The following is a 72,089-nucleotide window of genomic DNA, read 5'->3' as shown; positions in this document are numbered from 1 at the left end:
TCTCCCATGGAGCAACTGGTGGATTCAAACCATCTGTCTTGAGGTTGGCAGTGCAACTCCTTACCGCCTAGGCTACCAGAGCTCCTTTCTATGTATAGAAGGGTTCATCAATATAAGCTGCTCTGCCATTACCCAAATTGGACTTCTCTGAACATACTGTTAACTTGCATTGTTCATGTCCCAATTTTGCATGAATATTTTGATATATAGTTAGGATTTTGCTCTAAAACAAAAAAAATTCAAACTCAGGTGTAAGTTTTCAAATAAATGTCACCACTTTTGTATCTACATCATGGACATTTAAAAAATACCAAACTTGGCTTTGCCCGCAAGATTATTGTTACAGTACCAAAGACATAAATGGGGGAGAGGGTGAAAATACTACATGTTAGGGAAAATTTAAAACTTCACCAACAATTTCACTGAGAGTTCAGATAACTTGTGTGATTCCTGTAACTTGGCTCTCTTTATCAAGGCTATTAAAGAAATTACAACTGATTCCAAAAATACCCCCTCCCTTTTAAAACATTAATGATCATCTAAGAGAACGCTGGTGGCTTAGTGTTAAGGAGTTGCACTACCAATGCAAAGGTGATTCAAATTCACCAGCGGCTCCATGGAAGAAAGATGGACAAGCTCCTCCTGAGCAATTTGTTGTTGCTGTTGTTATGTGCCATTGAGTTGTCTGCAACTCATAGCAACCCTATGTACAACAGCTCTGAAACCAGCCCTGTCCTGAGCCAGTCTCACTGACACCAACACCCCTACCCCCATTGTCCCAGTCACTGTATCAATCCATCTCACCCCTTGCAAGCATGATGTCCTTCTCCAAGGACCTGTCTCTCCTAGCCACGTGCCCAAAGTATGTGAGACGGAGCTTCAAAGTCCTAGCCTCCAAGGAGAGATTTGGTTTCCCCCTCTCTAAAACAGACCTATTTGTCTTCCTGGCAGTCCATGATATGTTCAAGACTCTTCTCCAGAACCACAACTCAAAGGCATCAATTCTTCTTCTGTCATCCTTAGTCATTGTCCAGGTCTCTGATGCATAGCAAGTAACTGCGAAGATCATGGCCTGGATCAGGTGCACCTTAGCCTTTAGCCTGATATTGTTGCTTCTCAGTACTCTGGAGAGGTCCCTAACAGCAGATTTTTCCAGTGTTATTTGTCTTTTGATTTCTTGACTGCTGCTGCCAAGAGTGCTGATTGTGGAGCTGAGCAAGCTGTAAATGTTAACAACCTCAATCTCTTCTCCATCTATCATGGTGCTGCCAACCGGCCCAGTAGTGAGACTCTTTGTCTTCTTGGACAGTTCTTGACCTTCTGCAACAAATGTTTCAGACCCTCCTCAGTTTCAGCAAGCAAGGTTGTGTCATATGCATAACATAGTTTGTTGATGAGTCTTCCTCCAATCCAGATGTCACATTCATTCTCATAAAGCCCAGCCTCCCGAATTTTTTGTTCTGCACAGAGACTGAAAAGGTACGGAAACTAGACGCATCACTGACGCACTCCTTTTCCTGATTTTGAACCATGCAGTGTTTTTTTGCTCTGTTTTGAGGATTGCTTCCTGGGCTGAGTATACGTTTCACATCAGCACAATCAAGTGTTCTGGAAGTCCCATTCTCCTCAGAGTTAGTCACAATTTGTTGTGATCCACACAGTCAAATGCCTTCGAATGGTCAGTGAATCAAAGACATTCCTCTGGTAACCTGCTGTAGGGTCAGTTAGGCATCAATTCTGACTAGATGGCACAACAGTGATGGTGGTGTCGTGATTAAAACACTTGACTGGTAACTGAAAGTCTCAAGGTTCAAACCTGCTCACCACTCCGCAGGACAGAAATTCTGTGAAGAGTACCACCTTGGAGCCTCGATGGGGCAATTCTACTCTGCCCTACAGTACCACTAAAGTCAGAATCAATGGTGATTATATAGGAATACCTTGAAAGGGTAGTGCAAATGGTTAAGCAGAGAGCTACCAACTGAAAGGTTAGCAGTTCAAATCTAGAGAGATGTCCTTGAAAGTATGATCTGGTCACCTGCTTCCCAAAGGTCATGGCCTTAAAAACGCTCCAGAGCAGTTCTACTTTGCAAACATACAGAGGCAAAACAGACCAGGCAACCACTAACAACAACTATCACCACCTGCACTTTCCTGACATGTTTGTTTCCCAGGTATATGTTCTCAATATGTGTTTAATCTCCTCCTGGGAAGTGTAGGAAAAGGAGTAGGAAGAAAAAATCGACACTAATGTCAGCCCTTTACCATTATCAGAGGTCACCATTGCTTTATATTTCAGACACGATCCATGATTTACAAATACCGTAAGCCAAAAGTGCTTGGCAGAATGTGCTAAGTCTATGGCGACCCCCTCATTTGTAATGCTGACTGATACACATCCTATCTATTCAGTGCAAAACTGGGGTGCTTTTCCTAATACACTTCTTGGCAGCTTTCACACTTTAGAGTAGATAAGATTTCAAGCATTAGTTACCAGGTCTGACAAGATTTATATTCCAGTTTCTTATCCCCCTCTCCCCCCACCCCCTGCCCCGTTCCAGAGTTTGCTAGGCAATTCCATCTCCTGGAAAAGAAAATATCTCTTTACACTTTATGCCTGTGTTTATTATTCACTGTGGAGAGTAAACAGCTGAAATGAAATGACTACAGAATGAGATCTCTCTTGAGTCATCAGAATGTGGGACACAGCTTTTCCTGGATTATTATTCTGCTGTTGGGTTTTCAGAAATGGAGCTGCAATCGTCTTCACTCAGGACACCTGAGCCCCCGAATTAAAAAGCTAAGCATACTGGAAAAAACAAGATTCCCTGGGCCTTAAATCATTACATACTCAGCGCCAGCTTCTGCAAAGATCCCACTGCAGTTCCCCATGGCTTGGGTAGAAATGCTAGCAGAGAAAACAAGTAATAAATCTGATAAATTATGTCATGGTGCTTCCTTCCACCAAATTGTTTTAATAAAATCCCACAAATTTTGAAGGGCAAAAGGCATGTTTATCTTTATTTCCATTTCTTTTTTTCCACATCTCTTTGTTTCACTTATGGTGCTGATCAGTAGCATTGACCAAGCACCAGTACCACCTAGAGGTAATGTCGTTGAATTGCAGGTGAGGTGGTAATACTTGTTTGTGTGACTGGAGATTTAGGTTTTCAGGGAGGAATTTTTAAAACACTTTCAGTTGGAATCTTCAACCTTTAAATTATCATATCATCCATGAAGAAAATGAGAATTATGTCTGACTAGCAATTGAGTAGCCTATACTCAGAATTTTTTTATTTCTTGCAATTATTTTTTTTTTCATATTTTACAATGGAGGGGAGCTCTGGTGGCCTAGTGGCAAGAAGCTGCAACTACAACCCCAGAGGTGCACGGTTCGAATCCACCAGATGCTCTGCCCGGGAAGGAGGGGCAATCTCCTCCTGTACCAGTCAGATCTGATTTGATGGTACACGCACACAAAAATAATAAAATAAAAATAAAAAATATTTAAAAAATATTTTACAATGGTTTACCTACAAAGTTCTTATACATTGCCCCTCACACCGGATCTCCCTCCTCCACCTTCCCAACCCCTAGTCCACCTATCAAACTGTGCGATCCCATGATTATTCCCCACTTAGAACCTTATACACATTTTATTAATTATCTATTTCCACGACACTCGGAATTTTTCTGGATATAGAGTCAAAACCCTATCCTCCTTTGTCGAATTATTTCCAACTCACAGCTGACCCTCTAGTGGGTTTCCACGACTGAAAAGAAAATGGGAAGAGACACCCACCATTTCCCCCAAAGTTTTCTCAACACTCACTAAGTATTTCCCCACTTCTCCTGGGGGGGGGGGGCTCTGGTGGCTTAGTTGGAAGAGGTTGTGCTACCAACACATAGGTGATGCAAACCCACCAGCTGCTCTGAGAAAGAAAGATGGACAATCAACTCTGAAAACCCGCTGGAGGGTCAGCTCTGGGTCGGTTCCAACTTGTGAGCAAACAAGAGGAAGTGTGCTGCTAACCAAAATGCTTGAGTTCCTGGCACTTTGACTCCTCAGGAGAAAGATGGACAGTCTTCCTTCCATTAACATTTGTCATTTCAAAAACCCTGTGGTGAGACGCTCTGAGTTGGAATCAACTTGATAGCAGTGAGTTTGAATTTTTTAACTTACTGGGAAAGGTTTACGTCTCGTTTATATACAAACATGATCTATAGATCTAGTCACTCAGAGAAAAAAAAAAAGGCAGCAAACTGAAACAAGATAAAAAAAAAGATGCAAAATGACAAATTCTAGCCAAAGGCAGGATGTGCTAAATAACTGATTGATAGTATTCAGAGAGCAGGAATAATAAACAAAACAGTAAATTGGGCATGAAGGCTACCGAAGTGGAAAATCCCACATGAAATTGCTCACTATGGGTTAGTAAGCACAAGTAAGCACATGCTTACCTTATTGGGCTATGCAGGCTCACTGGGTAATACACCCTTGTCTGTGAGAATAAATGAAAGTTGGGCTTGTCGGTGTAAGGATATGATCCGAACTGAGTTGGAAGAGTGACGGAAAATATGAGAGGCGACTGTAAAAAGCATGAAAGACCAGGCTAGATGTTAGACTACCGGCTAATCTTAAATTATGTGCTGCCATAACAGTGTGCACTCCCCTACCCTGAAAATGAAACCCAAATGGAATTAAGGGACAGGAAGACATGCTTCATATGTTGCCAAGAAATTCCCGTGTAAAATGACATCAGATAAGAATCTAGAATATTCCCTTCCTAAGAAGGAAAGAGTATGGAATTGAATTTAGGGAATGCTTACTGGGATCTGAGTGCTTGACATGCTACTTCACTTAATCCTCTTTTTATTTTTAAAAAGGTGTGTATTATATTCACTTTTTAAAATAAACCTAATGTTTTATTTCAACTCTTACTATGCAATTTGTGGTATCCCAGAGTGGTACAAAAACAGCACACTCTGCTAACTAAAGGGTTGGCTGTTTGAGCCTGTCAGAAAAAAAAGGCCTGATGGTCTATTCTAGAAAGCTAGCACTGAAGACCTTGGGAAGACGGGTTCTAATCTGGCACACCTGGGGCTGTCACAAGTCAGGTGACTTAACAGGTGTCATGTGCTATGTGCACTGCCATAAGCACTTTGCAGGCATTATCTGATTGTTATCTTCCTGACAACTCTTCAAGCAGGTATTATTCTCATTTTTACATATCATACAAGTATCAGTTGGCAAGATCTTGCCTTTTAAGTTCTTTATAAACTTGGTATGAGCCTGCATTTTAAGACTTAGAGAGGAGCAGCAGTGGAAAACCAAAGCTGGAAAGGAAGGTTTCCGAAAGTCCCCTGGACATACTTGCTCTTGATTTCTTGCTTCTGAGTCCCTAGGTCACTGAATTCACTCAGTGCATTACACATCTATACAGTGTGTATTTGATTTCCCTGTTTCGCTCAGTTCTCCTCTAAAGATGAAACCCATCTCCTTTGCTTCCTTCAGACACAAACACATATTTGTATTTATAGGAAACTTTAGCTGAGGTTTGGAAAGACGGAACAAACAACACAGTAATACAAGTAACTGAAAACTAATGCTCACCTTCCTGTTCCCTAAGAGTCAAACTCAAACTCACTGCCACCAAGTCTTTTCCAAACTCACAGTGACCCTCCAGTGGATTTCTGAGGCTATAAATCTTAAGGGAGACTGCCCATCTTTCTGCCTTGGAGCAGTTAGTGGATTCAAACTTGATCTTTTGGTTAGTAGAGCAAAACGCTTTAACTACACTAGAGCTCCTTAAATATGGAATTCCTACATATGAATTCATAAAGGGAGCTCTGGTGGAATAGTGGTTAGGAGTAGTACAGCCAACCCAAAGGTACGCGGTTCCAATCCACCAGCCACTCCTCAGGAGAAAGATGAGCCATCTCCCATGTGATTCACAGCCTCAGAAAACCCACTGGAGGGTCAGCCATGTGTCAGTTCTGACTCAATGACACAAAACAACATATATAGTATATACTTATATTCATATCTTGACATTTAAAAACTTTTAAGGTTTTTTCATTATTTTTATTGTTTTAAAAAAAGTTCCTTTGGTAACAATCAAATTAGTCTGGTGGCATATATTTGCACACAAAGCAAGTAAAGTAAAACTCTGGGAAATTATGTAAATGAGTAGAAGATGGACCCAGCAAACTGTCTAATTAGTGCCATGGGAATTCACATCATTCCCATTTTACATCAATTTCCTGAAGTGAGTCAGCCTTCCTGCCACATACTTGAATGACCTGTGCTCTTCAATACATTTAGACTAACAAGAAAATGGATGGAAAGAAAGAAACATTCTTTTTCCTCCACAGAGTTTAAGGAGAGAAATTCTAGTGGAGTCAAACCGCCAGAGAGGCACCACCTTTCAGTTAAAAAGTGTAATTCCCTACAGATTAGGTCACCAGAGCTCCCTCTCAGAGTCTGAGAGACATTTACTAGAATGGCCACAGATGGCTCTCCTGGAACTCACCTACCACCACCACCCGACTGGGCTCCACTCATAATATAGTGCTTCATGGGATTTTTCAGTGACTTGGTACTTGGAAGCAGATTACCCAGGCTTTCTCCATGCTGCCTCTGTCTAGACTCAAACCTCTGACCTTTCAGTTAGCTTAGCACCCAAGTGCACTGACCATAGGCACTACCTAGAGAGAGACTCCCCTGCTTAACAAGTTAGTTAATCGGTTCACACTGATAATGACCCAAGGATGCTGCTCCACAATCCATTAGAAAGTGGCAATGACTATTACTAATTAGAGAGACTTTTCTTTCCTTTATTTTTATGTGTATCTAAGGACTGCAGTATCATGATAGAGCTGGACTACAACATCCTTACTGGTTTAGGTAACAACAAATGTATGCCAATTCCACTGTAAATACTGTGGCACATCCATGAGCAATTTATGGTTGTTGAGTTGTTATGTGCCAGTGAGTCACTTACAACTCAAAGGGACCCTACATACAACAGCTCTGAACCCTGCCCTATCTTGAGCCAATTTCATTGTTTCTGTCTCACTTACTCCCATTACCCTAGTCACTCAGTTAATCCATCTCATGGAGGGTCATCCTCTCTTGCACTGTTCCTCCACCCTTCCAAGCATGATACCTCTTTCCACGAACCAGTTCCTCCTTGCAGTATGCCCAAAGTATGTCAGACAAAATTTCAGAATCCCTGCTTCCAAGGAGCAGCCTGATTTCACCCTCTCCAGGACGAACCTGTTTGTTCTTCTAGCAGTCCATGGTATATTCAATATTCTTCTCCAGCAACACAGCTCAAAGGCATCAATGCTTCTTTATATATGTATATTATATGTTATATATTATCAACGATGTATTCATTGCAAATACCATGACTTTGTTGTTGTTGTTGTGTGTGTCACTGAGTTGGTCCTGACTCACTCATAACTGATCTTCCTGTGGATTTTCAGAGGCAATGAATCACATGGGAAATGATTGTCCATCCTTTCTGATACTCCTTTCTTACTATGCCCACCTGCTTTTGCAAGAGAGCTTGCTCCATTACCTCAGTTACTGCTGTCAATCCATCTCATGTGGAGTCTCCCTCTCCTGTGCTGTCCCTCCACCCTTCCAAGTTTAAGGTCCTTTTCCAGGAGCTCATCCCTCCTGGCCACACGCCCAAAGTATGTGAGATGGTGATTTGAGTATGTGGATCAACTCTTCTATCATCCTAAGTTACTGTCCAGCTTTCTGATGCAAGTAATTGTGAAGATCATGGCCTAGACCAGGTGCACCTTAATCTCTAGACTGACATTATTGCTCTTAAGCACTCTGGATAGTTCCCTGACAGCCAAATTTCCCAGTGCAATTCATCTTTTGATTTCCTGGCTGCTGGTACCAAGAGGGTTGATTGTACACTAAGCAACTGAAGCTGTTGACAATTTCTCTCTCTCTTCACCATCTATCATTATGCTGCCAACTGGTACAGTGGTGAGAATCTTTGTTTTCTTGATGCTGAGTTTCAATCCACATTGAAGGGTGCATGCAGTCCTTGCCTCAGTTCCTCCTCAGTTTCAGCAAGCAATCTGCATAATGCAGGTTGATGAGTCTTCCTCCAGTCCTGATGCCACATTCATTCTCATAGAGACCACTCTCCCAGATTATCTCTTCCCCATATAAATTGAAAAGGCATGGAGATAGGATGCATCCCTGGTATAGACCTTTCCTGATTTTAAACCATGCAGTGTTTCTTTGCTCTGTTCTAACAACTGCTTCCCGGTCCAAGTATAGGTTTCCCATAAGTACAAAACAATAAAGTGTTCTGGATTCCCATTCTTCTCAGAGTTAGCCACAATTTATTGTGATCCACACAGTCAAATGCCTTTGCTCAGTCAAGGAAACACAGATAAGACATTCCTCTAGTACTCTCTGCTTTCAGCTAATATACATCTAACATTAGCTGTAATATCCTTAGCCCCATGGCCTATTCTAAACCCAGACAGCACATCTGCCAGTTGTGTTGATGTATACTGACTGCTGCAGTTGTTTTTTGGATTGTTTTCAGCAGGATCTTGCTTGCATGTTATATTAATAATATTATTCATTAATTTCTGCACTTTGTTGTCACTTTTTTTTAGAATGGGAACATATATGGATCTTTTCTAGTCAGATGGCCAGAAGGTCGTCCTCCAGATTTCTTGGCACAACTTGGTGAGCATGTCCAAGGTAGCATCTGTTTGTTGAAATATGCCAACTGGTAAGCTGTCAATTTCTGGGACCTTGTTTTCTGCCAATTCTTTCAGAGAAGTGTGAACTTTCTCCATCACCACTGGCTCCTAACCATATGTTGTTTCATGAAATATTTCTGTGTCAGCCAATTCCTTTTGATACAGTGACTCTGTATACTCCTTCGGTCTTCTTTTAATGCTTCCTGGATCATTTAATGTTCTACCCAAAGCAACCTTAAGTATTGCAAATAGAGGCATTACTTTGTTCTTCAGTTCCTCCAGCTTAAGAAATGCCTAGTGAGTTCAGCCCTTTTGATTTTCTGACTCCAGCTCTTTGCACAATTCACTATAATACTTTGCTTTGTCTTCCCAAGCTGCCGTTTGAAAAAATTCTATATACAATTTACTGTCAGTGGCGATCTAATCAGTCTCGAATCATGGGGATGACATGTGCAATGGAAGGAAACACTGTGCCATCCATGCCATTCCCATTCTTCTCAATGTTAGCCATAATTTATTCTGATCCACATAGTCAAATGTCTTTCCATAGTCAATAAAACATAAGTAAACATCTTTCTTGTATTCTCTGCTTCCAGCCAATATCCATCTGATATCAGCAATGACATCACTGATTCCATGGCTGCTGCTTAATGAATCCAGCTTGAATTTCTGGCAGTTCCCTGTCAATGTACCTGTCATTCCAGTCACTTTATATATATAATCTTCAGCAAGGTTTTACTTGCCTGCGATATTAATAATACTGTTTAATAATGTCTACATTCCGTTGCATCACTCTTTTTTGGGGGGGGGAATTGTAACAAATCATAGATCTCTTCCAGTCAGTTGGCCTCTTCCAAAGTTCTTGGCATAGGCTAGTGAGCATGGCCAAGGCTGCATCTCTTTTTTCCCAAATGTGTCAACTGTTCTCCATCAATTCCTGTGGTCTTATCTTTTGCCAATGATACCCCTGCCTCTATTCAAGCCTAACATGACCTGATTCTGCGCATGCTGTTATGCTATAGTGACTGTGGTGGCAAAAAAGACCAGGAACAAAGAAAAAGGCAGAAGGACAAAAATAAAGCAAACTACACTGTTCTGGTATGATCTTTTTTTCATTTAAAGCAAAAGAAACTCATCCCTTAAAAAGTGTTAAATATTGAATGTATGGAATTCCAAAATCTCTGTAGATGTTCATTGAAATAAAAAATAAATAAATTCATTTTAAAAAGTGTTGAATATTGTTGTGGGTGGGTTTTTCGCTTTTCTTTGGTGGGGGGGGGGCTGGACCTAGAGAAACAGTCCCCAAAGCATTAAACTAAGAGTAAGCAGGGATATTCTGTAAACCATGGAAAAAATATGTGGCAGTCTGCTTCTCCAAATGGTATAGCCTTGGGAGTCCTGTGGGGCACTCATACTCTGTCCTACAGGGTCACTGTATGTGGGAATTGGCTTGACTACAATGAGCTTTTTTAGTTTAACTGATTAGTTTAACTGAACTTTAAGAATATTGAACCTTATATACAAACCAATTTTAAAAAAATTACTGATAGCTAGGTTCCAAACCCAAGAAATTCTAGATAAATCAGTCTGGGGCATAGCCTGAGTTTGGGGCTTTAAAAAAGCTCCAAGTCAAAGCTAAGAACCCCTGCTATCTCTAAAGGATTAAACTTTACTTCTATGAGGTTTTAAATCAATTATGCATATTAAATTGATTGCACTCATTTAGCTCAATAGAAAACCAAATAAATTGACTACATATTCTCAACATTCAGTGATTATTTACTGAGCTACCAATTATCAAGTTTATAAGTGTTCATAACATCCTACAGATTAATGTTTCACAGAAAGAAAACCCATCTAGTTCCTAACCTTTGAGTCACCTGATTAGTAATCACCATTTCCAGCAGCAAATGAGCCAAAAAGATGGAAAGGATTTTATTTATTGCTTTCTAATTTTTCAAAACATTGTACAGGTGTGAGGGGAGAAATTTTTTTAATCATTGAGTAAAGCATGTTTGAGAATTATCTGAGGGCCCTAAACACTTTATTCTCAATTATTCTAATATGTTTGGCTAGATTATTTTTCCACAAGTTATTCTTATCCCTATTCCCATGGAAAAAAAATACACAATTCAATAGATGATTAAGTATCTAATACACAATTTATTCTGCTAACACAGTAAAACCTTATAGGTTTTCATTAATACTGTCTTCAAATATAGAAGAGGGAACCATTGTCTAAAGTAGCTTTCTAGCACGATGATGATGAGTAAGTCTTGCCTGAAGTAGACACACCACACCATCTGTACTTCTCCTCATCCATGGAGAGTCTACACCTGCATATGGTAGGCAATACAACAGTAGTGACCTTCAGCTCACTCATCCAGTACTGATGAACATTTACAATCACAAACATTTGTCCAGAATATGGCCTTGATTCTTCTAAGTGTGCAGTCCCTTCTCAAGCACGGACTCATGTACTCTGTAAGATTCCAGAGAGTTAAACAATAGAAACCCCAAAATATCATTTTAAGTTATCTTTCAACCAGTACTCTCAAGATTGGGTTGTTTCTTTTAAGATAGCACAGCGGATGAGAAGTTGACTGCTAATCAAAAGTTCTGTGGTTCAAATCTACCAGTTGACCTTTCAAGGAAGAAACAGGCAGTCTGCATCCATAAAAGGCAGCACTGGAAACCCTAGAGTTTCCAACTACTCTGTCCTAGAAGATCATTATGAATCAGAATTAATTCAATGGCAGTAGGGTTTGGGCTGCTAATTTTGGTGATTAATTGCTGTTGATTTAATTAGACTTTTGGAGGGGAAAAAGAGAAGGATTGGAAGTATGGTAAATTTTCCCTAGCTCTCGGAGTATATCAATACCTTTAAGAGTAGGATGAAGTTCAAGAGTGCATACATCCCTGTTCTGGCTAAGACTAAAGTGAAGTTTTACTTTAGACACCCTCAGGAGAAGAAAATAGCACTGACTCTGGATAGCAGAAATGCTTGATTTATATTCTTTATACAGAATGGAAATTCTTGTCAATAAAATTTTCATTTCACAAATGGCCCTCTCTATGCCTATGTTTTTACCAAAAGGATAAGGGTAGGGAGTAGCAGCATTCTTCTTTTGAGCCTCCACAGGGTGTAACCACTGCTTTATAGCTTCAAAATATGACTCTTACATTCTTAATATGTCTATTTATTGGTTGGCGAAGGTAAAAAGGTCTTTGGATCCCATATCTGTTCTTTAAAGTTTCATCTTTCCTTGTACAGTTGCTCCTTTCCAAAATGGAGGTAAATTTGTGCGAGGATGAAGTCTATGACAGGAAAGGATGAAGTGGCATGAAAATAGAATTGAGCAGATGCAGGCGTCGGTGTTTTTATGACTATTGATCGCTTGACTCTGCTTTCAGTTCCCATTGATTTGTTGGTGTTGACTGGATTTACTATGCTTTGTCTGGGAGCCAGGATTTTCTTTTCCCTGAAGCAATATTCCTCTCATACCCTAAGGTCTCAACTGGTCAGGAAACAGCCCAAAACTGAGAAATAAGCCAAGCAAGTGACCTTGGAGCAATCAAAATAGTCATTGTTATGTCACCCTGTAAGGGCTAACAAGTGCCTTTGACTTAACCCCAACTCATGGGACCCCATGTACCTCAGAGGAGAGCCGTGCTACATGGAGTTTTCAGTGGCTGATTTTTCAGAAACAGAAAGCCAGTACTTTCTTCCAAGTGCCTCTGGGTGGATTCCAACCTCTAACCTTTTGCTTAATTCCTCTCCACTTGTAATTCTCGTCAACTTCATTGTGTGGTTTCTAATGAGGCATGCTAGAAGCAGAAAATTTGTTGCCTGATTAAGAGAGGAAGATTGCTCAAGGCAAAAGGTATATTCCAACCCCCCATTAAAAAAATGACGCTTAGAAGAAAGAAGACGACCACATACGACCACCACAACAAAAACCTGTACAAATCAGAATGGAGGGATCCAAAAGAGGAGGAGACTTGACTATGCCACACAGAGACAAATCAGCATTTCCTGGAAGTGCACAGATGGGCATCAGCTCACTTTCATGTGGGAGAAAGCCTGACATTCCCCACACTCACCTCGAGACACAGAAAAGGAACAGACACGTTCAAGAAACTGTTGAAGGAGGGTGGAAAGTCAGTGCACTATGCATTTTGAAAGACTTCTAGCCAGGATGGTTTTGTTGCTGTTCTTTTGATGTTTAGAAGAGTCAACATCGGTAAATAGGAAAAATCCAATTCATAATTCATTTTGGTATGCCACTTATTCCCTAACAGACTGGCTGAAGCCGACATTACTGCATTGTGAATAAAGCATGACAATCTCTTTAGAGGTGTCTTGTTCTACAAATACCACTATAGTGGCAGGAAGGGGATTTAGGAAGGGGAGGGAAAGGAGGAAAGGGAGTAGAAGGAGGAATGGGGGAAAGGAAGGAGAGGGAGAGAAAGACAAGAGAAACAGACATACTGTTCACTCCTTAACATGTTTTTACCATTCCATTTTCTTTGCCATTTCCCCCCTAGCTCCCTACCTTTTCAATTTCAGCATCATGAAACATATGTTTACGCTGCTTTAATTTTATATATTATTTCTATCATTCACCATATTTACTCACCAAAATAACACTCAGAATGTTCATCTTCAAAGAAAAAACCCTCTTGTCAGTGAGACGATTTTGATTAATGATGATTGTGCATCAGGAAAGAACTTGGCTCCACACGATTTTCAATGCCTGGTTTTTCAGAAGTAGAACACCAGGCCTTTTTTCTGAGGTGCCTCTGTGTGCACACAACACTCCCACCTTTTAGTTAGCAGCCGAACAGTTAACCATGTATGCCACCCACGGGCTCCTGTGCTTTGGTGGCTGCTCAAAGTTACATGTTTCTGCATTACTTTCAATTTCACTAATAAATATCTTCTCATGTATAACTTTTCAGTCCTTTTATACTTTTCAATTATTATTAAAAGGACAAACTCCCAGAAATGGAATTGGAAATATTTCTAATGTAAAGGAAGACATGTATTTTTATGAGGTTGGGGTACAAATAAAGTGGTAACATTAATCAAATCCCTCCTTCCAGGTAAGGAGGAATCTAATATCCCATTGCAATCCACTGCTCTGAGCTGCTCAAGAACACGGGGACTCACTCAGCCAAACCTTTCACGAAAAAGCAAGAGACTCTGACCAGGATGCATTACGCAGCTTCAGTTACTCCCACACAATGTCACAGATGGCGCCATGTATCTAGTGGGCTACTGCTCACGGCTCCTCCAACATAAACGCACAGGTAAGGGTCCACTGAGCATTACAGCTCCTCTGGTGGCAGAGCCAGGGAATGCTGGTGGTCTGCTGGTTAAGAGCTGCACTGACAACTCACAGGCAGGTCTTTTGAATCCACCAGCTGCTCCAAGGGAGAAAGATGGGCAATCTTCTGGATAGTTTACAGCCTTGGGAAATCCAATAGAGGGTCACCTATGAATCTCTTCCAACTTGACAGCAGCGAGTGAGATGGATGCCTTCAGTGGTTGAACCCTCATCTTCCTTGCTTCCATGGGGGATGCCAAGGTTCAGTTTTCAACCACTGTACCTCATGTGCAGCCACCATACCTCTGTCAGTGGAGGCTTGAGTGTGACTACTATGCTCAACAGCTTTCAGTGATGGTTCCAGGCTAAGGCAGTCTAGGAAGAAAGGCCTGCCAAACTATTTCCAAACTCAGTCAGTAAAAATCCTATAGCTCACAGCAGTTTGAACTGCAACTAGACATATTTCATGGGCTATGATACCCTCATTCTCAAATAATTTTAATCAGGTTGTCGTGGATTAAATTATGCACTCTTTCTAAATTACATGCACGTAATGATAGAATGTGAAAACTATATTGTTAACTCCACTCCCGTGATCTGATAAACTAAATCACTATAAAAAAAGATCGTTATGTGCCATTGAGTTGCTTGCGACTCATACACAAGAGGCCTAAACCCTGCTCTATCCTGTGCCAATCTTATTGTTTCTGACACACCTACCCCCATTACCCCAGTCACTGAGTCAATCCATCTCACCCAGGATCTTTCTCTCCTGAGCTGTCCCCCCACCCTCCCAAGCATAACGTCCCTCTTCAAGGACTGGTCCTTCCTTGCAACACGTCCAAAGTATGTTAGAAGAATCTTCAGAATCCTTGCCTCCAAGGAGCAGAGTGGTTTAACCCTCTCCAGGACAAACTTGTTTGTTCTCCTAGCAGTCCATGGAATATTCAATACTCTTCTTCAGCACCACAGCTCAAAGGCATCAACTCTCCTTCTATCATTCCTAATCATTGTCCAGCTTTCTGTTGCATAACAAGTGATTGCTAAGACCATGGCCTATATTAGGCGCAGCTTAGTCTCCAGACTGACACTATTGCTCTTCAATACTTTGGAGAGGTCCCTAACAGCAGACTTCCACAGTGCAATTTGTCTTTTAATTTCCTGGTTGCTGGTACCAAGAGTGTTGATTGTACAGCCAAGCAAACTAAAGCTGTTAACAACCTCAATCTCTTCATCATCTATCATGATGCAGACAATCGGCCCAGTGGTGAGAATCTTTGTTTTCTTGATGTTGAGCTTCAATCCATATTGAAGGCTACAGTCCTTGACCTTCTGCAGCAAGTGCTTCAGGTCCTCCTCAGTTTCAGCAAGCAGGGTTGTGTCATCTACATAACACAGATTGTTGATGAGTCTTCCTGCAATCCTGGTGCCACACTTCTCCTCATAGAGCCTAGCCTCTTGGATAATCTTTTCCGCATATAGATTGAAAAGTTATGGAGATAGGCCACATCCTTGACACACACCCTTCCCAATTTTGAACCATGCAGTGTTTCCTTGCTCTGTTCTGATGACTGCCTCCTGGTCCAAGTATAAGTTTCGCATAAGCATGATTACGTGTTCTGGGATTCCCATTCTTCTCAGAGTAAGCCACAGTTTGTTGTAATCCACACAGTCAAATGCCTTTGCATAAGTCAATGAAATATAGATAAACATTCCTCTTGTACTCTTTGCATTCAGCCAAGATCCATCTGACATTAACTATAATATTCCTAGTGCCACGACCTCTTCTAAATTCCTCCTCACAGAGCCCAGCTTCCCAGATAATCTCTTCTACACACAGACTGAAAAGATATGAAGATACGACACATCCTAGGGGTGTAATATAATAGCCCTTAATCCCACAACAGCCCTAACGTGACATAAGGGAAGTCTTCCGAGGATGTGAGTTGTAGTATTTTTTTCTCACTAGAGGCACAGGAGGTGGACGAAGACCTGGCCACAATCAAGAAAGAGTTGTCAGGAGTCGGCCTGAGCCCCTGAGCAAGGAAACCCCTTGACACGGAGGAAGCCCAGGACACAAGTCGATGTCCAAGGAATGCCTGGCCTACAGATGCTATGGGGAACAAGGACTTGCCATCACCACAGACACACACAGAGAGAGAGAGAGAGAGAGAGAGAGAGAGAGAACGCGCTACTCTCCCAAACTGTAAGAGAACAGAATTCTTCTAGAGCCTTCCATTTGTGGTATCTGTTATAGAAGCACTAGACAACTAAGATGCAGATCAAATTAACAGTATTCTTTAAAGATTGCCTTTAACCTAACTCTGACGTTGTTAAGCACATAGCAATTTATAAAACATTGAGAAGAGTAGAGTTAGAAATTAAGTGATGTAAAAACATCCACAAACAATACATTCTTTAGATATACAGGGAGAGTCAGTTACACATATTGTTATGTGCCTCAAGTAGGATCAACTACTGTGACCTTATAGCAGTTTTCAAAGACTGGAGATTTGCAGCACAGGGGGAGAATGCCCAGTTTTCTTCCATAGAACGGCTGGTGTGTTCAGGCTGGCATCCTTCGGGCTGGCATCATAAATCAGTAAAACACACACACACACACACACACACACACACACACACACACACCAGTAACACACACACATAAATCAGTAACACACACACACCCCCGCTTATTTTTTTGTTTGCTTTTGCGGATTTCGCCATTAATAACGCTGTACAATAGTGCCCTCTACTGGAAGACTCTTGTTACTACTTTGTGGGACTATACAGCCGTTTCATAATCACATGTATTCAAGCAAAAATTTCATTTCTTGAATTCTGAATAATATTTCAGTAGTTACTTGGTTTTATTCCATACTAATATCCTAATTATCTTTTTAAATTATTGATAAGAATTCTCATCTACAGAAGATTCCAGTCAGAGGGAAAGATTAGCTCAATGCTGTTTAGTATTATCAGCTGATGGTGATTCCTGTTCCTTGCTGAAAAAGGATTAATCATTAAATAAAATCATATTAATATGTATAAATCTTGTAGGAATTTCCCATATCTCAAGAAAAAGCATAATGAAACCTTCTATTAAAGTATTTAACTTTCCAAGAATCCAAATAGCCAAAGTTGTTGTCTCATTTTATTTAACTTAACCAGAATGAATTCTTGGGTAATATGATGGCTTTTGAGGACGCTCTGTTGGCCTAATGAAAGAAGTTGCACTGCCAACCCAAATGCACACAGTTCAAATCCACCAGCTGCTCGACTGGAGCAAGCTAGATCATCTTCTCCAGTAAGAGAAGCTCCTGAAAACCCACTGGAGGGTCAGCTATCAGTTCTGACTCAGGGCACATAACTACAACGATGTGATGGGCTGAGGATACAGATTCAAATAATGCTTTGTCCCCATTCTCTGAGATTTTTTTATTACTTAGTGGCAGATGCTTGGATGTCAATGAGTAATTGTGGAACATGTGTGATAAACACTGGGCTGCTCCAATCACAGGTAGCCACTTCACCCAGTGCTGCGCCCCTTTCCAGGCTAGTGCCTGACAGATGCGAGAGAATGAAGACCAGCCATCTAGGCTTCCTTTAGCACTATTCTGATGAGTCAATATAGTTCCTGAGATCCCCAGAGACTGTCAACCCCACATCATGGCTCGAACATTTTCCCCATCACAGTGGTTCTTGTCTGGGGACAATTTTGACCAAAAGGAGACATCTGACAATGTCTAGAGACATCTTCGATGGTCAGTCAGAAAGTTCACCTGGCATCTAGTGGGTAGAGAATAGGGATACTTTTTAATACGCTACAATGCACAGTCCTCCACACAAAGAACTATCCTGACCCAACTGTCAGTAGTGCTAAAACCAAGAACCTTTGCATTATCAAGAGCTGCCTTCTTCCTTTCCTTTTCATTAGGGTCATTGAGCCTATGGCCACTCCTTAGTAAACTTTCTGGACTAAATACTCCTCCCTAGAGTTTGCACACTAGGTAATACTCTAGTGTGTACAAGAAAGCATTTGGTTTTATAAATGCATTTAAGAGACAGAGAGTTGAAGGAATGTAAACAAATTTAGTCTAGAAAAAATTGGAAGCACACATACTACATGGTAAGAATGTAAGGAATTTTAAAGAATATACTTTTTTCTAAAATACCTTGTATTGATTGTTCCTTTATGTTTCATTCATATACACTGTGCTCTATACACTTTCTTTTGCATGGTGTTTCATACAATTATTCATATACATTCTATTTTCATTATGTACTTTTAAGGATTTTAAGGAATGGTGACAGTATTCATCTTTCTTTGTGTGTTTTTAGCACCTGTGTTTCAGAAATTGTTTTTGTTCTTGTGTTTTGCTTCAAGCACATGTTGCTTTTGCATGAGGTGGAGGGAGAGAATACTATAGACAGAAAAAAAATATTTAAGAAACAAAAAATGAGAGAACATATGGTTAAAAGTATCAAATACTACAGGTGGTCCAATTAACAGTTGTGCGTATCTCTAGCTGAATATTTAAAAGGACTCTGGAATGACAGGAAGTCCACAGGGGGAGAGGGAAGAGGTGACACCAACCCTAGTAACACCACTTCAGTAGCTTTCAAAGTCGCAGCAACACCCAAGCCACCACAGACCAACCAACTGACAGTAGGACGGTAGACAGCAATAATACCCAGTATCCAGGAAATAAAGGAGATCTAGGATGGGAGAAAACACACTGGTGCCCATCGAGAGAGCAGTTTCCCTGTAAAAGATGTAGCAGGAGAGGAAAAGGCAGGAGGTTTTGGAGAAAGAAGAAAATGAAGGAAGGTAACTCACTTCTAGAAACATTCAAGAAGTTGAAAAAAACAGTGTTGTGAGCTGCTATGGAGTTGACCATGACTCACTTTATCTAAGAACAAATCTGAACCTTACCCTGTCCTGCGCCATCCTCATGATCTCTGATATGCTCCGGCTCATTGCTGAAGTCACTGTGCCAATCAATCTTGTTGAGGATCTTTCTCTCTTTCTCTGACCAGCGTGACAGGAGAATGAGAGGGAGATAAAAGCTCCACCCAAAATACGGAACACTCAGAGAAACTGAGCGGGAATCAGAGAGAGGTGATAATACCAAAAAAAAAAAACAAAAAAAACCGGCATAATCAAGGAAGCACGGTGCCCCCTGAGGGTGAGTGTGGAGGTGGGCCCACTACCAAGTGGCACGTGGCTACGCGACCAAGTGATTGGTGGATTCATAACCACGTGACCGGAAGAGCCTCCATGCAAACAGGAGATGTTGGGAGGGTTGTTATTTATATTTGTAGGTAGGCAGGCCCGTCACTTACTAAAAAGGAAGATTAGATTATGATTACTTGAGAAGAGGGGGAAGTTGTAAGAGAGGAGGCTGAAGCCAGGCCACAGAGGTGATCCCAGAAAATGGAGCTTTGCTTCCCAAGCTTCCAAGGAAGAATGCGGGACAATCCGGGAGGTCGTGAGAAGAATTAATGTCGGCTAACCCAAAGGCTGGAGTTTCAAGCCCAGTGACACCCTCTGCAGAAGAAATGCTTGGGGATCTTTAAAAAAAAGAAGAAGAAGAAGTTCGTGAAGAACGTATGGACACAGTTCCATCCTGCCACACCAGATGTCACCAGGAGTCGGAACTGGCCCAACAGCACGTGATTTGTTTGGCTTGGGGTGGTTTAGTGCCTCTTGTCTCACTCAGATGAAGGGACTGACTGCTCACCTGCTTCTCCAGGAATGGCTAGAGTGGAGAAGGGAATGCGGAGCAGCTGAGTGTTCCCATACCTGGACGGAAGCATCAGACCTAAGGAGTACTTTGGGGTCCTGCTAGCAAGCAGAGATCAAGCTGTGTTGTCTCCTGATTATGTAATGGTCTCTGTGGACTTCCTGGCCATGGGGAATTGATAAAAGACTGCCTCATTGCACCGTGTCATGTGACAGCTCGCCGTCTGCCTCACCACCCACTGCTGGGCAAGCAGACAGCAGAGTTCTCGGGAGCTTAGAAATGAGCATCCAGGCCTCAGCCTGCCTAGCTCTGCTGTCCACCCATGCCTCCCCCACTTTCTAGGACACAAGGATAGAAGCCTGTGGCGTATGGCCTTAATAGACAGTGGGGTTTTAGGTGCTATGTTTAAAGGAGTGGCTCTTAGCTGAAGATGGCTTCCCCCCCAACCCACCCCAGGGGACATTTAACAATGGCTGGAGACATTTGTAGTTTGTCAGAAATGGACAGCGGTGCTCCTGGCATTGGATGAGTGGATGCTACTCAACATCCAGCAGTGCACACAACAGCCCATCCACCCACCCTACAGGCACACAGTTATTTACTCCCAAATGTGAGTCGAGTATTTAATCTTAAAGGACTCTTTAAGGTTTTCCGGGTATTCCTTTAAGGGTTATTTATAATTTTGAGTTTATGCTTGGGGAATGGAAATACTTGATAAAGGATGAGTAATCAAGTCAGAATGCTCTTCAGAAACCAGAATGGTGATGCTTCCTCTCACATACTTTAGGCATATTATCAAGAGATGCCAGTTCCTGAAGAAGGACACCATGCTTGGAAAAATGGAAAGTCAGTGAAAAAAAGAGATAGATTGGAACAGTGGCTCAAACACAGCAGAGATTGTGAGGATGGTGCAGAATCAGGCAGGGGTTTATACTCTTCTACTTAGCATCGCTATCAATCACAACTGACTTGGTGGTGGTGGTAGGTGTTGACTTCACTATCCTCACAACCTCCAACCCATTGTTCCAGTAACCATGTCAATCCATCTCATGAAGGGTCTTCCTCTTTCTCTGAGTATATCCTCTTCCAAGCACTGGCCCCTCCTGACAATATGCCCAAAGTATGTGAGACAAAGTGTCACCACCCTGCCTCTAAGAAGCACGCTGGTTGCAATTCCTCCAGGTCAAATTTATTTGTTCTTTAGGTAGTCTGTAGATTTTTCACTACTCTTCTTCACCACAGTTCAAAGGCATCAATTCTATCTTCCTTATTCATTGTCCAACCTTCTATACACACACACACACACACATGTCAATGGAAATACCATGGCTTGGATCAGGTGTACCTTAGTCTTTAAACTGACATTTTTGTTTTTTAGCACTTTGCAGAGGTCCTTCGCAGGTTTTCCCCATGCAACCTGTTTTTTGATTCCTTGACTGCAGTTGCTGTTCGTTGTGGATCCACGTAAAATCAAACTGTTGACAATTGCAAACTTTTCTCCATCTACTATGATATTGACTATTGGTCCAGGGGTCAGGATTTTTGTTTTCTTGAGATTGAGGTGTAATCCATATGGAAACTTGTAGTTTCTGGTCTTCTTCAATATTTTTGTCTTCTCCACTTTCGGCAAACAGAGTTGTGTCATCAATATTAGTAGGTTGTTTTTAAGTCTTCCTCCAATCCTGATACCACATCTTTTTGTATAGTCCAGCTTCTTTATTTGCTCAATATACATATTGAGTAGGTATAGAGAAAGAATACAACCCCAACACACACACACACACACACACACACACACACACTTCCTAATTTTAAACCTTTCAGTGTACCCTTGTACTGTTCAAATGACTGCTTCTGCTTCTTGATATTTGTACAGGTGTGACATGAGTACAATTGAATATTCTGGGATTCCCATTCTTCTCACTGTTATCCATAATTTATTATGATCCACATAGTCAAATGCCTTTGTATAGTCAATAAATCACAGATAACCATCTTTCTGGTATTCTGTGTCTTCAAACTAGATCTATCTGACATCAGCAATGAATCTGAATCCAGATTGAATTTCTAGCAGTTCTCTGTGAATAGCTGATTCTTCTGTTCCAGCCATTTTTAAAATAATCTTTTTTTATTTTATTTTATTTTAATTATTTTTGTGTGAGTGTACCGTCAAATCAGATCTGACTGGTACAGAAGGAGATTGTCCCTCCCTCCCCGGCAGAGCATCTGGTGGATTCGAACCATGAGCCTCTGGGATTGTAGTTGCAGCTCCTTGCCACTAGGCCACCAGAGCACCCCTAAAATAATCTTCAGTAAGATTTTATATGCATGTGATTTTTTTTACTTGATGATACCCAATAGACAACATCATCATAGATGGATAAAAGATTGACATTTTCAATTATTTCTTCTTAGTGGGTGACTGGAATGCAAAAGTTGGCAATAGAGAAGAAGGATCAGCAGTTGGAAAACATGTACTTGGTGACAGAAATTAAGCCAGAGATAGAATGATAAAGTTTTGCAAAATCAACGACTTCTTCATTGCAAATACATTTTATAAGAAACACAAACGCATGCTATACACATAGATTTCACCTGATGGTATGCATAAGAATCAGACCCATTACATCTATGGAAAGAATCGCTGGAGAAGCTCAATATCAACTGTGAAAACTAAGCCAGGTACTGATTATGGAACAGACCACGAATAACTCATATGCAAACACAAGCTGAAGCTGAGGAAAATTTAATCAAGTCCACAGGAACCAAAATTTGACCTTGAGTCAATCATATGTCTATTTCAAAACCATCTCAGGAACAGGTTTGAGGCCTTGGACATTAATGAGCAAAGACTGGATGAGCTGTGGGAGGATATCAAGAATATTTTAAGAATGCAAAAAGTCATTACAGAGACAGAGGAGGAAGAAAAGACCAAGATGGATGTCAGAAGAAACTCTAAATATTGCACTAGAGTGCCAAGAAGACAAAGCAAAAGTACTAAGCAAAGATATTGAGGAGTTGAACAGGAGATTCCCAGAGGGCAGCATGGGAAGACAACGCATTACAATGAAATGTGCAAGGAGCTGGAATCAGAAAATCAAAGGGGCCGAACTAGCTCTGCATTTCTTAAGCTGAAGAAGCTGAAGAACAAATTCAAACCTCAAGTTGCAATACGTAAGGATGCTTTTGGCAGAATACTAAATGATGCAGGAAGCGTTAAAAGAAGATGGAAAGAGTATACACAGTCATTGTACCAAAAGGAATTGGCAGATACAGAAGAATTTCATGAAGCAACGTATGAGCAAGTGCCTGTGGTGATGAAGTAAGAAGTTCAAGCTGCTCTGAAAGAATTGGCAAAAAAAACAAGACCCCGGGAATTGATGTCATACCAATTGACATTTCAACAAACAGATGCTGCCTTGGATGTGCTCACCAAGTTGTGCCAAGAAATCTAGAGGACAAGCACCTGGCCAACTGACTGGAAGAGATCTATATTTGTTCCCATTCCAAAGAAAGGTGATCCGACAGTGTATGGAAATAATTTACGGTATCATTGATATCACATGCAAACAGGATTCTGCTGAAGATTATAAAAAAAATGACTGAAACAGCACATGAACAGAGAAGTACCTAAAGTGCAGGCTGGGTTTAGAAGGGGTCGTGGTACTAGGGATATTGTAGCTAATGTTAGATGGATCTTAGCCAAAAGCAGGGAATCCCAGAGGAATGCCTATTTGTGTTTCATTGACTGTGCAAAGGCATTTGACTGTGTGACCATAACAAACTGTGGCTGACTCTGAGAAGAAAATGGGAATCCCAGAACACTTGATTGTGCCTATGCGGAACCAATACTTGGACCAGGAGGCAGTTGTCAGAACAGAGCAAGGAAATACTGCATGGTTCAAAATTGGGTAGGGTGTGGATCAAGGATGTGTCCTATCTCCATATCTTTATGATTTATATGCCGAACAGATCACTTGGGAGGCTGGGCTCTATGAGGAGAAATGTGGCATCAGGATTAGAGGAAGGTTCATCAACAATCAGTGTTACGCAGATGACACAACCCTGCTTTCTGAAACTGAGAAGGACCTGAAGCTCTTGCTGCAGAAGGTCAAGGACTATAACCTTCAATATGAATTGAAGTTCAACATCAAGAAAACAAAGATTCTCACCACTGGGCTGACTGGCAGCATCATGATAGATGGTAAAGAGATTGAGATTGTTGACAGCTTCAGTTTGCTTGGCTGTACAGTCAACACTCTTGGTACCAGCAGCTAGGAAATTAAAAGACAAATTGCATTGGGAAAGTCTGCTGTTAGAGACCTCTCCAAAGGACTGAGGAGCAACAGTGTCATTCTGGAGACAAAGGTGTCCCTGATACAGACCTGTCACATGATCTTTGCAATTACTTGCTATGCATCAGAGAGCTGAACAATGACTAGGTGTGATAGGAGGAGAGTTGATGCCTTTGAGCTGTGGGGCTGGAGAAGTGTATTGAATACACCATGAACTGCTAGGGGAACAAACAAGTTCGTGCTGGAGAGGGTGAAGCCAGGCTGCTCCTTGGAGGCAAGGATTCTGAAGCTTCGTCTGACATATTTTGGACATGTCGCAAACAGGGACCAGTCCTTGGAGAGGGACTTCATGCTTGGGAGGTTGGATGGACAGTGCAGGAGAGGAAGACCATTGATGAGATGGAGTGATTCAGTCATTGGGGTAATGGGGATAGGTGTGTCAGAGACAATAAGATTGTTAAGGGCTAGAGCAGAGTTTAGGGTCACTATGAGTTGCAGGTGACTCGATGGCACATAACAACATCAGCAGTAAGGAAATCAGGAGACATACTAGATTGAGAAAGTCTGTTGTTAGGGATCTCTCCAAATTACTGAGGAGCAATGTTGTCAGCTTGAAGGGTGCGCCTGATTAAGGCCATTGTCTTCTCAATCACTGACTACACATCTGAAAGCTAGACAGTGATTAAGGAATGACAATAGAAGAATCAATGCCTTTGAACTGTGGCATTGGAGAAGAGTATCCCCATGGACTTCCAAAGGAACAAACAGATATGCCTTGGAGAAAATGGAGTCAGAGTGCTCCTTGGGAGAAAGCATGGCAAAGCTTTGTCTCATGTATTTTGAGTATGTTGCTAAGGAAAGGTTATTCCTTGGAAAAGGCCATCTTTCTTGAAAAGGTAGAAGGTAGGTAAAAAATATCCTCAACCAGATGGATTGACACATTGACTGCAGCAATAGTCTCAAGTGTGTCAGAGATTATAAGGATGGCATACCGTAGGGCATGATTCAGATCTGTTGTTCAAAGGGTTTTTGACTGGACAGTACCTAACAACAATAATAATATGCTTGGCTGCTGGGGAGGGGGAGAGTTGGCAGTTCAAGTGCACCAATAGGTACCTCAGAAAAGAAGATGGCCAGTCCACTTTTGAAAAATTAGCTATTGAAAATTTTATGGAGCACAGTTCAACTCTGACAAATATGGGATCACCGGAAATGGGAGCTGGCTTGAAGGCAATACACCAAAACTCATTGCTGTCCGCTGTGGCTACCCTTTAGGATATAGTAGAACTGCCCCATAGGATTTCCAAGTCTCCTACAGAAGCCAATTGTCACAATCCCATCTTCCGCTGGGATTCAGACTAGATAACTGGTTCTTTAACGGCAAGATTTCGAGAATGCCACCAGATGGTGCAATCACACAAGTGAAAATGCAGCCTTAGTTGGTCCCCATCTCAAAATTCACTTTCTCTCCCTGGGAAACCCTCTTGAGGAAAATTTCCCTCTCTTTACCCTTTTGCATGCTTAGTGACCTCCACCACCAATATTTTTATGCAAGTGAATGAAAATGATTATTAAAACTCAGCCTGGAAGGTGGGAAGAATAGAGACACTTTCTCAGCTACAGAATCCCCATTTACTGTAGCAACAAGGATTGGGGGAGTATCTGCTAGTTTCTTGACTTCTTTAGCTTGCTTTCAGCTGAATTGTAGTATTGATGAAGACCAGTGAAGATACCAGGGATATTGTCAGAGGAATGAACAAGTGTCTCAGAAGAAGTACAGTCAGGATGCTTCTTAGAAATGAACATGTTAAGACTTCATTTCACAATGGACATCTTATCAGGAGGCACTAGTCTTGGGAGAAAGATACCATGCTTGGAAATGTGGAGAGTCAGGGGGAAAGATGGAGGGAAAAAAATTATTGACATAGTAAGGCAACAATAGGCCTGAACACAACAGAGATTGTGATGATAATACAGGACTGGGTAGTGTTCTGTTCCGTTGTACGTAGGGTCGCTATGAGTCACAGCCAACTTGGCAGCCCTTAACAGCACCTGGCAGCAAGCTGGAAATGTGAAAGATATATCAAGCCTCCAAGCGATGACTTTCGTAGAAGTGTTGTAGGCAAAGTCTGGGTAGTAATCTTCAAGCTGTGTCTTAACCAGAGAGAGCTTTGCTGCCAGGAGACTCTTGGCAAGGTCTGGAGACATTTCTCATTGTCACAACTGGAGGTGGCTACTATTCGCACCTAGTGGACAGAGGCCAAGGATGTTCTTAAACATTCTGCAGTGCACAAGACACCACAAAGAATTATATAGTAGACAATGTCAAGAGTACCTTAGATAACTCTAAGGGAAAGTACTTGTCCTTGCCTTTACTTTTCCACCTGGAAAAGGTAAGTATGGTGGTATGTCATCGTGGACCACGTCGGCCAAAGCAAACTGAGGATGGTGGTGCTATAATAAAGGTAGGACTTGAGACTCTGGCCTCAAGGAGCTGCCATACCACTCTGAACTCCTTCCTCCCAGCTATAGACAGAAAAGATGCTCCTCAACAGTTTTAGTCTCTCTTCTTCTGGGTCTCTGTGACAACATCCGAATGAATAAACTAATTCTAAAGATACTTATAGTGAGTACTCCAATGACAACTCTCTCTTAAACACGACTGCAGGCCTGGCTTGTTCAACCTTTCCATACCCCTTCTACTCTGTCTCCCTGCTGTCTTATTATTTTTTCTCTATTTCTTCTCCTGACATAGGTTTCTCCTACCAGGCAGAGACTTCATGAGGTTCCAATGTAGACCTGACTTTCCAGAAGACAGCTTTCTCTTGCTCCCCCACCATTCTATGCATCAATGCTCCCACATCATTTTTCTGAATAGTAAAGGAAGTATGTTCTTAGTATTAATGCATGATTACATTTTTGGAAAATCTCATACTAATCTTCCAAGTTAGGAGTCTGCAAAATGGGCCTCTTAACACATACACTCACAGTTTATTCTTGGTTATTATTCAATCTCTTAGGATGGGCAGGTAATAATTATGGTGACAAAAATAATGGTAACAACTATTCGTATAGCATAATGTGTGGTATAATGTACCCCGTGTGCATTTAATATTATGCACATTTCACAGCTGAGGAACAAAAGTATCTGAGATGATAAGTAAACTCAGCATGGGAATTACAATAGCACGGGTGTGTTTCACCAAATTCGACCCTAGATGAGGATGACCCTCTATTTCAATTTAAAAATAATACGGGGAAGAACAGATAAGGGAACGAAGATGCAAATTTACGGAAGAGTGGGAAGCCAAAAGCTGAAGAATTCTTGCTGGAATAGGAACCTCCTTCCAGGAATCTTGGGCTTCCCGGCCCCGCCCCACCCCCTCCAGTCCCGTCCCGTCCCTTTCCTCCCCTCCGGTCTGCGCAGATGCGGCCTCTCAGTCCCAGTTCCCGCCCTGCCTCGTGACGCCGAGGCGTGAGGCGGGACTTCTGGTAGCGCCATGGCCACGTGGTTCATGGCGGAAGCTAGCTTTAGGTCGCCCTGGCAACAGTTCTCACTCTTGCCAGCCCCCTCCGGATAATAAGTCCCTGCGCACCCACCGCCCAGAATCTATCTGCCAGCTGCGTGCCCAAGAGGTGACTCGGGTTCATTTCGGGAGTGAGGGAGGAACCTAGACGCCCCTGGCGGTTTGTGATCCCGGAAAAGCCAAGGGCCCTGGCGGCCACGCTGTGATGCTTTGACATTCGGGATTACTTGTGAGAGCGCGGACTCGTTCCAGAGCGATAGGCCTTGAATCCTAACCACCTGGGTGGCCTTTTAAAGCATTCTCATTCTCTGCCCTGCACCCCCACACCAATGAAATAAGAGTTCTTTCACCCAGGGCGTCGAGGTGCTTTCGTAAATCTCCTCACGTGATTCTGTGCTGAAAACCAGTTAAGCAGAGTTAGTCAAGTCCATCCAGCCCAGACCCAACTAGAACATGGCTCAGGGCCTTGAAGGATAGTGGAGATATCAGGCCACCTAATTGATTACGTTGGGATTTTCTATCTTTGCCCTTGCACTCTGTTTTCTGTGGGACATCAGAGGTTCGGTGGAGGTTCTCCTAGAACTTCTTAGTCATTTGTGGCTTCTAGCGTTTGAGGTAAGGCATATCTTTATCCTCTTTGTCTCTGATGGTTGAACCAGTGAACAAAGAGGTGCCTTTCAGCTCTGAAATTTAAGATTCCTTTGGCCAAGATGGAGATGATTGTGAACCAATTTCTGCTTTTCATAAATTATTTTTAAAACTATATCACACGTGTTTCTCCCTTTAAGTTAGAATGTTACTTGAAAATCAAGAGATCAGTAACACAAATAACTCTCTTGGAGTTGTTTACTCTCTGAGTTCCCATGAATTGTTGGATGAGGATATGCTTTGTTGTTGTGTGCTATCAGACTCATAGCTGAGCCTTAAGCAGGTTTTCAAAAGCTATAAATCATATGAGAGATTGCCCAGCTGTCTCCCGGGAGCAGCTAGTGGATTCGAACTGTATGTCTTCAGGTTGGCACGGCAACCCCTTACCGCTAAGGCCACCAGAGCTCCCTGAGGCTATCCTTTAAAAGTACAACTTAAACACTGCAATTTATCAGAGTAACAGCCAGCCCCTTTGGGATGGCAATGTGAGCTGAACTATATTTAAAAAGCTTGTGGGTTAGTAACTTTAGGCTTGGATAACTAAAGGCAGTAGCATAGTGTAGAAATCCCGTTAGTGGGTTTATTGCTGTGCTGAGAAAGCAGACACACCAGCGCTCCAGGGAGAAATTGTCATCCTGTAACTATTTTACAGATGTTAAAGGATGCAATTTGTTTTCCCAGATTCAGCATGTAGGTTTTTAAGAAGGCTAAAGGGCAAGAGGGTAGAGGCTGGACGGTTGACAGACTAGGTGCAGAACTCTTGGGATGACTTCTCTACAATAAACTCTGTGGCTGTGGAAGAGTTGGACAAGTGAAAACAGCATAACTATAATTGATCAAAGGCCATATGAATTGACAGTGTCTTAGATTAAAAACATAGTAAGGAGTAGTGGGTAAGGAGTTGTGCTGCCAACCCAGAGGCAGGCGTTATGAATCCACCAGTTGCTTCATGGTAAAAAGGTGAACAGTCTCTTGTGCAATTTACAGGCTCTGAAAACCCCTTGAAAGGTCAGCTATGAATGAGCAAGTGCTTCCTGAAAAGAGCCCTTTAGAGAATAATATGAGTTACCATCTATTCCATTGTCACCCCTCCTATACTTCAGATAGAGGTAAGACGAGTGTTAAATAGGAATTACAAATAATTGTGAACATCCAACCATGAGAAGTGTTTATTAGCTGTTATTTTTATGCTAGAAGGAAAATGGGAAATTTATAATGAGTGGGTTGACGACTCTATGTCTACTAATACTTTAATAGTGCACACATGCAAACAAAGTTTGTTGCATACAGCTACCTGAGTGTGTTAATGTATTATTTCCAAAGATTATGTGTTGGGTTTGGGGGTTTACAGGACAGAATACAGTAATTAAGTATCAAAATAAGTGAGAGATAAACATGGAACGATCATGCATGTGTTTTTAGAAGAAGGAAAACTTGAAATACGAGTTCTTGGATCTTTTGGTGGTCTTAACTACTTTGAGCTAGGCTTGCTTTGTACTCATTTGCTCTTTGTATGCAGTGTTTACTGTCTTCCTTGATGGTCGCACTCAGCTTTGTTGTATGGAGGACATGTGCAGTGAATTGAACTTCTTTGTTTCCTCTCTGAAACGGAAATATCATTGTATCCTCTTCAGCTGTCCAGTCACCCAATGGGTTTGTGAGTTAGGGAAATTTTGTTTTTGTGGCGCCTCATATTTCACTTCTGTTTCTGATCCTAGTCACATGGAGATTCGATGAACTTGCATAGAAATCCATTCACAAACTCATCACCCTTTTTGACAAATTCAACAATGCCCTTCTGTGGGCAGAAGGTTGTTTGTATGGAGAAAAGAAAAGGGGATAAAAAGGAGACTTGCTGGCCACATCTTTTCACTCTTTCTCCTTCCTGCTGGGCACTCTTGTGTCATTACTTCTTAATGCATCACCCAGAAGGGGGTAAGTTGGGGTTTGGGATAGAGGAAATGAAAATGAAGTAACATTTAGGTCTTGGAGCTTGTCTGCCCATCAGTTTTTGCGTTGGCACATTGGTTAAGCACTCAGCTGTTAACCAAAAGTTTGTCCATACCAGCCCACCAATGGCTTTGCAGGAAGTCGATGTGATAATCTACTTCCAGAAAGATTACAGCTTGGGAAACCTCAGAAGCCGTTTCTCCTCTGCCCTGCAGGGTTGCAGTGCATTGGAACTAATAGGTTTGCATTTGGTTTTGTTCCATTATAGGTGGGGAGGAATGGGCTTTGGTGACACAGTGGCATGTACGCTTGTACAGGGCCAACGAAAGGGGGAGCTTGGGCTCTAGTACATAGTACTCCAAGCTTTAGTACTGTGCTATTTAGTGAAATGGGAGAGGAGGTGGTGAGAACATTGCATACTTCCAGACTCAAGCCAGATAAATTTTTTTATGTGTCTTATTTACTGGGATGTACCAGACAGAGCATCTTTAGAGTGCTGTTTGACCAAATTTATGTAATCTTCTTCCTATGACTTCATCTGTGGGAGATGCTGAACTCCTACCTTGAAAGAGTTACACAGAGAGCCTCATTTGCTGCCTCAGACTGTCTAGTGGCTCAGAGAACCCTGTTGACAGGACCTTTACAGAAAAGGCTTTGCCTTGGTGGCTTCAGTCATTGTCAGTTATTTCCTAGCTGACTCTGCTTCTACCCAACAAGCAATTTTCTTGTGTGGTGCTTCATTTTCAGAATTTTTGGAAATAAATTTCAAAATTTTGGAACTTGAGGCTCCAGTTACAGGGGGTATTACTGTTTTGTGGGAATGTACCTTTTTATTTTCTGGTTATGGACACACTTGCTAGATTCTATAGATCCAGATCTAAATGTGCAGTAAAAACATTATCAATAATACTCTTTGTGTTTCACACTATTCTTTATTCTTATTGTGTTTCATACAATCATTCCCATGTATTGTTCTTGTTGTTGTTATGTGCCTTCGAGTCACCTGCGACTCATAGCGACCCTGTGTACAACAGCCCTAAACCCTGCTCTGTTCTGTGCCAATCTCACTGTCTCTGATAGACCCACCCCCACCCTGATTACCCAAGTCACTGTATCAATCTACTTCATAGAGGGTCGTCCTCTCCTGCACTGTCCCTCCACCCTCCCAAGCATGACGTCCCTCTCCAAGGACTGGTCCATGGTATATTCAATATTCTTCTCCAACACCACAGCTCAAAGGTATCAATTCTCCTTCTGTCCTCCCTAGACATTGTCCACCTCTCTGATGCATAGCAAGTAATTGCAAAGACCATGGCCTGAATCAGGCACACCTTAGTCTCCAGAGTGACACCATTGCTCTTCAGTACTTTGGAGAGGTCCTTAACAGCCGACTTTCCCATCACAATGTTTTATAAAATCAGTCACCATTGGGCCTTGCCCATCAATACCCAATCTTTTCAGGCCTTCACTGGATTCTTCCCATTTCCTTCACCCTCTACCTCTACCCACCAAACTGTGCAGCCTTATGGTTTTGCCCCTACCCATCCTCGCCCCTCCACTCCTACCCCTTCCCCCCCTTGGGTCCCCATACATGTTTTACTAGTTAATCCTTCTGTTTTTACAATAATGGTCTTATGCAGTATTTGTCCTTATGAGACTGAGAACAAACCAATATAAAATAGAAAACCAAAACACTGTCAATGATATCACTACCTTCCAACAAAGCCGCATCATATCTTTGTGGAATTTTTGATAGCCCAAAATGAAAATAGCCACATTTTCTCCAAGGAAAACTGCGATGCTCTTGTCTTCTTGCCTTCATGTATATTTATGCATTTAAAACTGTCTTCCAGGATAAGCACAGATTCATGGGCGAATGAATGCAGGTTTTGAGCAAGGCTGTATGGGAAAATATATCTTTCAAGTCTGGAGGCTCTGTCTTTTGCCTGTAGGCCCCGGCAGTGTTTAGTGAATGACCTCAACCCTGTTTTTTTCCTTCCTTCTCTGGTGGTTGAGGATGGACGGACAATGAATCTGGTCTCTGTCCTTGCTTTGGGCTCAGCTGGCCAGTGACTGTGATGCATTGTGCTCTCTGGGGATGGTTGCCCAGTTCGTGTTGCACGGATCCCAGCCTCCCTGACATTGCCAACCCCTTTTCTCTCTGCTCCATCATCTCAGCAAGCGGAAAAGTGCTGTTTGGCCCTTAAAGGCTGTGCCATTTCAGCAGAGACATCCCAAGGAGGTAGCAAATGGAAGAGAAAACTAAAGATCACTAACAGGCATCCAAAACTGGTACCCTTGGCAGCATTGTACACCGAAATGGCAAGCAGAGTGCAGGTGTATGAATGTGTGGCTCATGGGTAGACTTATTCCAGATGTTGTCTTTTATGACTATAGGATAGTCTTTTCTTATCACGTCCTTGAGGATTCTGTGTGGAAAGATTAACTAGCTTTAAAAGTTGGCAGGACCCAGCTGTAGATGGTTGTCATGTTCCCTTGGGATTTAACTAGAATAGTGAGCTGGGACAATCTATTCCTTTGTCCAGGGATTAGATGCTAAGAATCTTCATCTGCTTCCTGCCATCTTGTCACTGACCAACGTGTAGCAGCTAGCAGGCCTCAGGGACATATAGGAGACTGCATGTGTTCTAGGGAGCTCTCATGGCATGTCTGTAGAGAATTGTCCTGCTCACCTAAAGAAGTATCTCTCTGGAGTGGTTTGAATCCACCAGTGACTCTGTAGGAGAAAGATGAGCAGTCGCTTCCTGTGCTGTTTTATAGCCTCTGAATACTAAGGGTCAGCTATGAGCTGCTTCCTGATCTATGGCAGTGAGGTTGGTTTTTAACTAGTTGATGTATTCTAAGTTTGCCAATGGATGCAGGAGGCCTTTGTTTCATGAACATCTATGTTGATGTCTCACTTTTTTTTGGAGGTGAAAGTAGAGATAATTTATTTGATAATTTGAAAGTATATTCCAGAGGAAAGAAAATGATCCCTCTCTGAGAGGAAAGGAATGGACAGATATCTAGGTAACTTTCTAAGAGATGAGCCAATGCCCTTCAGTCTTCTTGGTGCTGTTGTGTTCATGTTGATTGGCTCCTAGCAACCCCGTGTACACTGGAAGGAGACACTGCCCAGGCCTGTGTCCCCCTCACAACGATTGCTGTGTTTGAGCTCACTAGTGCAGCCACTGTGCCAATCTGTCTGAATGTCTTTCTCTTTTGTCACAGACCCTACACTTTACCAAGTATGATGTCCTGCTCTAGGTTCGTGCTGATAACACACCCGAAGTATGCAAGACAAAGAATCGCCATACTCACTGCTCAAGTGCACGGTGGCTGCACTTTTTCTAAGATGGATTTGTTCATTCTTTTGGCAGTCTCTGGAATATTTAATCAGACACTATTCTTCTTGAGCCCCCAAATATTTTGAACTAGTAACCAGGATTGCTTTGCGTAATAGTTGCGGTTCTCCTATTTTCGCTGGTCTTATTCCAAGCCTAGGGAACTCTCGCCACACTACAAAACCAAATGCTGCTTGATTGTGGGTGTTCAGATCCACCAGTGACTCTGTAGAAGAGATGAGTATTCTCCTCTTCATGGTTTACAGCCTCAGAAACCCAATGGAGGGTCACTGTGAGTTTGAGTTTACTCCACAGCAGTGGGTGTGACTGATTCCACGCCTACTAATGAGTGAAAGAGCCCTGGTGGCATAATAGGTTACATGTGGGACTGCTAACCGGAAAGGTGGTCTGCAGTTTGAACCCACTAGCTTCTCCTCGGGAGAAAGGCTGTGGGTGAGCTTGCTTTAAATGATGAATGAGATGTGTAAGAATCATGTTCCTGTGTATTCAGTTCCCTTTGGGAAGTGAGGCTCAATTAATATGCTCTACAACTTAATTAAGACTCCCCGAACACTTAATTGTGCTCATGAGAAATCTATACTGAGACCAAGACGCTGTCATCAGAGCAGAGCAAGGGGACACTGCCTGGGGATCTACTTCCAAGAGTAGCCATTGCAAAGGCTGTGGAGTGATGTCTGCTTTGACACACATGGCTTGACATGAGTTGACGTCAACTCCACAGCCTTTGGAAGCTCCCCCCGCCCGCAAAATCACTCAAGACAAAACCAAACCCACTGTCAATTCTGACTCTTAGCGACCCCGTAGGACAGAGTAAAATCACCCATAGAGTTTCCAAGGCTGTAAGTCATTACAGAAGCTGAGTCTCACATCTTTCTCCCATGGGATGGCTAGTGGATTCCAACAGTTGGCCTTCTCGTTAGTAGCCAGGCACTTACCCACTGCATCACCAGGACTCCTGTAAATCACAGCCATTGGCTTTGGGCAGCATGAGCTGCTCACTCCCATGGGTCTAAGCTTGAGCTCCATACAGTAGAGCCTCTCCATGGCCATTTCCTTAATTCTGAAGAGAACGTGGATCTGTGATTTAGCTTTTACACTTTCCGACTCTGCCTCATGGATGTGTCTGTTGATGTGGTCTGAAGCATATTTTAGGAGGTGTGGAAGAATGGATTCCAATCTCTTCATTTCCAGAAGACTTGCAGTTGTCTCATAAACTTTTCTAACCTAATTCTAGCCTCTTACTAATCTGTAAAACAAATTTGATTAAAGCACACAGAGTTCACTTTAATGTCATTACGTGCTGCAGACGCTCAGAAAGCAATTGTGATTTTAGCCATAAGGAAATGAATCCTGGCTACAGTGAATTAGCCACCCACAGCCTGACCCTTCCAGGTCAGTGCTCAAGTATGTAATGATAGCAGCCATCCTTTACCTTGTCTTAGTGATAAGTCCCTTCATTGTAGGGGCTGTCTCATACCCTCTTTCTCTTGCCTGGAACAGAGTCCTGTGATGTAGTACTAACTGAAAGGTTGACAGTTCTAACCTTCCATCCGCAGTGGGCTTCAGTTAAGGTTTACAGCCTCAGAAACCTGCTAGAGGGTTGTTTGTTAGGAGTCAGACTTACTCAGTGACATTGAGTTTGACTTCCACTAGCCTGGGAGTCCTGGCATAGTGATGAAAGTGTATTCTCTGCTAACCAGACATACAGTTGAGTCATATCCACCTTCTCTCTCCAAGGGACAAAGGTGACAATCTGCTTCCATAAAGATTTACAGCCTCAGAAGCCCAATGGTACAGTTCTGCTCTACAGGCTTGTTGGGAATCAGAATTGTTTGTGGGTTGTCAAAGATTTCATCTTACTTGGATCCATAGTCAGCACCCTTGGTACCAGCAGCCAGGAAGTCAGGAGATGTAGTGCATTGAGAAAGTCTGTTGTCCAAAGTCCTGAAGAGCAGTGATGTCCGTTTAAAGATTAAAGTACACCTGATCCAAGCCATGATGTTTTCAGTCACTTGCTATGCATCTGAGAGTTGGACAGTGAATAAGGATGACAGAAAAAGAATCGATGCCTTTGAGTTGTGGTGTTGAAGAAGATTGCTGGATATCCCATGGACTGCCAAAAGAACAAACATGTGTTTTGGAAAAAAGTACAGCCATGATGCTCCTTGGAGACAAGATGGCAAAGCTTAATCTCACATTCTTTGGGCATGTTGTTAGAAGAGGGACATCATGCTTGGAAAAATTCCAGGTTTGAAAAGAGAGGAAGACCTTCAGTGAGATGGTTGCACACAGTGACTGTGACAATGGGTTCAAGTGTGTCAGATATGATGAGTATGGCATAGGACAGGACAGGGTTCAAATCCGTTGTTCATAGAGTCACTGTGAGTCTTGCTCGAGTCAATGACAGTTAACAAGAATTTTGGAAAGCACATAGCAGTTAGATGTTCCAGTGATCACTCAGGTTTAAAGCCTTTATGTTGCAGTTTTAAAGTAATGTAAACTAATTTTACACGTGTATTTTCACTGCATTCATTAGCTCTTTGGTTTATATTCACTGCAGTGATGTATTTTTTTTAAATTTAGAATAGGAAACAGGAGATGTAGGCTATATTAAAGATAAATTTACAGAAGGTCATGTCACCTCTCCCGGAAATACTCTACTCACAAGCTTATTATATAGAAAACTCTGAATGGGTTTTCTTTACTCAGTCTTCTAAGACTGCCCATCTTTCTTCCTTGGAGTTACTGATGAGTTCGAGTCACCAGAGACAAGCAGTGTTTACATTAGTAGTACAACTCTGTGCAACTTGACTAGACAGCTCACCATTTTGTTAACATTAACCACGGGAAAGCATTCATGGAGATTTTTAAGTGCTGCCTTAAAGTAAGAGAAGATGGAAATGTAAGACTCCTTCAGAATCTGATTTCCAAGATTTATAAGGAGCTCTTTGACCTATGTCCCTTGGGAGCTTCTTCACCACCACCACCACCACCACCACCACCACCACCACCACTTCTTCTTCATTTTAGAAATTATTTTTGTTTGAGTTATTTCTTTCTTTTTAAAGCCCATGTTAGTTTAATCAGGATTAGTAACTCTGAGCCACTGAACAGAAAAAAAGTCTAAATAGAATTTTTTTAAAGGGACAGCCACAGATTAAATGTCAGCATTTAGCATTTCTTTTTTTTAATTTAAATTTATTATTCATTTCAGTAAAAAATTTACAGAGACTTTGGATTTCCATTCATTCATTGTTGCACTTTTCTCCCCTCCCAACCCTCCCCCCTAGTACACTACCCTCTTGGAAAAGTAAAAGAAAGATTCTTTCCTTGTTTTACAAACCCTCCCCTAGGTCCACTCCACCATGTAGCCTTCTCTCTAGATTCCTGTCATGACAAAAATACCTAATCACATATCCCTTTTAAACAGTTTTCTCCCTTATCTGTTTCAATGCAGTATACAACCCATCTTTCTCAGTCTCCCCTCAACCCCGATGTCAGTCCTGTTTTACAACAGTGGCACCATGCAGTATTTGTCCTTTTGTGACTGAGATACTTCATTCAGAGTAATGTCCTCCAGGGTCACCCATTTTGAATAATATTGCATGAGTACCTTGTTTTTCAGTGCAGCATAGTATTCCCTTATGTGAATATACCACAGCTTCTCTATCCATTCGTTTGTTGATGGGCACTTAGGTTGTTTCCAACTCCTTGCTATTGTGAACAAAGCCGCATTAAACATGGGTGTGCATATATCTGCTTGGGTGTCAGTTATGGTCTCTCTGGGTCAAATGGTATCTCTGCAACTTTTTGAGAAAGCGCCATACCGCGTTCCACAGTGGTTGCACCATTTTATACTCCCACCAATAAGGGTTCCAGTTTCTCCACAACCTCGCCAGCCTTTGTTGCTTGCTGCTCTGTTAAATTTTGTTCTTCTGACTGGGTTGAGATGGTATCTCATAGTTGTTTTAATTTGCATCTCTCTCAGAGCTAGGGATTTTGAACATTTGTTCATGTGCTTGTTGGCCATCTGAATGTCTTCTTTGGAGAAGTGTCTGTTTGTATCCTGTGCCCATTTTTCTATTGGATTACTTACTTTTATCTTGTTGTGGTGCTCAAGTATTTTATAAATTCTGGATGTAAATCCCTTATCTGATATGTCGTTACCAAATACTTTTTCCCAGTCTGTGGCTTCCCTTTTTACTCTGTTAGAGAAGTGTTTGGATGTGGATAGGGATTTGATTCTTAGAAGATCCCATTCATCTACTTTATCTTCTCCTGGTTGTAAGTTTTTCAGGATACTTGGAAGATTGTTTATATTGTGAATTAGGACTCCTGGGTTCTTCCAAGCTTTTCTTTAATGAAGTTTATAGTCATTGGTTTTAGTCCTAGGTCCATGATCCACCTTGAGTTGGTTTTAGTGTATGAAGTGAGCTGTGGGTCTTGCTTGAATTTTCTGCAGATGGTTTTCCAATTTTGCCAACACCATTTATTAAAAAGGCTGTCGTTTCCCCACTTAACTGATTTCATCTCCTTATCAAAAATCAGTTGACCATAGATAAATCAGTTGACCATAAATAGATGGTCTGATCTCTGGGTTCTCAATTCTATTCCATTGGTCCATGTGTCTGTCATTGTACCAATATCACATTGTCTTGACCAACAAGGCAGTGTAGTAGGATTTGAAATTAGGGAGTGAGTTACCTCCTACATTTCTTTTATTTTTAAGGAGTGTTTTGCTTATTCGGGGCTTCTTTCCATTCCGAATGAAACTGGAAATTGCCTTTTCCATCTTGTTGAAGAAGCATTTAGCATTTCTGTGCAAATAAATCCATAAATAGTAGACAGGTTGTTAATGGCAAAAGAACCATTCTCTCACCACAGGAGTACTGTCCTGAAAGATTCAGCATAGCTGGCTAGCCCACAGTCTCCTGGACCAGTCTCTCCAGCTTGAGCAAGCAGGAGGGGTGGTGCATGGTGAGAGAGGCTGGTGTGTGCCACGAGAGGCTCATTGCAGTCACAACCCAAACAAAAAAGAGACCCACCTGGAAAGAAAGCCCAGGGCACAAGCGAGGCTGGCTGGAGTTCTACTAGAGAGGAGGCATGATAAGTTACATGTTAGGCTGCCAACAGAAAGGTCAGCAGTTTGAATCCACCAGCAGCAGGAGAAAGATGAGGCCATCTCCACCATTATGATTTGCAGCCACAGAAACTTAATGGAGGGTCTTCGTGAGTTAGAATTGACTTGATGGCATTGGGTTGGGTTGGGTTCAGTATTGTTTTTCTCCAAGACCCTTAACTAAGGGGCACATAGTAAAGGTTTTTGAGTCAGAAAAATGTATTCTCTTCAGGAGTTGGAAAATCGAAGCATAGTTTAAATAGGCATTGGCATGAGGTAAGGATTAGTGAGTGAATCATTGTAAATTTTTACTTCAGTCTCTCTGTGTTGTTTTTAACATGCGTGCTGTGAGCTGCCATCAAGTGGGCCCCTTGGCAATTCCACTCATAACAGATCGGGCTACTACTAGGTCCTATGCAATTCCCAGGGTCAGGTGCAGATTGACCTATTGTAATACATAGGCTTTCCTCTGACTGATTTTTCAGAAATCGATCACCAGATCTTTCTTCCTAGTCTGTCTTAATCTAGAAGCTCTATTGAAACTTGTTAAGCTTGTTAACACACAAACTTCCACTGAGACCCATAGTGTCTGCAGTGAGATGCATTGGCCAGGAATCAAACCCAGATCTCTCTCATGAAAGGCTAGAATTCTACCCCTGAACCAACTCTGCCCCCATATACATAAAGTCGTTTGTTTGAACTACTTGACAGCTATATGGTTCTTTTCAGAGGCTTTATTTTCATTGGGGAAGCTGTTCATTGATTGTCAAACCATACAGTGGTCTGTGACCCATTTAACATCCCAAAATGGATCTCTCATTTGCGTACTGCGATCCTAACCTGTGTGTCAGCACCATATAGACATAATGATGGGGCATCTTCTAAAGGGCTGGTGCTGCAAACTGAAAAACAGTGTGTATGTCACATACCTGTACTGATCCCATGTTGCTACTGTGTTTCTGTCCTAGATTCATTGCCTGGTAAGCCTGTCACCATCAGGGATGGCGGAAAAGGTAAGAAATTTTGTTTTTATAAAAACTCATGGGGAGGGAAGCAGTACATTTTAATCTTAAATCTTCGTGTTCTTATTCCATATGATGGAGAGGATCAAAGAAATAAATACATCCAAAAATGCAAAGTCAATATTCGGTTAGATGCTGCTCTGCTGGAAAGCTTTTCTCTCCAGGCTGCTCCAGGAACAGGATGGCTAGAGGCAGAGTAAGAACCAGACTCTTCTCTACTCGGCAGTCCATGCAGCGCCCAGCAACTGCTTATAACTGGCAGCTAGCTGATTATAATGGGAAGGGATCACCAAGGTGATGAACTTTGGGCTCTTATCTGTCCCTGAATTATATCTAAAAATGCCACTGTCTCCATTTTACATTTTATAAGGTATTGTAGCCTTAAACTAATTGTCCTGTGTGTACCTCATGCACATGTATTTCCAAAGCAAGTATACTATGGATGCTTTGGTGGTCTAGTGGTAAGAAGTTGGGCTACCTACCCAAAGGCAGGTTGTTTGAAACCACCAGCTGCTCTGCAGGAGAAAGATGAGAAATCTCCTCCCATGAGATTTACTACTTCAGAGAACCTGCTGGAGGGTCAGCTATGGATTCGTCCCAACTCGACGGTGCAACAACAAAAACAACAGTTCATGTAATACCTCTTGTAGGCATGGACCTCTCTTACACCTTTTTGGACTCTACAGCATCCATGTATAGAGAGGCATGTAGAAGTCATGCCTTTCCCATCAGTAGATACCTTGCTTAATTAATGAAACATTTGATAGTTTCTCTTGAAGATGAACTATTTCATGTTTACCCTATTCATTTTATAGGCAGCTTCCTCAAGTGATGCTGACCCTTGGTATTGTCACCCAGTATATGCAAGATATTGGCAGCATTATCATCAAGCAATGGCTTGGTTGCAAAACCACCACCATGCCTACAGAAAGGCCATGGAATCCTATTTCAACTCTTTGTGGTACTTCTCCTCTGTAGTTTTCCCCCAAAACTACTATGCTGATCAAGGTGGGTATCCTGAGCCCTTCTACAAACAGCATCCAGACCCCCGAGACGCCTCCCAGATGTTTCAGCATTCTGAAGGGTCTGGACAGCTTTCGCCTGACAACCGTTGGAACCAGGCATCCGCCAAAAAGGGGAAGACTTGGTCATCAGAAGAGCAAACTGAAAGTGAGTCTGATGGGGAAATCCTTTGTGATGTGAGCAACATGGAGATCACTGAGGAGTTACGTCAGTATTTTGCGGAGACAGAGAAGCACAGAGAAGAACGCCGTAAGTCCAGGCATCCTGCCCTCCTCCTGTCTCCTTCCTTTGCCTGCTGTTTGTGTTCTTTCTTCCCTGATGTTACAGCTGTGAGATGCCATTGAGTCATCTCCAGATTCTAGTGACCCTAAGTACAACAGGCTGAAGCCCTGCCCCGTCCTGGCCCATTTGCACAACCTGTGGTGTGCTTCTGCCCATTGCTGCAGTCACTGTGTTGATTCTTCTCCTAACAGATCTTCCCTCTTTTGCTGACCCTCTTTTCTTTTTCAAGCATGATGTCCCTCTCCAAGGACTATCCCCTCCTGATAGCATGTCTAAAGTATATAAAACAAAGTTTCCCCTTCTTTGCTTCTAAGGAACACTCTGGCTGTACTTATTCCAAGACAGATTTGGTTTTTGCCAATACATAGTGTACTCAATATTCTTCGCCAGCACTACAATTCAAAGGCATCAGTTCTTCTTTGGTCTTCCTTTACTTATTGTTCAACTTCCACATGTATAAGAAGCAATTGAAAATATTCTGGCTTGGATCAGTTTTGTATTCCTGATGTGGAGGTATAATCAATCCATGCTGAAGGCTATATTCTTTGAACTTCATCAATAAATACTTGAAGTCGTCTTTGTTTTCAGCAAGCAGAGTTGTACAGTATGCCTATCTCAGGTTGTTGAAAGTTATTTAGAACTCCTCAAACGTTAGCTTCCAGAGCTGTTTAGCATAGCATGTTATTGTTAGTTCTAGAAGAAAGCGTAATCCTCATAACACCACTACTAGTCATTGAATGGCGGGCCTTCCACCAGCTGAGTACATGTGTGTATGTGTTATCCCTAATCTACACCATAGTCCCTTAAGGCATTAAACCCACTGTACGGAGCCTTCAGAGGCCTAGTGCCAACTGGTAGTGTGTTGGAAGGATTCGCACAACGGCCTGCCTGACTGTGGCTCCTGCCTGATGTTAGGATTTTGCCAACCCCACTAGGGTCCTTGGCATTAGAGAATTGCATTGATGGATTCATAGTTTATCAGGCAGAAGACAGGGTTTCCTTTTTTATCCTTTCTTCCTAACTTACTACTAAGAACTCATACTGTCTTTCCATTCTCCTGAGTATTATAACTCAGCAGAGCATTTGAAGTGCTCCTGACGGATAAATGCTTTTCTCCCTGTTCTCATCACTGTCTGTTTCTTACTATCTTTTCTTATGGTGATTTAATTGTGTGATATTTTGCCTAGAGTTTTCTAATACAGAGAAACATAGATGCCTGGGGATAGAAGAATGCCATTTCTATCTTAAGTTATCCATATTTTCCTAACAATGAACTAGCATATCTTGATCCCCACGGGCCCCCAAAATTGGGTTTTGTATAAAGTATATTCCCTTTTTTATTCTCTTCCTGGGATTATTCACTGAGTTATTCACTGGGGTTTCTTTGTTTCTCTTTTGATTAAACTGTTGCATTCTTTAATGCATACTAGAAATTGTGTCCAAACAAGTATCTGTAAGGAAGCCTTTTCTATATAGCACAGAGACTACATTTCTTTCCTTACATTCCAGCAAGAAATTTTACCTTTTCTCAATAGACATACAAAAGAGTTAAAATTACTTTTAGTATATTGTGATTAGTGAGAGTGGGCACTGGAGCAGATAGGTCCACATTTGGTGGGAGAACTGTTGATTACAGCTTTTGGAAAAGAAAATGTGATCAAGACAGGACTTCATTATTTCAACCTCACCAGCAGGTAAAAATCACATAGTTGATTCTTTTATGTGGAACTTGTACAAACAAGAGCAACCCTAGTCTCAGACAGCTGTGCAGCTATTTGACATTATCTGCTGACTTAAGGTTAACCTGATAGTTGCTCAATTAGGAATATAAGGATATTCTTATTAATGATAAGAATATTATTATATGGATTACATGGATATTCTTACTGATCAATGGTAATTAATGTTACTAAACAGAATATAATTGTATGGAAAAACTAATATGTTGTATGAATTTGAATGAATAATAAATTAAGAACTAAAATAAAAATAAATGGATATGAATGAATTAGAAATAAAATAATAAAATGTGCCCTAGCTAAGGATAGGGAGGTCTGGTAGCCTACTGGATAAGTTGTTGTGCTGCCAACCCCAAGACACACAGTTCAAATCCACTGGTTACTCTGTGGGAAAAAGTTGGGCAGTCTGCTCCTGTGTGACTTACAGCCTCTAAAGACCCACTGGATGGTCAGCCATGAGTCAGTTTTGACTCCACAGCACATAACAAACAACAGCAGCCAAGGAAATAAATGTAGGCAGTTAAGTTACAGATACGGTCTAGAATCATCTTTGTTCCTACCTTTTGCCTCTGTCAGGTATAATTCTAAGTAGTTAAACATGGTTCTGAAATTGATTTGCTGAGTTGTGACTGGCACTCAATATTTTTTGAAATGAATGAAGGAAATAGTTCAGTATTAATCTTAAACTTTCAAACCAGAGTTCTTAAAGTCATAGTTCATAAAGTTGCAAACTTGCTATAGTTCTGTAGGAATTTTACCAAGTGAATGAAACTTGAGATGACCTGTAAACTTTCTAATCCTGAGGTTTGGGTGGTTGTTACTCCACAATGGGTTTTCTTTATTTCACAGCTCCAGTGTACTGTTAGCCCCACTCTGAGCATTTCCATTGTTCCCAAAGGCAGGCTATGGCTGGGACAGCAAGTAAATGGCCTTGGCATTGGCCTTGGCCACATCTGTGAAGAAAACATCTAAAGAACAAGGTTGCAAAAGAAATTTTCTTAAAATCTTCACAACTTCCATCTTTAATCTTAGTTCACAGTATTTATGTTATTTGTTGTTAACAGTGGACGTTGGCAGCTGGCAGAACTGCTGAAATCCCAGGCTTTGCGCCTCCCTCCACTACACACTGGCTGCAGTTTCTTATCCCCTTCTCGGCCTCTTGTCTTCTTTATTCTGTGCTTCAGTCCCTGGGAAATGTGAATCATTGTTACTAGGGTGACAGATGCGAAGATAAGGCAGAAGTTTCTAGAACATACCTCATACAAATGTTTTCTGAAAAATAAGCCTCCTGCCCTTGAGTGGATTGCAGCTCAACAGGACGATGAAGAGCTGCCACATAGGGGTTCTGAAACTAAGATCTTTAAGAAGCTGACTCTGGTGGTTTTGAACTAGCAGCCTTTTGGTTCACAGCCCAACACTTAACCACTATAGCACCGGAGCTCCTTGTACAAAGTTGGTGCCCAGTTAGTTGTTGTTGTTAATAATCCACCCTGTCAGGTGTGTTGTTAATCAGAAACTGGTTCTTCTGTGATATGGTCTGCCTTGATTCGAGCTTGCCTGTAATTCTGTGTTTTTAATAAAGATAGTCCATGACTTTGAAAAGTCCATGCATTTTAAGCAGCACTTGCTTTTGACAGACTCCTGAGCTGATTTGAATTTGGAAACAGAAAAGAATGGTTTTGGTATCTGTCAGAGTTAGCACTTAACATGAATGGGTTGGAATAGCCATGGACGTGATTTTTAGCTGTTTCGGAGACCTTGTTATAGTTTGAATATTAATAGTAAAATACAGAAGCTGAGAGAATGAATCCACTTCTGTATCACTAACAACAACATTGGCCAACTCATCCAGCTTCTATTGCTTTGTGCTGTTAAAACAGGCAGTTCTGGCAAACTTCAGGACTCCCTGTCCCAGAAGGCCGTGTGGTCAAAGCTGAAGTCCCTGTGCAGCACTGCCATCTCCCACAGTTTCCTCACAGTGACGGCAGACCTGGGGACTGGTGACAGTGAGGACAGGCTGGAGGGTCTGGTTGACCTGGCTCCGCTTTTCCTACTCAAGGCTTGCTCCTTCTTAGCAGAAGCCGCAGGGCATGGGCCTCCCCCAGTAGCATGGTGGAGAGGAGGGTTCTGTGATCCTGTGACTCTGTGACTCTGTAACTGCACAGTGGGCCTCACACAGAGGTGAGGCTTCTCACCTCAACAGACCTGTGCACCCGGGGCAAGCCCAGCCTTCTCAGTGCAGACATGAAGGCTCAGGGGAGGAGAAGGATGGGCTCAGGGTTCCTGGTTTGTTTTTCCTCTTTGACACACTAGAAGCTATGCATTCAACATGGGTAAAATCGACTTGGAACATGAAACATTTCAAGAACATGAGGCTTTGCACAGAATATCACAGGCAAGGGAAAATGTGGTCCTCTGACAAATTGTAAGCTCTCAGTGTTGTTCCCGTCTGCAGGAACATACTCGTTAGGTAAACCTGCAACATCTGGGTCTTGCTTATTATTTTCTTGGGATCCAAGCCTTCAGATTGGACAGGATGTTTTTGTTTGTGAGTACTGCCCTTCCCAGCATCTCTAATTTAACATGTTTCACTGATAAAAACATAGAACATGAAGTAGGACAAAGAAGTCCATTTGTGTGGTAGGAACGCACATGCTTTTGATTATGTTGCAGATCATCATTTCCTACTAAGTCATTTCCGTTATTTCAGACTCAACAACATGGCTTATAGGAAACTAGGCAGTCTGGACGTTTCACAGGTCAGCTGTTTCCAGTTATTTCGGGGGGTAAAAGTATCTTGTTAAATTACATAATAATTTTTTTTTTTTTATTCATGAGCGGCCAGCGGTGCTGACTGGCAAGGTTAAGCTCCTAGTACTCAGAAGAGATGAGCAAAGGTGATCACCCTCCTAGAGAATAATCCATCCCTTAGAAGAAGCCCTCCCCTTACTGTTCCAAGACTCCAGGCAGAGGGTAGATGGTTGTTGGTGTGGATGTGGGTTAAAGCAGGGACCTGATCTCAAGGAGCTGAAGCCCAGTTAGGAAGAAGAGACAAAGTACAATTATGTATGAAACCTAGAAGAGCCTAAGGGAACGTCAGGGGGTCTACATGCCAGGGGGGTGTGCTGCTAACCCAAAGGCAGGGCCTCTGGCGGTTCAAATGCACCAGCAGCTCTGTGGAAGAAATATAGACAGTCTCCTCCTGTATGATTTAGAGCCTCTTGAAAATCTATTCAAAGACCACCAGGAGTCAGTTCCAACTCAGTGGTAATGAGAGAGTGAGAAGAGCTCTAGCTGACTGGTCAGGATGTGTGGATGAGGGGGAGAGCATCTCAGGTGACTGTGAGAAGTGGGGTTCACTCTAATTCTTGAAGGGTATGTTCAGTTTGGGAGGAGAGAGAAAGTGGTTGTAATGGGGAGTCTGTTCCATGCTTATAACTCAAAGTGCAGTTCTCACCAGAGGCCGCGGCTGGCATGTACCCAGCAGCGTACAACGGGCTGGTGCTTGGTCAGGAAGGTCGGTCCGTAATCGGGCTGGTGGGGTGCACTTCCATTGTGCGTGTGGACATCTTCTGAGTGCAGATGTTGGGAAAGGCTTGAAGTCAAGTAAGTGAGCAGCCCGTGGGCATGTAGGCAAGTGAAGGGCAGGGATGGAAATGGACTTTATTGTCAAAATGAAGATGATGACTGTCACTGACTTAGCAGCAGGTGTGTTGCTGGTGGGGGAGGCTGTGAGACCCTTTAGAGGTGGACCCAGATCTGCTAGTTCTGGGGTTGTTAACAGCAGGGCAGAAATGCAGCCTTGACCACCTGAATCTCTCAGTCGAGCTGGCCACCTGCTGCCATTGAGTCTGTTCTCACACACAGTGACCAGGAGGACAGATCAGCACTGTCCCTGTGGTTTCCCAGGCTCTCATCTTGTGGAAGTGGATGGACTGCCTCACCTTTCTCCCCAGAGGAGCTAATAGGTTCAAAGCAGGTGAGTGCTTAACCATTGTGTCACCAGGACCCCTTTCAGTTGTGGGAAGATCATAGCAGCAACACAGAGAATAGGATCAGAAAACCATTCCACCTTCAGTAAAATGGGCCAAAATTGCATTCTTTAGGGCTAGTATGTTAGTGCTGTAACTGTCACAATGTTCTATCTTTGGGTTCTTCTCTAGAATACTAGATAAATGCTTTCCTGTCGTGGGTGTGAGGTCCTCAAAAGATCCACTGTGGGGACCATATTGCATATTAGTAACATCAAATTGATGTTTAAAAATATCAGGATAAGATATCCTAAATCCAGAGAGATGCCAGTGAAGTTTGCAATACTGGGTTGGGTTGGGTTGGGTTTGCTTTGCTTTTAACCTCCATGCTGTTACCTTGTTTTGAATCTAAAAGGTACTTCCTGATTGATATTAAAGCCAATTTTTGAGACCAAACAGCCTCCAAGGGGGAAAAAATGCCTGGGAACATGGAGCCCTACAGCTGCTTTCAATAAAAATGATCACATTCCCAGTTAGAAGACCACAGTTCAGGGGAGCCCGCCGGGTGCTGTCGGACATCCGACCATCAGGGATGCACCCGAGGCCACAGCCCTTCTTGTCTTTCTGCTGTGACTGAGAAGTCTTCCTTTCATTGGGAGGAAGAAACAATACATAGAAAACAGAATAAGTGGATGCCTTCAAGCCAGTGAATCCCCTTCCAGGGTTTGCCTGATCCCCTAAGTTGGCCTTTCCAGCCACTCGCTGTCACTTTGAAGCACTGCCAGTCTGCAGGTATTTGGTTTTAACTGACAGGTTTTCAGGTTTGTAGTGTAGCCTCAGAACTCGCTCCACCCACTCCCACATATGCATTTCTTTTTTCTGTGGTATTAACTAAGGAAAGGCAGAACGACCCTGATGTAAGTAAGGGGAACAGGACCAGACCTGAAGTGCCCCGTATGTTAAGAGGAACAGAGAGTGCTCTGCCCCACACCTTTTGAGATTCAAGTGTCTTTCTGCCCCTGGATTGTCATCAGCTTGAGGGAAAGAGTTGTTTTCGAAAAATAAAGTGCATCCTATGTCTGAGCATCCCATGGACAGTCATTTTTGGAGCACTGCTCCCTGCCCCAGGCTGTGTCTCCACACAGAGGGCACCAGGTGGGTGCCCAGGGGCTGCAGGTCCGTCAGCGCAGGGAGCAAACATCTTGTTCTTCACGTGTGTTTGGAGGCAAAACATCTGGAAATGGGGAAACCTCCAAATCTCATGAGGGACAGGCAAGGGATAAGGGCCAACCTTCAATTCTCAGATGAAGCCTTGGTGGGAAAGATATATAAGAGAATTGAGCACAGAGGGTGCCATCTTGTTTTCTTATACTGGACAAAATCTTCTCTTTTGCAGAGTGCTATTACTTAGATTTTGGCATGATACCTAGTATTTTTCCCCTTTTAAAAAAATGTTATTGTTGTGAAAAAATAAATAGAACACAACATTGGCTTGCCCAAGATTTTTTATGTGGATAATTTAGTGACACTAATTACATTAATCATGTTGCACAACCATCACCAAGGTTAGCTGCCAGTTTTTCCATCCTTTTCAATAACAAATCAGTGAACTTTATTAAAAGCTAATGCCCCATGCTGGGAACCCACAAGCACATGGGAGTGCACACTGGAGGTGTCTCTTGGCATCAGCAGGTATCACTGGGGCTGCTTTGTAAGTAGCAGCATTTCATCTACAGGTGCCCACAGTCAGAGAAACTACCTCTCTCTCTAGAACTGTTGCTATTGTTAGCTGCCAGCGAGCTGGTCCCCTTTCATAGCCACTCAGTGCACAACAGACCAGAACACTGCCCGGTACTGTCCTATCCTCACAATCATAGCTGTGTTTAAGCCCATTGTTGTAGGCAGTGTGTCGATTCATGTCTTTGAAGATCTTCCTCTTTTCCCCCAGCCCTCCTCTTTATCAGGACTAATGTCCTTCGCCAGGGACCAGCTGCTCCTGATAATATGCCCAGAATACTTAGTCTTGCTATCTTGACTTCCAAGAAACATTCTGGCTGTACTTCTCTTAAGACCGATCTGTTCGTTCCTTTGGCAGGTCATGGCATATTTATTATCTGTAAGATTATTATTTTTTTTGTCAGAAATGTAGCAGAAGAGAAACATCATGATAAAGATAGGAAATTGTGAGGCAAAGAAAAACAGATGTAGAAGTAGAAAGGGGAAGTCACGTCTTCTGACAGCAGGGAGCAGCACGGAGAGCTAAGATCCCAGCATTTGGTAATGACTTGTGTTCAGACAGGAAGCCGGACATCTGCTGTGCCACAGAATCTCTTGGTGACACTGTTGATAGTCTTGGGACAGATGGAAGACACATGGAAAGCAGAGGGCTGGGAGCCTCCATGTGCAAAGCCTGGAAGGCCTCTTTGCCCCACAGGTGTACCCACTTCCTCCAGACACAAGGAGAAACATGAGGGGACAGAGGAGCCCAGGTCTATTCTTGTGGCAGAGAGACTCTTGTTCCTTTCAATGCAGAAACCTCAAGCCCTCAGAAGAGCCCAGGAAGGCCTCGTTTAATTTTGCTCCCCTGAATTACACATCGCAGATAATTTTTTTAACTGGAGGTTTGTAGCAGCCCTGCCTTGAGCTGTATCTCAGCACCATTTTTCCAGCCTCTGCTCACTTGGTGTCTCTGTCATATTTAGGCCATTCTCAGATTTCTGACTTTTTCATCCTGCTGTTGCATGCTTCGTAGGCTGCAGGATAGTGTCAGCATAACTCGTATATGTACAGAAAAGCCATATAACTCATGTGATGGTCATTTATTGCAAGATTTACTTTATTGTGTGAGTCTAGAACAGAACCCGAAATCTCTCTGAGGCCTGCCGACAGTCCTCAAACCACAGAACCTTCTCTCTGTTTACTGACCTGCCAAGGTGCAACCAGCCACCCTCTCTGGCCTTGCCAGGTCTCTGTGGAATTACTTTTATCGCTGCTTTTGGAGGAGGCACGTGTGAAATGGCTGGACATTGTCTTACTGACTCTGAACATTCCTTACTGCCCACCCCGAATGCCAGCGTCCTCAGTCACTTTTCCTTTCCTCTGATTGTGAAAAGTATCTAACTCAGCATGTCTTCAAAGTTTTGAGTATAAGAAAAAAGATGAGTGGTTGAATCTTCATAGTCAAGAGACTGGAGAAAAAGAACACAACTTCCCCAGGAAGGAGCTGGTCCCTACTGTGGCTTCTCCCAGCGCCAGCCACAGCCTACGGGAAGTTCCAGGGAGGTGTAGGGGTTGCTAGCCATCCACACCGCAGCAGCACAGCAGTAGTGCACTCCTCTTCAGCCTTCCTAATTTTGGGTTTTTTCTCCTTGAAAATTAGCTTGGAAGTCAGAGGAACATCTAGAAATGACCTTTTTCTCTGGTTAATTAAGACTGAGTTCATCCAGTCTCACACTACTCCAACAGGATGCAGTTTGAAGACATGGACTTTTAACCAGCGAAGTTGGAGAACTTAGTGTATTTTTACACTAATCATGTATTATAGGGGGTTTTGCAGACCACACAGCTCCCTCATACATTGTTTCCTATGTGCATTATATGTATATGTGTATGTGTATGTGCATTATTTCATTGGGCCATTATTTGCCGTGAAATAGGATACTGATGTTTCAGACAAGTAAAAGAACTGTGAAAGGTAGGGCAGAAATCACTGGTGACACCCCCCCCTTCCCACATATTGTTGTGTACCATCAAGTTGGAAGTGACCCATAGCCCACCCTCTGGTGGTTTTTCAGAGGCAGTTAGTCGCACGGGAGAATATTGTCCATCCTTCTCACACACCCACATATTAGACGTTTATTTTAGTTTAGTTCTGCTTTTCACAGTACATTACTTAATAGTATATCATCCACATTTTACTTATGTAAAAGCAAGCCACAAATAGTTTCCTGCAAAAAAGGGCTACATATGTGATTCTGCCCACTCTCTTATGTTTACAGATGTTTTGTTTCACAGAAAGTGAGTACATTTTAAATAATGTTTTCATACTCATCAAACTTTCCCCCTTTAACTGCATGGTAGTAGTTATGAAGACCAGGATGTGTGATATGAGAGCAGAGCCAGGTGAATGTCTTCCCGTTGATGCTTGAAGAGGAGTCCTGAGTGGTGTGAAGTGCTCAGAAGAAAGGTGTAGCAATCAACAGACAAAAAAACCCCCCAACATTTGAAAACCCTTTGCCACCCAGCTCTACTCTACTACAGATAGGGACACTTGGCTTACTTTGTTATTCTCTCTCTTTTTTTTTCTTTTTAAGGAAAACATGATTTATATAATTGTTTTATTTCCTTGCAGCCTTCTTCACTCTCTATAGTAAACTTCTTTTGTTAACCATTTCACTTTTTTTGTAAGTTACAATCTTTATTAAAATAGTTGTTAATATATTCCACTGAATAAATTTAGTTATTTATTACATTAGCCTTCTGTCATACCTAAAGTTGTTAAGGTAGGTACACACACACACACACACACACACACACACACACATGCAAATATTCTCTCTACTTGGTAGAGAAAACTTAACTCGATGGTCCTTGGCTATGTTTTCCCTTGTAACAGCACTGTTTTACTGGTATATTTTTTTTTCTATTTACTGAAAAATAAAAACCTTCATATTGGGACTTGCTAGAAAAATAGAATGGGGAGCCAATTGAATATCTGTTGCTTTACAGGACTTTATTGAAAGTAATAGGGTGAAAGGTCTATAAATACATCCTGTGAAATTGAACCAGGGCCAGCCTATGGTGTGAAAAGCAGCAGACTTGCAGAATTCTTCGAATCCTTGATTAAAAAAAAAATCAGAGAGCTTCATTTCATTTACACAATTGCAGTCTTTGCCCTTTTACCTTCAGCGAGTGTTGAATCACTTAACCTTTGGTGGCGATGCGTGGAGGAGGGCTTTGTACTTTGTGTCAGTGGAAGAACCAGGGAAGAGGGTATCTTGTCTGTCCTGAGTCTGAATTCACTATTCCGCAGTGCCTGCTTGATAGATGTGGCTCTCCAAGGAGGTGGGGCAGACAGTCACTATAACATTGTGTCTCTCAGAAAGTTGTTCTGTACCAGCTGCCTGTTATATTATACAAGACCAAGATCTGCCAGGCTGAGCAGGTAGTAGGACCAGGTAGAAGGAAAGGGAGACGAAACCTAAGGGCTTGCATTTTTCCTCTGTATTTTCCAGGCTCATTCCAAGGCTTTGTTTTCCTCTGTTACTGGGCATTATTTATAGACAAATTGCACAGGAAGTGGACCCTCTTCACCACGTGACAGTGTCACACAGAACAGTCTTGCTCCCTCAGCAATGCTCTGTGCACCCCCTCGGCATCCCTTCCCACAGGTCTGGTACCTTTGGGTGCCAGTGCTTTCTTTCGGCCTTCTTGCCATTTCTACTAGTATACAAAGCAGCCCTCGTGGCACAACAGTTGAGCAAGAAGGTCTTGGGTTCAGACCCACTGGCCCTTATACTACAGATGAGTCAGCCTGCTCCCATAAAGATGACGACCTTAGAGACCTGAGGTAGCCTTTGCTGTCCTTCAGGGTCACTGGATCGGAATAGGCTCGATGGCATGTAGCAGTGTAGAGGCCTAATATGAACAGTCAGCTCTTTGGCAGCATCCCGCCCTCACCAAAGCTCAGCAGGCAGTCTCTGTGGAAAAAGTAGAGCCCAGACTCCTTGGGGTGTACAGCAGCCATTCCATCAGAAGCCATATTCACTATGCTCCTCTATTGTGTCGGTCTCAGGGCGACAGCAGCAGCTGGACGCTGAGCGCCTGCGCGAGTATGTGAACGCGGATCACGACCTGTACTACAACGTGCACCGCACGGTGGAGCCACCAACCGAGAGGCCTGGGGAGAGACGGCAGGCTGAGATGAAGAAGCTCTATGGGGACAGCGCCGCCAAGATCATGGCCATGGAGGCCTCAATACAGCTGAACTTCAACAAGCATTGTGACCGCAAGCAGCCCAAGTACTGGCCAGTCATCCCCCTGAAGTTCTGAGCCTCTCACACTCTGTGTCTTCCCCCTTCCTCCCACTTTGTTCCCAGGGCAGGGGCAGGGAGCTGAGAAGTGGGCTTGTTAACAGTGGCCGGGTGCCCATCCTAGGGTGGATGTGGCCATCAGTGCTCATGTCTCACCCGTAATGCGAGGCTTTCTTGCCTTGATTTTAATAGTTATTTCATTAAAATTCATTTCTACAGATGCTGCCTAGTGTTTTTGCCTTTTCATATTTTCTTCTCTTTGTTGAGAGCATTGGGGACATGGTGATTGCTGCTCCTTGGGAAGAAGAAGGGCCGTCTGCTTCTGTAAAGATCCAGTCTCAGAAACCCTGGGGGCAGTTCTTTTCCTACAGGGTCACTGTGAATTGGAATCAAGTCGACATCAGGTCTTGAGTTTTTTCTCTCTTAACTCGATCAGACTATACCAAAGCTTTAAACAAGCCAGACACTTCAGTTCCTTTCTACCCAGAAGAAAATGATGTAAGCATGCAGGGAACGAAGTAAGCATGACTTTTCTAACAGGAACATCTCATAACCACTCTATAAATGGCCAGGTATCAAATGCCTTTGGCTTTGCAAGCTATGTAAGTTGACTGTTAAGTATGTCCTTGTAGGTGTATTCCCATAAAACTTTATTTTTATTGTTTTGCATACAATCATATACAGCATGTTTCATACATGTACTTTGTGAGGGTTTTTTACTGTACGTTTTCTTCTCCCTGTTTTCCTCTCCCTCCACTAGCCCACCCAATACACTTCTTGTTCTAGATTATTGTCATATATATAATCCATAATCATATATTCCTTTTGAACATTTCTTCCCCTCATCTGTTCCAATGCTGTGTTCATTATCCACTCCTTCCCTTTTCACTCCCCTAACACCCCCATGTCTGCCCTACTATTAACAGTGGTGGTATGAAGTATTTGCCATTTTGTGATTGAAATATTTCACTTAGCATAATGTCCTCAAGGCTTCTCCATGTTGTATAATGTTTTACTATTTCATTGTTTTTCAGTGCATTCATTGTTTGCGTACACCATAGTTTTTCTATCCATTCATTAGTTGATGGGCGTCTCTTTGTTATTGTAAATAATGCAGCAATAAACATGGGTGTGCATGTACTTTGTGTTTTATATGATCATTCATACATACTGTGTTTTGTTCATGTACATTATATTTTATATAATTATTCTTATATTTTCTATAATTACTATTGATCCATGCCTATTATCACCTCATCTTTTCAAGTCCCCACTGAACCTTTCCCATTCCTTTACATCCCACTCCCCCTATGAACTTCTACTATCCCAGTGATTTTTTTTCTCTTCCCTTTTTTCTGATCCCTCTTCTCCCCTTCCCCTTTTTTTTGCCCCCACCAACTTCTTCTTTTGTGGTTCTCTATTGCAAATGGTATTTTGTTTGTTTGTTTTCCTTTCCATGCTTTCTTTGTTGTTGCAGAAAAATCTAACTGATTTTCCTTTGTTGTTTTCCCACCACTAGATCTAACAGGGTTGTTTGTATTTTTGCTATTGACTCTGGGCTTTTCTGGGTATATTACCATGCCATCTGTGTATAATGACAGTTTCACCACCTCTTTGCCAAGTTAGATGCTTCTTATTTCCTTTACTTGCCTTATTGACCTAGCTAGAGCTTCCAATACAGTATTGGAGTGGTGATTCCTAGTCCCTTTTGGCAAGTGGAATGTGTTTAGTCTCTCCATTGAGAATAATGTTGGCTCTTAGTTTTGCATATATACTTTTCACTATGTTGAGGAAATTACCCTCTATTCCTATTTAGTTGAATGTTTTAATCAGGAAGAGGTATTGGATTTTTGTTGAAGACTTTCTCTGTATCAATAGAATCATGTAGTTCTTGTTCTTTGCTTTATTAATATGATTGATTACTTTGTTATTCTTATGTTGAACCATCCCTGCATGCCTATTATGAATCCCACTTGGTTGTGATGAATTATTTTTTGATAAATAGTTGGATTCTTTTGGCCAGGATTTAGTTAAGAATTTTAGCATCTATGTTCATTGAGTTACTGGTCTATAGTTTTCTTTTTTGGTAATGTTTTTGCCAAGTTTTTTATTAGTGGGGTGTTGGGTTGTTTTTTTTTCTCCCTAGAATAACTCTAGAAGTGTTAATTCTTTTTCAGTGTTTTCAAATAATTTAAGTAGAATTGTGATGGTTTGGCTCTGAATGTTCCTATCAATTTAAATTGACTGGTTCTGTTGATACCACCTCTTTCATGTCTTATTTGAGTTGTATCTTTCCTTAAGTTTGCTGACGGTTTGTTGATTTATTAACTCTTTCAAAGAACCATTTCTGGTGTTTATTGATGGTTTCACTTATTTTTCTTTTTCTCCTCCATTGATTTCAGCCTTGATCCTTATAATTTCCTTTCTTTTAGAGGCTGTGGGATTAGGTTGTTCTGTTTCTACTTCATGGAGACATTAAGTCATTTATTTTTCTCCTTTTTTTATGTGTTTTCCTATTGCTGTGAACTGATCCCTGAGAACTAACTGCATTAGCTGTATCCCAGAGGTTTTAATTATGTTCTTTTTTATTTGTTTGGAAAAACTCTTTATTTCACTTTTTGTTTCTTCTATAACCCATTAGTGCTCAAGCAAGGTTTACTTAGCCTCCGTGTGAGGGTTCTTTTTATCTTTTCTCCTCTTGTTAATTTCTGTCTTTATGGCATTGTGACCTGAAAAGATACTTGCAGCTTGATTTGCATCCTAACATGTAGTCAGTTCTGGAGAATGTACCATGTTCACTTGAGAAAAATGTGAATTGAGTTTCTGTTGGGTGAAGTAGACTGAATATGCGTATGAGATTTAGTTGGCTGATTGTGTAGTTTAGTTCTTTTACATCTTTGCTGAGTTTCTTTTGAGTTGACCAATAGTGAGAGTGGTGTGTTGAAGTCTCCTACTAATATTGTGCTGTTGTCTGTTTTTTCTTCAAATCGATTAACCATTGTTTTATGTATTTTGTATTCCTGTGGTAAGAAGCTGCAATCCCAAAGGCAAATGTTTTAAATCCATTTGATGCTCTATGGGAGAGGGATGGGCAGTCTTCTTCCATGTGATTTACTACCTCTGAAAACCCGCTGGAGGGTCAGCTATGGGTCAGTTCCAACTTGAACACAAACAACAACAATAATTATCATTAGGTGTGTAGATGTTAACTAATATGTCCTCTTGGTCTATTGTGCCTTTAATTATCATGTAGTGTCTTTCCTTATCTCTTATGGTAGTGCCACTCCAGTTTTATTATGAATGCCATTGGTATATTTTTTTCCATCCTTTGATTTTTTTGTCTATCCTTCTCATTTCTTGTAGATGATGTATTTAAGGGCTTTGGGATTTTTGTCCAGTCTGTTACTCTTTTTCTCTTAATCAGTACATTTAAGCCATTCATTCATGTTTAGTATGGTTATTGATAGGCCAGATTTTATCATTTCCATTTGCCTTTTTCTGTTGTTGCTGATTCCTTTGATCCATCTACTTTGCTATGCTGTCTCTGTGTGAAGGGCTTCCTTTGGTATTTCTTGTAGATTGGCTTTTATTTTCCTTAAGTTCCTACTTTCCTACAAATGGCCTTATTTCGCCTTCATATTTGATGGGACAATTTTGCTGGGTACAGGATCCTTGACTGACGGTGGTTGTTTTTTTTCTTTCAGCCTTCTGTATATACTATTCCATTCTCACATGGTTTCTGCTAAGAAATCAAAGCGTAATTTAATTGTTTCTACTTTATAGGTGACTCTTTTTCTCATGCTGCTTTTAGTGTTCTATCCTTTGATTTTGGATTAATAGACAACAATATATCGTGAAGCTTTTCTTTTGGAGTCTAGTCTGTTTGGCATTCACTGAAAATCTAGAATGTATATTTCCTCATTTTTCATACCTGGAAAGTTTTCTTCTAGTACCATTTCCACAGTTTTCTCCATGCTTTTGTTTGTTTGTTTGTTTTACCTTCCTGTTCTGAAATTCCCCTTACATATATGTTGTTTCTTTTGATATATTCCCATATGATTCCAATATTTTATTCATTTTCCTTCTGCTTTCTCATTGATTTTTTTGTTGTTGTTGTTGTTGTGTTCCATCGAGTTGGATCTGACTGGCACAGGAGGAAGGTGCCCCTCCTTCTTCAGTGGAGCATCTGCTTGATTCTAATCACATGCCTTCAGGATTGCAGTGCAGCTTCTTGCCATTAGGCCACCAGAGCTCCTTGGTTTTTTAGTAAGTTCTCATAGAGATTCTTGTCTTCTGTCTTGCTGCTTTCCTGTTCCATCTCTTCTGTTCTCCTTTTTTGTGCCTCCAACATGTTGAGAATTTCAGCCATTTTGGTCTTGATATTCTAGATTGTATTTCCTTCTTTTTTTTTTCTTTCTAGTACTGTATTGGTTGAATCTTCTGTCTTGTGATAATTTTTTTCATTTCTTGTTGCTCTTTACTTATGGCTTCAACTCTTCCAAAATTTGTAACTCCTTTAGTACCAGTTCTTGGAACTCCACGTCAGCATGTTTCTTCTACCTTCCTGTCTCTGAGGTAGTCACTGGATCCTCGATCTGGCCTGCCTTTTTTTTTTTTTAAATGATTATTAATTTCAGTGAAAATTTACAGAGACTTTGGGTTTCCATTCATTCATTGTTATACTTTTCTCCTCTCCCACCCCTCCCCCCAGTACACTACCCTCTTGGAAAAGTGAAAGAAAAAATTCTTTCATTGTTTTACAAACCCTCCCCCAGGTCCACTCCACTAAGCAGCCTTTGCTCTGGACTCCTGTCATGACAAAAATACCTAATCACATATCCCTTTTAAACAGTTTTCTCCCTTATCTGTTTCAATGCAGTATACATTATTGAACCCATCTTTCTCAGTCTCCCCCCAACCCCGATGTCAGTCCTGTTTTACAACAGTGGCACCATGCAGTATTTGTCCTTTTGTGACTGAGATACTTCACTCAGCATAATGTCCTCCAGGGTCACCCATTTTGAATAATATTGCATGAGTTCCTTGTTTTTCAATGCAGCATAGTAGTTTATTGTGTGACTATAGCTTCTCTAGCCATTCATTTGTTGATGGGCACTTAGGTTGTTTCCAACTCCTTGCTATTGTGATTAAAGCCGCATTAAACATGGGTGTGCATATATCTGCTTGGATGTCAGATATGGTCTCTTTGGGGTATATTCCCAGTAGTGGAATTGCTGGGTCAAATGATAATCTCTATTTGCAACCTTTTGAGAAAGCGCCACACCACTTTCCACAGTGGTTGCACCATTTTACACTCCCACCATCAGTGAATAAGGGTTCCAGTTTCTCCACAACCTTGCCAGCATTTGTTGCTTGCTGCTCTGTTAAATTTTGCTCTTCTGACTGGGGTGAGATGACATCTCATAGTTGTTTTAATTTGCATCTCTCTTAGAGCTAGGGATTTTGAACATTTCTTCATGTGCTTGTTGGCCATCTGAATGCCTTCTTTGGAGAAGTGTCTGTTCATATCCTGTGCCCATTTTTCTATTGGGTTATTTACCTTTATCTTGTTGTGGTGCTTAAGTATTTTATAAATTCTGGATATAAGTCCCTTATCAGATATGTCATTACCGAATACTTTTTCCCAGTCTGTGGCTTCCCTTTTTACCCCGTTGGAGAAGTTTTTGGATGTGCATAGGGATTTGACTCTTAGATGATCCCATTCATCTACTTTATCTTCTCCCAATTGTAGGTCGGTCTGATTTTTTAGGAGACCGCTTGTTTTGTTTTCCATAGTGTTTGGTCCTGCCTGCTGCTTCCCTGACATGTGAAGGATGTTTCTCCCCTGAGCAGACAAAGCTTATGAGGTGAGCTGGGAATGTTCCAGAAATGTTTCCCTGGACACTTTGCTCCCCAAGTCTTGGTGGTAGTGCTGGACGTATACCTGTGCCTTCTCCTGAGATTGGGTTGTAAGGGCCACTTACACCTTAGCAGGCAGAGTCTCTGAAGGGAGCTGGGAATTTTCTAGGAATGCGTCACGGGGCACTTTCCTCCCTAAACCTCAGTGGTCCTGTTGTATGTGTGTCCTGAGGCTGGATGTAGTCAGGGCTGGCAGGAATACTTGCTTTGTCTGGGGAGCTCACTGCTCCAGCAGAGGGGAAGGCAATTTTCTCAGTCTGAAGTCCTCTCTGGTCTTGGAGCTGGTGGGAAGATATACCGTAGCTGAGGAGCTCACTTCCCAGGGAGGGGAGAGAAACTTGCCCTGTCAGAAGTCATCTCTGGTCGAGGGGTAGACAGGAAGACCCGCCTTGGCTGGGGAGGTCACTGCTCCACCAGAGGAGAGGCTAACTTTCCTTGCCTGAAGTCCTTTCTGGTCCTAGGGCTGGTGGGAAAATGCACCTTTGGTTGGGGAGCTTGCTATTCCCAGGGAGGAGAGGGAAACTCATCCTGTCTGAAATCTTCTGTAGTTGTGAGGCAGACAGGAAGACCCCCTGGCTGGGAAACTCATTGCTTAAGGGGAGGGGAGGGAAACTCATCCTGCCTGAACTCCTCCATGTAAAACTGTATAGAAACCTACCATAGGTTTTTTATATGGCCTGCAGGCTGTAGCTTGCCAATCCCTGCTTTCATGGAATCAAAGTCATCTGCCTGGCTTCCTATTGTCAACCCTGAAGAGTGTGAATATTATACAGGACTAAGAGCAACAATATGAATTTCCAAACCTGACCACCTCCACAGGCTTCTATGCTGAAGCAAATACATAAATGAGTTCTTCCTGTGTAGAGCAAATATTGATGGGGAGGAATCCATTTCATTTCAGAGAATAAAAAAATCCTACAATTGATGTTAACAGTCTGTTTGTAAACACCAAACACAGTGTAAATAGGTTAAGATGGTGTGCTGCCAGGGTGCACCTTTGTTGACCTGAGAGGTTTGCAAAGCCATCAGAGGTTAGGGAAAGGCCCAGATCGGCTTCCTCTCCATGCAGTGTGAGGTCCTCACGCCACAGCCCTTGTCCTGAAACAGATGCATTGCTTGTATCCACCCAGGCTGCTGCTTTCTCCCAGCTCTCTTTTTTATTACTGCAGTTTCAATTTGTGCTCAGGTATTGCAGACAAATCCAGAATGAATGTTCCCTGGAGGTGACACATGACTAAAATGTCAAATCTGTATTCTTTCTCTCTTTCATCTTCAAATCGTATGCCTAAATAGAAAGGAAATGTGACTCAGGTACTGATGCAAACCATAGTCTGTAATTGCAGCTGATTCTTAGCCATTCGAGAGTGAAATGTTTCTGTGATCTGGGGTCGCTGTGAATCAGAATCAACAGCAGTTGATTTTTTGTTTTCTCATACCTTCCCTCTCCAAGCTTCATGTATTTCCCTTGAAATGATGTGTTCATCCACCCACTTGATGCCATCAAGTCAGAACTGACTCATAGCTGACCTTCCATAGCTGACAGAAAGATTCTCTTTCTCCTTTGGAACCAGTGTTGGATTTGAACTGCCAGAGTAGTACTGCCTTTGAGGTAGCAGTGTACCCTAACTCCCTACGGATGATAGCACCAGAGCTCCCTGAGTTGTAAGACTACATTGAGTTCCAAACCTCCAGTCAGTGCTGCTTCATGGTGACTGCATGTGTGTTACAGTAGAACAGTTTTCAGTGGCTGACTTTTCAGAAGTAGATCACCCTGCACCTCTGGGCAGTTTCTAACCTTCAACCTTTAGATTAATCATTGTGCATGCTCACCACTTCTACCACCCAGACATTCCTACCCCAAGTTAATGCCCATGAAACACAGTGCTGGCCATGTGGTCAGATGCCAGTAAAGGATGACTTTACTCCCTGTTCTCAGAAAGTCCCAGTGTGCCCCACCCAGTACAAGTCCCAGGTCAGAACTTCCATCTCTGGAGAAGTGCTTCATACCCTTGGCTTCTTGACGCCTCGTTCCCACCCTTTTTCCAAGTTGCTTCAGTTGCTTGCTGGCCACATGGCCCAAGACTTGTTCATTTACCAAACACTTGTGCCTCTGTCATCCCAGACTCTGGCAATGGAGAGTTAGCTAAACCAAGTCTCTTCCCTCAGGGAACTTAATTCCAGGAGGGACAAGCCAGGTTTGTGCTGACAGCCTTTATGAAAAGAATCTTACCAAAGGAGAGAGACGTAAGGGGCGGGGGGGAGTGCTTTCAACACAGAGTAAAGTGTGACATCTGTGCCCAGTGTTTCCTTGCTGGGGTTTGGGGTGATGTGGGGTGGAGGACCCATCCTGGGCATTAGAGGATGTGGAGCCACATCCCTGCCTCTACCCACTTCCCCTGCTAGTAGCACTTTTGCTCCATTATAACAAACAAATAGGTCTTTGGACATTTGTTCATTGTCTGGGGGATGGAGGAGTCTCCACTAGTTAAGGCCCACCATACACAGGTAAGGAGAAGGAAGGTGAGCGACTAGCAAGGCCCCCAAAACTATATTTGTCAAGTGAGTCTGACTCATACCCTCAAGGATGGAGTAGAAGTTCTCTTGTAGGATTTCTGAGGCTATAAATCTTTATGGGAACAGATTACCACCATCTTTCTTCCATGGACCAGGTAGTGAGTTGGAACCTCCAACCTTTGGTTAATATCCAAGTGCTTTATTTACCCCTGTGCCACTGGGGCCCTTGTAGGAATATTCAGGCACTATCAAACAGCCTTCCATATGTGGCAGACTCTAGGTGGTTTGGCGAGGCCAGTTCCTTTGGATGCTGGCTGGAGAGAACACAAGCTCTGAGGTGCAGGTAACATCACAGAGGATTCCTAACAAGTGAGTTTGGGCTTTATCCCAAAGGGCTCTGAGGAGGCAGGGACAATTCGGATAGAGAGGATTTGGATAGGTGTCGACTTGCTGAACTCCCATGGGAAGTAACTGGAAACAGCCTTTGGGGGGGGGGGGTAACCGCCCAGACTGACCTGTTTCCCAGCTGGAGCAAATCTGTTTACTCGAGTAATGTGCAAACAAGACCCGCTGTTCCCAGTCTGTCTGGATTTCTCTGTCTCTCTTTTCTCAATCTTATTTTTGCTTTTGTTTGTTGACAGTTGTCTCTGGCTAGTCTCCCTCCTGTGCACTAGAGGATACCCAAGCAGGGAGAGCCTAACAGAGAGTCTGTAGGTTTTTTTGTCTAGTCTTAGAAAACTCTGGGCGTCTAAAATGGATAGGATCAAGTGACCTTTCTGAGAAATGCCACCCTGCCTCTGGGGGACACACAGCCTGGAGGAGCCAGGTGAGGTAGGGACATCATTTACAAGCTGTCTTAGTCACCTAAAGTTGCTGTGACATAAATACCACAAGTGGGTAGCTTGGAAGCACAAAAATTTACTTTCTTACAATTCAGGAAGCTAGAAGCCCAAACCAGGATGTCAGCCATGTAAAGCCTTGCCTGTTGATGCCTGGGTGTTCTTGGTCCCTTTGCTTGTGGGGAGCCCTCACATGGCATCTGTCTTCTGTATCTGCTGTGTTCTTTTTATAACCCAGAGGTGATTAGGTTAACACAGCAAAAAACAAAAAACACACGCCTAATTTCCAAACAGGATTACATCTACAGATAGAGGGATTAGAATTCCAACACATATTTCAGGACAGGGGATGTAATTCAACCAATAACACAAGCTTATTGCAGAAAAGCTGTTCTACCTCACTGGTAACCAGAGAATTACAAATGAAAACATGAGCGATGTATTCCATTCTTCAGACTGGCAAAGGTTTGAAAAGTGTGGAAACCAAGTGTGGACTAGGATGGTGAGAATGTAAGCACACACCATCATAGGTGTATATGCTGGCTTACTGTGTGGGAGAGCATATTTGTATTCTCTTCTAAGTTAAAATGTGCCTGCACAACCCTAAAATTCTACTCCCTGGTGAATGCTCAAGAAACACTCTCTCACGTAACCACAAGCAAGTGCACATAACCATGATCATGGGAGCATTTCAATTGAATCAAATGATTGGGGGGGGGGACACGGAGGAAGTGCCTGCTTATAGGAGATGGGTTAGAAAGCTGCAAAGCCCACACAGTGGAATACTTCCTGAGCCCCTCAGAGAACTGAACTAGACTACCTACGTGAACCACTACCTGCCTGTCAGTGTATGGTACTATGGTGACTCGCATGTTGCTAGGAAGCTGGAAGATACACCACTGGTATTTCAAACACCATCAGGGTCACCCATGGTGGGCAGATCTTAACAGGGCTTCTAGATGAAGAGACTAGGAAGAAAGACCTGATGATCAACTTTTAAAATCAGACCACCAAAATCCTGTGGCTCACAACAGAATATTGTTGATAGAGTTCTGGAAGATGACCCCATCCCCCACCCCCCTAGGTTGGAAAGTACTTGAAGTACTCAGTGGAGACAATGGACTGGACCATCCCATCTATTTTGAAGATGTACAGGGTGGGGCAAAGTTTTGCTGTTTATACTGTTACAGAGTAGTCTTTTTTTACTTCATTTCTGACTTTAACTGCTACATGAAATGTTTATCAACTTATATAGAGCTTACTATGGACCACACAATGTTATAATTGCTTAAATACATAGGACAAATCTGTGAGGAAGTTATTACAAGTGCTTCTCAAAACCCTTAGGACAAGAGTGTTTCAGAACTCAAACACTGTTGTGCATTAAAAAAAAATTCAATCTTAGGCTGTATTTGTCCTTAGGAGACTGAGTTAGTTCACTCAACATAATGCTTTCCAGTCTCCCAAGTTAATGTAGTAGGTCTGTTTTTCTTAAAAAAATCACTACCCCTTAGTGCAGCATAGTATCCCATTGTGTGACTATACCAGATTTTCTCAATCCATTTGGTTGTAGTTGGACATTTGTGCTGTTTCCATGTTCTTGGCGATGGTGACTAATGCTGCTATGAACATTGGTATACAAATTACTCTTTGTGTCTCAGTTCTAATGTTATATTCTTAGTAGTGAAATAGCTGGATCATACAGAGTAGTAGTGAAATAGCTGGATCATACAGAGTTTCTATGTTAAGCTTTTTGAGGAATTACCATACTGCATAAGACCATTATTGTAAAAATAGAAGGATAACTAGTAAAACGTGTATGGGGATACAAGGAGGAAAGGGGTGAGGATGAGTAGGGGCTAAATCACAGGTTTGCACAATTTGGTGGGTGGAAGAGGGGGAAAGGAAATTGGAAAGATCCGGCAGGGATCTAAAAAGACAGGATAATGATGGGCATAGTCCAATGGTGATTCATTTTAGAAAACAATGCATGGGAATTGTATGAAACATAATGTGAAAAACAACGTTTATTAACTTTGTAAACAAACCAATAAAAATATTTTTTAGAAAAAAAATTCAGTATTAAATAACTTGCCCTTGTAGACTAGGGCAGTAGCCTGTCCTCAAAGACACGGAAGAATATTCTAAGTGGGATAAGTAAAGACCATACGGAGTCTCACTCAGTTCCATTCAAGTCAAGTCTCATCATCAGATTGTCAGCTCAAGTTCTGTTTTGCTGCCAAATGAGTGAAAAGATTCTGAGCTTTTTGTATTCCAGGCATGTGGTGAAGGGATATGAAAAACAAAACCCATAACAAACCTCAAACTCATTGCCATTGAGTTGGAGACAATTCCTATCTGACCCTTCAGTGGTTTTTCAGAGCGTGTAAATTGCATGAGTGGTAATTGTCCATCTTTCTCCAGTGGAGCAGTGGATGGATTCAAATGCCTGCCTTTGAGTTGGCAGTGTAACTTTCTACCTGCTAGGCCACCAGAACTCCCTGAAGGCATATTAGTATCTCTGTTTACAGATGAGGAGAGTGAAACAAGCGCGCAAGCCCCCTCTGCCTTCAAGTGAATCCCATCTCATAGAAAACCTGTAGGGCAGATGAGAAGTGTTTTGTAGGATTCCCGAGGTTATAAATGTTTCAGGAAGCAGGTGTGGCATCCACTTCCTAAACAACGTGCCTCTGGAAACTCTATGAACCTGGAGAAATGACCATAGTTATAGAAAGGCTTCAGGCCTTTTGTTCATAGGGTCGCTATGAGTCGTGCTCGATTCAACAGAAATCAACAACAAATGTCATGGGAGCAGCCTGCCTCATCTTTGCAGAGAAGCTAATGGGTTCAAACCTTTCAGTCAGCAGCTCCACAACTAGTCGTCTTTGCCACCCAGGAAGTGACGCACAGTGAAATTTGCCTACCAAGTTTGCTTCAAGCTGTCTGATTGGCTAACACCAAGAAGTCTCTGCTTCCAGCTGTTTGACTATGCTAAACTCTGGCTCTGCAATCATATCCATAACATTGTACCCAAAGCACGGGAAGAACCTGGAGCTGACGACTGCCTTCAGCAAAATTCCAGTGCATCCCAAGCTGGAAGAAGATTCTTATCCTAGCTTTGCTACCTTCTAGTCAGTCTCCAGTGTGACCCTGCATCACTCTTTTGAAACCTTTGCCTGCATTTGAGAACCGAGGCTATGACGATGCTAAGAAGAATGAACGCCTTGGAGGAATAATGAAGACATGGCCGTTCCATGGTTTGATGATTTGGGTCAAGTGGTGAGCCTAGAACGGCTCGGGTTTCTGTCCTGAATGACAATTCTAGTCACTGAGGCTAAGGCAGGGAAAACAAACAGGTTTAGGAAGAAGGATTAATTCCTTCCACCTGAGACACAATGAGCTTGAACAGCTCAGCAGAACATGCAGGTCCCCATCTTGTACCTCACTAGATATGTGGATTTGGAGCTCAGCAGAGGAGGTCTGTATGAAAAGTACAGAGTTTTGACTGGAGACATGGGAGAAGATACGGAGCAGGGCTTCTTGTCCCTAGGTGTAAGTTCAAGAATGCAGCAGTCAAGGCTCATAATGAATTCTGAGGTGCAACACATATGAAAGGCCAGCCATTTTTGAGGCAGCCAAACAAGAAGGGGGGCAGTATTTCCACTGATGCATTACTTAATCATCTTGAAATTGGGAGCATGGGGGCACAGTTTAGGGATTGCCCCTAGGCGCTAGAATTGAGAGGTAGGCTCAACGTGGATGCTGTTCCTGTGCACTCTCCCTTGCTACACCCCTAGTTTTGAGTCTCAGCCTTATGACTCTGGAAAAGGGGCTGGTACAGAGATCAAGAGGACCTGAGCAACAGAAGACTTTCAAACAAAGGTAAAGACAAGTCTGTGAGAGCAATAGAGAAGGACCGGCAAAGATAGCGTCCTCTGCTGGGAAGGACAGAGATGAGGAGGAATGAAATCCTGAAGAACAATGACTAAAGATCCTGAGAAGGCCGTGGAGGAGTGGCAAAAAGAAAGGCCACTGCTGTCAAGCCAATTCCTGTTCATTGCCACCCTATAGGACAGAGAAGTACCAAGAGCACTGAAGGAAGAAGTCCAAGCTACACCAAAAGCATTAGCCGGAAATAAGGCTCCAGGAATGGATGGCATTCCAGTTGCAAGGTTAAAACAAACAGATGCTGGAAGCACTAACTCATTTATGCCAAGAAATTTGAGAGACAGCTCCCTAGCCAATCAGTTGGAAGAGATCAACTTCCTTTTAGTTTGACTTAGTTTGGAATCTCCCTGAAGCTTGTCCACTGTGGTGGGGTGTTGGTATATGAAATAGCTTCCAGTATCTTAGCAACATACCAGCCACTAGAGTACAATCAGCAGGCAGGCCGTGACTAGCATGGCAGTTAGGTGCCGTTGAGTCAGTTCCAGTCAGTGACCTCCTGTACTGTGGATGGAACATTACCGAGTCCTTTGCTGCCCTCACAGTTGTTGCTGTATTTGAACCCATGGGGTTTCTCTTTTTTTTTCTGATTTTTTTTTTAAACCAAGTATGCTGTCCTTCACCATGTCCAGAGTATCCTGGCCTCTAAGGAGCTTTTTGGCTGTACTTCTTCCAAGATGGAATTGTTTGTTCTTCTGGCAGTCCTCAGCACATCCAAGCTAGTTCAGTCCAGGTGAAAAGCCCAGCATAAGTAAATGCGCAGAAACACAAAGGAGATTTGTAGTTGTCTGAGGCTGGAGAAGGAATAATAAAGACAGACAGAGAAGGGGCATCTTGGGGATAAGAGGTGAACATGGGAGGTGGGTGCAGTAGTCATGGGGTGTTCAATTTCCCAATTCTATTGCTGGTGGTGGTCAAAGAATAGTTTTTCCACTAGTACCCTGTGGGACAGACTTTGATAAAGACTTTTTCAAGGCATAATGCCGCACTTTATCAAAGAAGACAATGCAAGGGTCTCATTTGGTCATGAATGCCACAGCGACCATCCATGTGTCGTTTGTGAAAAGCAGAGTTATTCTTAGGCTGCACCAGGTGTTCCTTCTCATGAACACTCCTTTAAGCAGCCACCATTTTCCAGTTCTCCAGGTCACTGGAAGTCAGAAAATGAAAATGGTCCAGGAGTGGATATTATCACAAGCACCATATAGTTAAGATTTCAGAAAGCAAGGCTGAGTGATAAAGAGACATAGGGATAAATTTGGGAGGGGAGAGGATACAGAGATGGTGTAAGACTTTAGAGGAGGGGAAAAGCAGGGACCAGTGTTTGGCCTGGCTTTTTTGAATGGTGAGGGTTTGGCAGGATGGAGATGGTAGGAAGGAGAGTTCCAGGAAGAGAGAAGGACTCCCATTTGCCAGGCTCAGGGTTCTCAGACCTGGCTGCACATTAGGATCTCTTGGATGCCATCAAGCCTAGTAAAATTTGACTCTCTGCTTATGGAGCCTAGGGGATTCTAGTGTTCAGACAGGGAGGTGTTGGAGCTTCAAACCCAAACACCAAACCCTCTGCTGGCAAATGAATTCTGACTCACAGGGATGCTGCACAACAGTTTCCATGAAATTTCCAAAGCTGTCATCTTTACTGCTTCCTCTTTCTCATCTGGAGCCCTTGATATATGCAGGCTGCAGATCTTCTAGATGGCAGCTGGGCATTCTAACCACTGCACCACCAGGTTTTCATTTGTCGAGCCCTGCTGATGTTCAATCTGACCAGTTACCAGTCACCCTCAGGTCAATTCCAATTCACGGCAACCCTGTGTGTGTCACAGAAGAAGTCTGCTCCATAAGGCTTTCAAGTGCTGGGATTTCAGAAGGAAATCACCAGGCCTTTCTTCCGAGGTACTTCTGGGTGAATTAAAATCTCCAGCCTTGCTGTTAGTTGCAGAGCACATTAACTCTTCATATCATTCAGGGACTCTGTTCAATTTGAGGTGTGGTGCAAGTCCCAACTTAATTTTAGCAAGTCTGGGAGTGATTTGGAGAGCTCTTTCAGACACAGATTCTGACTCAGTGGGTCTGGGGTAGAGACCCGGATGCTACATTTCCATCAAACCCCAGCTGATGCTGATGTTGCTCCAGTACCCTACACTGAATAGCACAGAGTTGGCAATGTGATCCAACAAGAAAAATGAGGCAATTGCTTTGCTTTCTGAAAGTATGTATAACAAAAGTAGCTTATAATTCTCACATAGGAGAGAAAGTGGTAGCTTTAAGGTCCCCTATATTTACATGGGGATGCTGGGCATGTTGTGAGGAGAGGTTATTCCTTGGAGAGGAACGGTGAAGGAGAAAATGACCTCAATTGATGGGTTGACACAGTGACTGCAGCAATGGACTTAAGTGTGTCAGAGATTGTGTGGATGGCACAGGACAAGGCAGAGTTCAGATTGGCTGCTCATCAGGTCCCTAGGGGTAGTACTCAACTCAACAACACTTAACAACAACAACAGCGTATTTACAAATACCCCACTGACCTGGGCATGAATGGAACACAAGAACGTTATCCTTCATGTCACGTCTGCCATGCTGTGCAGAAGGTGTGGTACACACTCCTGAGTTAGTAAGGGGAGTGATGGCATCAGAGTGAGAAAGGGCCAGCTGATGGAGGGTCTGCCATGCTAGAGTATGGACTACTATGTCAGCAATGGCAAGGTTGAGCTAAGCTATTTCTCAAGAAGAAGAATATGTTTGCAGTGTCTGTTGGAAGGCGATTACAGTAACGAGAATTAATGGGGCCTGGACTCCCAAAGTGACTGTGGGACTGGAGAGAAGATGAATGGGAGTGACAGTGTGAGGGTGGCAGCTCCATCTTTTCAGGTGCTCAAGCAAGTTGTCCCACTAGTGCGCAGGCTCATCCCTCAGGAAACCCTGCTGGCTCTGCCTGTCTCATCGTGCTGCCCCTTCTGGTCCAAACTACCACCTTCTCTCACCGGGACGCATTCACATGTTCCAGATCTGCCCTCGCCCTCCTGTAGTCAATCTCAACGCCGCTCCTAGAGAGATGCTCCTAGAGAATGGGCTAGCTCGAGTCACTGTTCTGCTTCCATCTCGTTGACAACAAAAAACAAGTGTCCTAGGGCGATCTAGAAGGAAGGAGTGGCAGGGCCCAGGCCCCCTTCTCTTCCTGATCACGTTCATTCTCCTTCCTGCCTCACTGATGTCTTGACTCTTGCTTGCTATTGATGTTGTGCCCCGCAGGTCAGAGAACTGCAGGTCAGAGGAGAACTGTCCCCAGGGGCTTTCCTAGCCTGTTGTCTTAAGGAACTCTGGTGCCGCACTTGGCTGCTAATGAGCAATTTGAACTCATGAGTGGCCCCCTGGAAGAAAGACCTGGTCATCTTGGAAGCCCTATAGAACGATTCTGCACTATCCAGTGTGGGATTTCAAGAGTTGGAATCAACTTGATGGCACCTAACAGCAATAACAGTTTCTACAGGAGCAAGTTGCCAGGTGGGCTTGAAGGCAGACTTTGGGGGGGGGGGGTTGGCGGTCAAATGCTTAATCACTATGCCACCAGGGCTCTTTAAATCTTACTCAAACCTCACTGCTCCAATGAGGTTCCCAGCTTGCAGCATAGGAGATGATTATAAATGCAGAGCCCAAGGCTTTCTAATGTTAATCCTGCATTTTAACAGGATCCCAGGGGAGACTGGGCAAAATGTTGAAAGCACAGATCTAGGAACATCTGGCATCCTCTGGATTCTCCACTTACAGTTTTCCTTGCCTGATCCAGCTCACCTTCTTGGTACCCACACAGATCCCTCCCTCTCTAGTATAACGTCACCTGCTCCAGGTGCTGCTTGAAATTGCACCCCCCTGAAGGCCCTGCAGTCTATCACCCCTTATCATATCTCCACTAGAAATGGTGTCTGGGGAGTGGGCTCAGGTGACGGGTGGGCTACAGGACTACAGTTTTACAGGATAATAGAAGCCTTGGTGGCACAATGGGTTACACATTGGGCTGCTACTTGGAAGTTTGTTGGTTTGGACCCATCAGCTGATCCATGGGAGAAAGATGAGGTGGTCTGCTCCTATAAACACTTCTAGCCTTGGTACCCCTCTGGAGCCATTTCACTCCAACATACAGGGTCGCTTTGACTTCGAAATTACTCAGTGGTAGTGAGTTGAGTTTAACAGGCTTATTGATTTTTTTTAAATTAAATGCATGTATGTCTTCCATTTTTGGTTTGTTAGAAAAGCCAACCCAGGAATGAAGGCATGTGGAGTCCAGCTGAGGGCTCATGGTTCCAGAAGAGTCTGGAAAGCAGCAGCCCCCACCAGAGGCGTCTGCTAGGCTTCCCTGAGTGCAGGAATGGTGTGTCTGGAGGCCTGACATCCCCCACCTTAATGCTCACAGAGCTTTGAGATCAAGAACCGAGCTGAGGGAACTGTTTCCTCCAGAAGACAGACCTGTGAATTCATGGTGAATCTGTTAATATCAAAAGAGAGAAAAAGAGTCGGGGGGAGAAGGAGAGGGAGGGATATTTGTGCTGTTCACGGAGATTTCCTGTCTTTCATCCACACCTCTAATGGAAAGGCACTTACTTCTCTGCCCTCTGAGAGAACTCTAGGCATGTGACCACCTTGGCCTGTGCACAGTGTCCTTTCCCCTCCCAGTCCCTTAATATGAGGCCCACTGGCAGCTCCATCAGGCTGTGTGAGGACATGGGCTTAGCGCCAGCCCAATGAGCCCTGAATATGTAGCTTGGTTGGAGCTATGGATGGAAATCAAGCTCTGATGTTTAAATATTCCCACAGCCCAACCTAGCATCTCCTGACTAATAGAGGAGGGGCCGCTGAAGTGGGAGAAGGTGGTTTCTGAAACCTCCAAGAAGTATGAGGCTTAGTGAATAGTCTTATCGGAGCCATCTCCTCTCAGTGGCAATCATCATTCAAGTTTATAAGATGCAGATGCCCCCAGAAGGTCTCAGGTGAATCACGCGAGTTTAGTTTGACCAGAATGGAGTTTATTTACATATTTAGACCTGGAAGAGGGGTCTGTGTGAGTGATGTGTCGTTCTCTTAGCTATAGTCCTCATTACTAACTGTTCCTTCCAGAAGCCTCACTTGACATGTGTACTTGTCTGCATGGTCCAAGAAAGCATTTAGGTTTTCAGTCCTTACCAGTTCTTGAAGGATGGGACATGCAATCACTATCAATAATTGATGACCCTCAGTATTATGTAATTATCCTCCATCTTGTGAACTGATGTAATTATATTTTGTAAATACTAACCTCCACAATGTTAATGGAGCAGGATTCATCGTTGTTATGGATGTTAATGAGCAAATTACATCCTCTAGTATTTCACTGCATTTTGAGTCAATCAGTTTTGAGATATAAAAGATTAAACAAGCAAGCAAAAGGAAGGGCCCTACTACTGTCAAGAATGAAGAGCCTGAAGTGGAAGTTTATCCTTTGAACCCAGGTTCCATGTGCTGAGAAACTCTTATACCCAAGACCTTTCCCCCAGTGAAGACACAGAGAGAAAACCTGCCCCTGGAACACACTGAATTTGGACTTTTGGCCTCCTAAACTGTAAGGGAATAAGTGTCTGTTTGTTAAAGCCATCTATGTGATGTTTCTATTATAGCAGCACTAGGAATAACTAAGAGACTATCTTCACCTGTTGTTGTTAGGTGTGGTTGTTATTAGATACCGACTCCAAATCATGGTGACCCTAGTACAAGAGATCAAAGCCCTACCCAATCCTACACCATCCTCACAATCTCCATTGAGCTCAAGCCCATTGTTGCCACCACTGTGTCATTTCATCTCGTTGAGCATCTTCCTCTCCTTTACTGACCCTTCACTTTTCCAAGCAGTCTTCACCTAATAGATAAAAAATAAAGGACCCGAGAATCAAGAGACTTTGACAGTGACAGAGTAAATCAGTTAAGGGCCTGGGTTCAGTGCCTCTATGCAGGCCCAGCTGGGCATGCCACTTCCCCTTGCTGCTGCCATTCTAGAAGGGTAATTCATTGATTGTATTCTCTCTTGGCCCCTCAGCCCGCAT

At 42.7% G+C, this 72,089-nt stretch overlaps 1 protein-coding gene across 1 annotated transcript; it reads left to right on the top strand.

The window, feature by feature from the left end:
- Nucleotides 1-32,217: 32,217 nt before the first annotated feature.
- On the top strand, nucleotides 32,218-52,817 carry GEMIN8 (gem (nuclear organelle) associated protein 8). The gene is given in 4 exon segments (XM_006903707.1): nucleotides 32,218-32,288; nucleotides 32,290-32,434; nucleotides 40,567-41,023; nucleotides 52,561-52,817. Coding segments are annotated over 4 exon segments (930 nt in total).
- Nucleotides 52,818-72,089: the final 19,272 nt, after the last annotated feature.

The sequence above is a fragment of the Elephantulus edwardii genome, unplaced genomic scaffold (genome assembly GCF_000299155.1).
Source record: "Elephantulus edwardii isolate Elephantulus edwardi_28Jun2011 unplaced genomic scaffold, EleEdw1.0 scaffold00115, whole genome shotgun sequence".
Classification (NCBI taxonomy): Eukaryota; Metazoa; Chordata; class Mammalia; order Macroscelidea; family Macroscelididae; genus Elephantulus; species Elephantulus edwardii.
Note: the sequence above shows the minus strand (reverse complement) of the source record. Positions and strands in the feature narration are given on the sequence as shown.